Source organism: Pleurodeles waltl, chromosome 3_1, assembly GCF_031143425.1.
Source record: "Pleurodeles waltl isolate 20211129_DDA chromosome 3_1, aPleWal1.hap1.20221129, whole genome shotgun sequence".
In the NCBI taxonomy this organism is placed as follows: domain Eukaryota; kingdom Metazoa; phylum Chordata; class Amphibia; order Caudata; family Salamandridae; genus Pleurodeles; species Pleurodeles waltl.
In genome coordinates, this window is record NC_090440.1 from 756,708,399 (window position 1) to 756,780,487 (window position 72,089).

A 72,089-nucleotide genomic window follows, 5' to 3' on the forward strand; every position below is an offset into this window, starting at 1 on the left:
TGTGGACACATCACATTTTCACGAAGAAATCAAAGCTGTTTTTTACAAAGTGCCTAGCTGTGAATTTTGGCGTCAAGCTCAGCCGGCACCTAGGGAAACCTAGCACAACTGTGTAGTTTTGAATACTAGACATGCAGGGGAATCCAAGATGGGGTGACCCTTGGGGCTCTGACCAGGTTCTGTTACCGAGAATCCTTTGCATTCCTTAAAATTTGGTCCAAAAAACACTTTTTCCTCTCATTTTGTGACAACAAGTTCTGCAACCTGAGAGGAACCACAAACTTCCTTCCACCTGGTATTCCCCCAAGTCTCCCTATAAAAGTGGTACCTCACTTGTGTGGGTATGCCTGGCTCCCACGAAAGGAGGTGCCCCAAAACACAACATGGACACATCACATTTTTACGAAGAAAACAGAGATGTTTTTCACAAAGTGCCCAGCTGTGGATTTTGGCCTCTAGCTCAGTCAGCACTGGGCAAACCTAGCAAACCTGCCCATTTTTCAAAACTAGACACCTAGGGTAATCCAAGATGGGGTGACTTGTGCGGCTCTGACCAGGTTCTGTTACCCAGAATCCTTTGCAAACCTCAAAATTTGGTCCCAAAAACACTTTATCCTCTCATTTCGGTGACAGAAAGCTCTGGAATCTGAGAGTGAGCCACAAATTTCCTTCCACCCAGCGTTTCCCCAGGCCTCCCCATAAAAAATGGAACCTCACTTGTGTGGGTATGTCTGGCACCCGCGAAACGAAATGCCTTAAAACACAACGTGGACACATCACATTTGCCCAAAGAAAACAAAGCTGTTTTGTACAAAGTGCCTAGCTGTGGATTTTAGCCTGTAGCTCAGCCAGCACCTAGGGAAACCTAGCAAGCATGTGCAGTTTTGTATACTAGACATCTACGGGAATCCAAGATGGGGTGACTTGTGGGCTCTGACCAGGTTCTGTTACCCAGGATCCTTTGCAAACCTCCAAATGTGGCCAAAAAAGCAATTTTCCTCTCATTTCGGTGACAGAAAGTTCTGGGATCAGAGATTAGCCACTAATTTCCTTCCACCCAGTGTTCCCCGAAGGTTCCCGATAAAAATGGTACCTCACTTGTGTGGGTAGGCGTAGCGCCCACAAGAAAGGAAATGCCCCAAAACACAATGTGGACACATCACATTTTCACGAAGAAAACAAAGCTGTTTTTTACAAAGTGCCTAGCTGTGGATTTTGGCCTCTAGCTCAGCCGGCACCTAGGGAAACCTAGCACACCTGTGCAGTTCTGAATACTAGACACGTAGGGGAATCCAAGATGGGGTGACTTTTGGGGCTCTGACCAGGTTCTGTTACCGAGAATCCTTTGCAAACCTCAAAATTTGGTCCAAAAAACACTTTTTCCTCTCATTTCGTGACAAAAAGGTCTGGAACCTGAGAAGAACCACAAACTTCCTTCCACCTGGCGTTCCCCCTAAGTCTCCCTATAAAAGTGTTACCTCACTTGCGTGGGTAGACCTGGCGCCCGCGAAAGGAGGTGCCCCAAAACACTACATGGACACATCACATTTTTATGAAGAAAACAGCTGTTTTTTACAGTGTCCAGCTGTGGATTTTGGCCTCTAGCTTAGTCAGCACTGGACAAACCTAGCAAACCTGCACATTTTTCAAAACTAGACAACTAGGGTAATCCAAGATGGGGTGACTTGTGCGGCTCTGACCAGGTTCTGTTACCCAGAATCCTTTGCAAACCTCAAAATTTGGTCCAAAAAACACTTTATCCTCTCATTTCGGTGACAGAAAGCTCTGGAATCTGAGAGCGAGCCACACATTTCCTTCCACCCAGTGTTTCCCCAGGCCTCCCCATAAAAATGGCACCTCACTTGTGTGGGTAGGCCTGGCACCCGTGAAACGAAATGCCTCAAAACACAACGTAGACACATCATATTTTCACAAGGAAAATAGAGCTGTTTTTTGCAAAGTGCCTAGCTCTTTATTTTGGCCTCTAGCTCAGCCGGCACCTACGGAAACCAAGCAAACCTGTGCAGTTTTGAATACTAGACACCTAGGGGAATCCAAGATGGGGTGACCTGTGGGGCTCTGACCAGGTTCTGTTACCCAGAATCCTTTGGAAACCTCAAAATTTGGTAAAAAAAATACTTTATCCTCTCACTTCGGTGACAGAAAGTTCTGGAATCAGAGAGGAGCCACAAATGTCCTTCCACCCGGCATTCTCCCAAGTATCCCGATAAAAATGGTACCTCACTTGTGTGGGTAGGCCTGGTGCATGCGAAAGGAAATGCCCCATAACACAATGTGGACACATCACATTTCACAAAGAAAACAGAGCTGTTTTTTACAAAGTGCCTAGGTGTGGATTATGGCCTCTAGCTCAGCCGTCACTGGGCAAACCTAGCAAACCTGTACATTTTTTAAAACTAGACACCTGGGGGAATCCAGGATGGTGTGACTTGTGGGGCTCTGACCAGGTTCTGTTGCCCAGAATCATTTGCAAACTTCAAAATTTGGCCAAAAGAAAACACTTTTTCCTCTAATTTCGGTGACAGATAGTTCTGGAATCTGAGAGGAGCCACTAATTACCTTCCACCCAGCATTCCCCCAAGTCTCCCCATAAAAATGGCACCTCACATGTGTGGGTAGGCCTAGCGCCCACAAGAAAGCAAATGCCCCAAAACACAACGTGGACACATCACATTTTCACAAAGAAAACAGAACTGTATTTTTACAAAGTGCCTAGCTGTGGATTTTGGCCTCTAGCTCAGCCGGCACCTAGGGAAACCTAGCAAACCTGTGCAGTTTTGAATACTAGACACCTAGGGGAATCCAAGATGGGGTGAATTGTGGGGCTCTGACCAGGTTCTGTTGCCCAGAATCCTTTGGAAACGTAAAAATGTGTTCCAAAACATACATTATCCTCTCATTTTGGTGACAGAAAGTTCTGGAATCTGAGAGGAGCCACAAATTTCCTTCCACCCGGCATTCCCCCAAGTCTCCCCATAAAAATGGCACCTCACTTGTGTGGGTAGGCCTGGCGCCCGCAAAGTAAATGTCCGAAAACACAACGTGGACAAAGCACATTTTCGCAAAGATAACAGAGCTGTTTTTTACAAAGTGCATAGCTGTGGATTTTGGCCTCTAGCTCAGCTGGCACCTGGGCAAACCTGTGCAGTTTTGAATACTAGACACCTAGCGGAATCCAAGATGGGGTGACTAGTGGGGCTCTGACCAGGTTATGTTACCCAGGATCCTTTGCAAACATCCAAATGTGGCCAGAAAAAAACCTTTTTCCTCTCATTTCGGTGACAGAAAGTTCTGGCATCTGGGAGGAGCCACTAATTTCCTTCCACCCAGCGTTCCCCCCAGTCTCCCGATAAAAATGGCACCTCACTTGTGTGTGTGTAGGCTTAGCGCCCGCGACAGTAAGTGCCCGAAAACAGGACATGGACACATCACATTTTCACAAAGAAAACAGAGCTGTTTTTTACAAAGTGCCTAGCTGTGGATTTTGGCCTCTAGCTCAGCCGGCACCTAGGGAAACCTAGCACACCTTTGCAGTTTTGAATACTAGACACGTAGGGGAATCCAAGATGGGGTGACTTTTGGAGCTCTGGCCCGAATCTGTTGCCCAGAAACCTTTGCAAACCTTCAAATGTGGCCAAAACAAAAAATAAAATTCCTCTCATTTTAGTGATGGAACGTTCTGGAATCTGAGAGGAGCCACTAATTACATTCCGCACAGCGTTCTCCCAAGTCACCTGATAAAAATGGTACCTCACTTGTGTGGGTAGGCCTATAGCCCAAAACAAAGGAAATGCCCCAAAACACAACATGGACACATCACATTTTCACAAAGAAAACAGAACTGTATTTTACAAAGTGCCTAGCTGTGGATTTTGGCCTCTAGCTCAGCCGACACCTAGGGAAACCTTGCAAACCTGTGCAGTTTTGAATACTAGACACCTAGGGGAATCCAAGATGGGGTGACTTGTGGGGCTCTGACCAGGTTCTGTTACCCAGAATCCTTTGGAAACCTCAACATTTGGTCCAAAAATTACTTTATCCTCTCACTTCGCTGACAGAAAGTTCTGGAATCTGAGAGGAGCCACAAATTTCCTTCCACCCGGCATTCTCCCAAGTCTCCCGATAAAAATGGTACCTCATTTGTGTGGGTAGGCCTGGTGCTTGCGAAAGGAAATGCCCCATAACACAACGTGGACACATCACATTTCACAAAGAAAACAGAGCTGTTTTTTACAAAGTGCCTAGTTGTGGATTATGGCCTCTAGCTTAGCCGGCACTGGGCAAACCTAACAAACCTGCACATTTTCGAAAACGAGACACCTAGGGGAATCCAGGATGGGGTAACTTGTGGGGCTCTGACCAGGTTCTGTTACCCAGATTCCTTTGCAAACCTCCAAATGTGGCCAAAAAAACACTTTTTCCTCTCATTTTGGTGACAGAAAGTTCTTGGATCAGAGATTAGCCACTAATTATCTTCCACCCAGCGTTCCCCGAAGTTTCCCGACAAAAATGGTATCTCACTTGTGTGGGTAGGCCTAGCGCCCACAAGAAAGGAAATGCCCTAAAACACAATGTGGACACATCACATTTTCACGAAGAAAACAAAGCTGTTTTTTACAAAGTGCCTAGCTGTGGATTTTGGCCTCTAGCTCAGCCGGCACCTAGGGAAACCTATCAAACCTGTGCAGTTTTGAATACTAGACACCTAGGGGAATCCAAGATGGGGTGACTTTTGGGGCTCTGACCAGGTTCTGTTACCGAGAATCCTTTGGAAACCTCAAAATGTGGTCAGAAAAACACTTTATCCTTTCATTTCGTGACAGAAAGTTCTGGAATCTGAGAGGAGCCACTAATTTCCTTCCACCCAGCGTTCCCCTAAGTCTCCCGATAAAAATGGCACCTCACTTGTGTGTGTAGACTTAGCGCCCGCAACAGGAAGTGCCCCAAAACAGGACATGGACACCTCACATTTTCACAAAGAAAACAGAGCTGTTTTTTACAAAGTGCCTAGCTGTCGATTTTGGCCTCTAGCTCAGGCGGCACCTGGGCAACCCTAGCAAACCTGCACATTTATGACATCTAGACACCTAGGGGGGAATCCAATATGGGGTGACTTGTGGAGCTATGACCAGATTCTGTTGCCCAGAAACCTTTGCAAACCTCCAAATGTGGCAAAAAAAACAAAAAAGAAATTCCTCTCATTTCGGTGACGGAAAGTTCTGGAATCTGAGAGTGGCCACTAATTACATTCCACCAAACGTTCTCCCAAGTCACCTGATAAAAATGGTACCTCACTTGTGTGGGTAGGCCTAGCGCCCAAAACAATGGAAATGCCCCAAAACACAACGTGGACACATCACATTTTCACAAAGAATACAGAACTGTATTTTACAAAGAGCCTAGCTGTGGATTTTGGCCTCTAGCTCAGCCGGCACCTAGGGAAACCTAGCAAACCTGTGCATTTTTTAATACTAGACACCTAGGGGAATCCAAGATGGGGTGACTTGTGGGGCTCTGACCAGGTTCTGTTACCCAGAATCCTTTGGAAACCTAAAGATTTGGTCCAAAAAACACGTTATCCTCTCACTTCGGTGACAGAAAGTTCTGAAATCTGAGAGGAGCCACAATTTCTTTCCACCAGGCATTCTCCCAAGTCTCCCGATAACAATGGTATCTGACTTGTGTGGGTAGGCCTGGTGCCTGCGAAAGGAAATGCCCCATAACACAACATGGACACATCACATTTCACAAAGAAAACAGAGCTGTTTTTTACAAAGTGCCTAGGTGTGGATTACGGCCTCTAGCTTAGCTGGCACTGGGAAAACCTAGCAAACCTGCAAATTTTTGAAAACACTAGACACCTAGGGGAGTCCAAGATGGGGTGACTTCTGGGGCTCTGACCAGGTTCTGTTACCCAGAATCATTTGCAAACTTCAAAATTTGGCCCAAAAAACAATTTTTCCTCTCATTTCGGTGACAGAAAGTTCTGGAATCTGAGAGGAGCCACTAATTACCTACCACCCAGCATTCCCCCAAATCTCCCCATAAAAATGGCACCTAACTTGTGTGGGTAGGCCTGGCGCCTGCGAAAGGAAATGCCTTAAAACACAACATAGACACATCACATTTTCACAAAGAAAACGAAGCTGTTTTTTACAAAGTGCGTAGCTGTGGATTTTGGCCTCTAGCTCAGCCAGCACCAAGGGAAACCTAGCAAACCTGTGCAATTTTGAATACTAGACACCTAGGGGAATCCAAGATGGGGTGACTTGTGGTGCTCTGACCAGGTTCTGTTACCCAGAATCCTTTGCAAACCTCCACATGTGGCCAAAAAAACACTTTTTCCTCTCATTTTGGTGACAGAAAGTTCTGGGATCAGAGATTAGCCACTAATTTCCTTCCACCCAGCGTTCCCCGAAGTTTCCCGATAAAAATGGTATCTCACTTGTGTGGGTAGGCCTAGCGCCCACAAGAAAAGAAATGCCCAAAACACAATGTGGACACATCACATTTTCACGAAGAAAACAAAGCTGTTTTTTACAAAGTGCCGAGCTGTGAATTTTGGCGTCAAGCTCAGCCGGCACCTAGGGAAACCTAGCACAACTGTGTAGTTTTGAATACTAGACATGCAGGGGAATCCAAGATGGGGTGACCCTTGGGGCTCTGACCAGGTTCTGTTACCGAGAATCCTTTGCATTCCTTAAAATTTGGTCCAAAAAACACTTTTTCCTCTCATTTTGTGACAACAAGTTCTGCAACCTGAGGGGAACCACAAACTTCCTTCCACCTGGTATTCCCCCAAGTCTCCCTATAAAAGTGGTACCTCACTTGTGTGGGTATGCCTGGCTCCCACGAAAGGAGGTGCCCCAAAACACAACATGGACACATCACATTTTTATGAAGAAAACAGAGATGTTTTTCACAAAGTGCCCAGCTGTGGATTTTGGCCTCTAGCTCAGTCAGCACTGGGCAAACCTAGCAAACCTGCCCATTTTTCAAAACTAGACACCTAGGGTAATCCAAGATGGGGTGACTTGTGCGGCTCTGACCAGGTTCTGTTACCCAGAATCCTTTGCAAACCTCAAAATAGGTCCAAAAACACTTTATCCTCTCATTTCGGTGACAGAAAGCTCTGGAATCTGAGAGTGAGCCACAAATTTCCTTCCACCCAGCGTTTCCCCAGGCCTCCCCTTAAAAAATGGAACCTCACTTGTGTGGGTATGTCTGGCACCCGCGAAACGAAATGCCTTAAAACACAACGTGGACACATCACATTTGCCCAAAGAAAACAAAGCTGTTTTGTACAAAGTGCCTAGCTGTGGATTTTGGCCTCTAGCTCAGCCGGCACCTAGGGAAACCTAGCACACCTTTGCAGTTTTTAATACTAGACACGTAGGGGAATCCAAGATGGGGTGACTTTTGGAGCTCTGGCCCGAATCTGTTGCCCAGAAACCTTTGCAAACCTTCAAATGTGGCCAAAACAAAAAATAAAATTCCTCTCATTTTGGTGATGGAACGTTCTGGAATCTGAGAGGAGCCACTAATTACATTCCGCACAGCATTCCCCCAAATCTCCCCATAAAAATGGCACCTAACTTGTGTGGGTAGGCCTGGCGCCTGCGAAAGGAAATGCCTTAAAACACAACATAGACACATCACATTTTCACAAAGAAAACAAAGCTGTCTTTTACAAAGTGCGTAGCTGTGGATTTTGGCCTCTAGCTCAGCCAGCACCAAGGGAAACCTAGCAAACCTGTGCAATTTTGAATACTAGACACCTAGGGGAATCCAAGATGGGGTGACTTGTGGTGCTCTGACCAGGTTCTGTTACCCAGAATCCTTTGCAAACCTCCACATGTGGCCAAAAAAACACTTTTTCCTCTCATTTTGGTGACAGAAAGTTCTGGCATCAGAGATTAGCCACTAATTTCCTTCCACCCAGCGTTCCCCGAAGTTTCCCGATAAAAATGGTATCTCACTTGTGTGGGTAGGCCTAGCGCCCACAAGAAAGGAAATGCCCAAAACACAATGTGGACACATCACATTTTCACGAAGAAAACAAAGCTGTTTTTTACAAAGTGCCTAGCTGTGAATTTTGGCGTCAAGCTCAGCCGGCACCTAGGGAAACCTAGCACAACTGTGTAGTTTTGAATACTAGACATGCAGGGGAATCCAAGATGGGGTGACCCTTGGGGCTCTGACCAGGTTCTGTTACCGAGAATCCTTTGCATTCCTTAAAATTTGGTCCAAAAAACACTTTTTCCTCTCATTTTGTGACAACAAGTTCTGCAACCTGAGAGGAACCACAAACTTCCTTCCACCTGGTATTCCCCCAAGTCTCCCTATAAAAGTGGTACCTCACTTGTGTGGGTATGCCTGGCTCCCACGAAAGGAGGTGCCCCAAAACACAACATGGACACATCACATTTTTATGAAGAAAACAGAGATGTTTTTCACAAAGTGCCCAGCTGTGGATTTTGGCCTCTAGCTCAGTCAGCACTGGGCAAACCTAGCAAACCTGCCCATTTTTCAAAACTAGACACCTAGGGTAATCCAAGATGGGGTGACTTGTGCGGCTCTGACCAGGTTCTGTTACCCAGAATCCTTTGCAAACCTCAAAATAGGTCCAAAAAACACTTTATCCTCTCATTTCGGTGACAGAAAGCTCTGGAATCTGAGAGTGAGCCACAAGTTTCCTTCCACCCAGCGTTTCCCCAGGCCTCCCCTTAAAAAATGGAACCTCACTTGTGTGGGTATGTCTGGCACCCGCGAAACGAAATGCCTTAAAACACAACGTGGACACATCACATTTGCCCAAAGAAAACAAAGCTGTTTTGTACAAAGTGCCTAGCTGTGGATTTTAGCCTGTAGCTCAGCCAGCACCTAGGGAAACCTAGCAAGCGTGTGCAGTTTTGTATACTAGACACCTACGGGAATCCAAGATGGGGTGACTTGTGGGCTCTGACCAGGTTCTGTTACCCAGGATCCTTTGCAAACCTCCAAATGTGGCCAAAAAAGCAATTTTCCTCTCATTTCGGTGACAGAAAGTTCTGGGATCAGAGATTAGCCACTAATTTCCTTCCACCCAATGTTCCCCGAAGGTTCCCGATAAAAATGGTACCTCACTTGTGTGGGTAGGCCTAGCGCCCACAAGAAAGGAAATGCCCCAAAACACAATGTGGACACATCACATTTTCACGAAGAAAACAAAGCTGTTTTTTACAAAGTGCCTAGCTGTGGATTTTGGCCTCTAGCTCAGCCGGCACCTAGGGAAACCTAGCACACCTGTGCAGTTCTGAATACTAGACACGTAGGGGAATCCAAGATGGGGTGACTTTTGGGGCTCTGACCAGGTTCTGTTACCGAGAATCCTTTGCAAACCTCAAAATTTGGTCCAAAAAACACTTTTTCCTCTCATTTCGTGACAAAAAGGTCTGGAACCTGAGAAGAACCACAAACTTCCTTCCACCTGGCGTACCCCCTAAGTCTCCCTATAAAAGTGTTACCTCACTTGCGTGGGTTGACCTGGCGCCCGCGAAAGGAGGTGCCCCAAAACACTACATGGACACATCACATTTTTATGAAGAAAACAGCTGTTTTTTACAAAGTGTCCAGCTGTGGATTTTGGCCTCTAGCTTAGTCAGCACTGGACAAACCTAGCAAACCTGCAAATTTTTCAAAACTAGACACCTAGGGTAATCCAAGATGGGGTGACTTGTGCGGCTCTGACCAGGTTCTGTTACCCAGAATCCTTTGCAAACCTCAAAATTTGGTCCAAAAAACACTTTATCCTCTCATTTCGGTGACAGAAAGCTCTGGAATCTGAGAGCGAGCCACACATTTCCTTCCACCCAGAGTTTCCCCAGGCCTCCCCATAAAAATGGCACCTCACTTCTGTGGGTAGGCCTGGCACCCGTGAAACGAAATGCCTCAAAACACAACGTGGACACATCATATTTTCACAAGGAAAATAGAGCTGTTTTTTACAAAGTGCCTAGCTGTTTATTTTGGCCTCTAGCTCAGCCGGCACCTACGGAAACCAAGCAAACCTGTGTAGTTTTGAATACTAGACACCTAGGGGAATCCAAGATGGGGTGACTTGTGGGGCTCTGACCAGGTTCTGTTACCCAGAATCCTTTGGAAACCTCAAAATTTAGTCCAAAAAATACTTTATCCTCTCACTTCGGTGACAGAAAGTTCTGGAATCAGAGAGGAGCCACAAATGTCCTTCCACCCGGCATTCTCCCAAGTATCCCGATAAAAATGGTACCTCACTTGTGTGGGTAGGCCTGGTGCATGCGAAAGGAAATGCCCCATAACACAATGTGGACACATCACATTTCACAAAGAAAACAGAGCTGTTTTTTACAAAGTGTCTAGGTGTGGATTATGGCCTCTAGCTCAGCCGTCACTGGGCAAACCTAGCAAACCTGTACATTTTTTAAAACTAGACACCTGGGGGAATCCAGGATGGTGTGACTTGTGGGGCTCTGACCAGGTTCTGTTGCCCAGAATCATTTGCAAACTTCAAAATTTGGCCAAAAACAAAACACTTTTTCCTCTAATTTCGGTGACAGATAGTTCTGGAATCTGAGAGGAGCCACTAATTACCTTCCACCCAGCATTCCCCCAAGTCTCCCCATAAAAATGGCACCTCACTTGTGTGGGTAGGCCTAGCGCCCACAAGAAAGCAAATGCCCCAAAACACAACGTGGACACATCACATTTTCACAAAGAAAACAGAACTGTATTTTTACAAAGTGTCTAGCTGTGGATTTTGGCCTCTAGCTCAGCCGGCACCTAGGGAAACCTAGCAAACCTGTGCAGTTTTGAATACTAGACACCTAGGGGAATCCAAGATGGGGTGACTTGTGGGGCTCTGACCAGGTTCTGTTGCCCAGAATCCTTTGGAAACGTAAAAATATGTTCCAAAACATACATTATCCTCTCATTTTGGTGACAGAAAGTTCTGGAATCTGAGAGGAGCCACAAATTTCCTTCCACCCGGCATCCCCCCAAGTCTCCCCATAAAAATGGCACCTCACTTGTGTGGGTAGGCCTGGCGCCCGCAAAGTAAATGTCCGAAAACACAACGTGGACAAAGCACATTTTCGCAAAGATAACAGAGCTGTTTTTTACAAAGTGCATAGCTGTGGATTTTGGCCTCTAGCTCAGCTGGCACCTGGGCAAACCTGTGCAGTTTTGAATACTAGACACCTAGCGGAATCCAAGATGGGGTGACTAGTGGGGCTCTGACCAGGTTATGTTACCCAGGATCCTTTGCAAACATCCAAATGTGGCCAGAAAAAACCCTTTTTCCTCTCATTTCGGTGACAGAAAGTTCTGGCATCTGGGAGGAGCCACTAATTTCCTTCCACCCAGCGTTCCCCCAAGTCTCCCGATAAAAATGGCACCTCACTTGTGTGTGTGTGTAGGCTTAGCGCCCGCGACAGTAAGTGCCCGAAAACAGGACATGGACACATCACATTTTCACAAAGAAAACAGAGCTGTTTTTTACAAAGTGCCTAGCTGTGGATTTTGGCCTCTAGCTCAGCCGGCACCTAGGGAAACCTAGCACACCTTTGCAGTTTTGAATACTTGACACGTAGGGGAATCCAAGATGGGGTGACTTGTGGGGCTCTGGCCAGGTTCTGTTGCCCAGAATACTTTGGAAACCTAAAAATTTGTTCCAAAAAATACATTATCCTCTCATTTTGGTGACAGAAAGTTCTGGAATCTGAGAGGAGCCACTAATTACTTACCACCCAGCAATTCCCCCAAATCTCCCCATAAAAATGGCACCTAACTTGTGTGGGTAGGCCTGGCGCCTGCGAAAGGAAATGCCTTAAAACACAACATGGACACATCACATTTTCACAAAGAAAACAAAGCTGTTTTTTACAAAGTGCCTAGCTGTGGATTGTGGCCTCTAGCTCAGCCAGCACCAAGGGAAACCTAGCAAACCTGTGCAATTTTGAATACTAGACACCTAGGGGAATCCAAGATGGGGTGACTTGTGGTGCTCTGACCAGGTTCTGTTACCCAGAATCCTTTGCAAACCTCCACATGTGGCCAAAAAAACACTTTTTCCTCTCATTTTGGTGACAGAAAGTTCTGGGATCAGAGATTAGCCACTAATTTCCTTCCACCCAGCGTTCCCCGAAGTTTCCCGATAAAAATGGTATCTCACTTGTGTGGGTAGGCCTAGCGCCCACAAGAAAGGAAATGCCCAAAACACAATGTGGACACATCACATTTTCACGAAGAAAACAAAGCTGTTTTTTACAAAGTGCCTAGCTGTGAATTTTGGCGTCAAGCTCAGCCGGCACCTAGGGAAACCTAGCACAACTGTGTAGTTTTGAATACTAGACATGCAGGGGAATCCAAGATGGGGTGACCCTTGGGGCTCTGACCAGGTTCTGTTACCGAGAATCCTTTGCATACCTTAAAATTTGGTCCAAAAAACACTTTTTCCTCTCATTTTGTGACAAGTTCTGCAACCTGAGAGGAACCACAAACTTCCTTCCACCTGGTGTTCCCCCAAGTCTCCTATAAAAGTGGTACCTCACTTGTGTGGGTATGCCTGGCTCCCACGAAAGGAGGTGCCCCAAAACACAACATGGACACATCACATTTTTATGAAGAAAACAGAGATGTTTTTTCACAAAGTGCCCAGCTGTGGATTTTGGCCTCTAGCTCAGTCAGCACTGGGCAAACCTAGCAAACCTGCACATTTTTCAAAACTAGACACCTAGGGTAATCCAAGATGGGGTGACTTGTGCGGCTCTGACCAGGTTCTGTTACCCAGAATCCTTTGCAAACCTCAAAATTTGGTCCAAAATACACTTTATCCTCTCATTTCGGTGACAGAAAGCTCTGGAATCTGAGAGTGAGCCACAAATTTCCTTCCACCCAGCGTTTCCCCAGGCCTCCCCATAAAAAATGGAACCTCACTTGTGTGGGTATGTCTGGCACCCGCGAAACGAAATGCCTTAAAACACAACGTGGACACATCACATTTGCCCAAAGAAAACAAAGCTGTTTTGCACAAAGTGCCTAGTTGTGGATTTTAGCCTGTAGCTCAGCCAGCACCTAGGGAAACCTAGCAAGCGTGTGCAGTTTTGTATACTAGACACCTACGGGAATCCAAGATGGGGTGACTTGTGGGCTCTGACCAGGTTCTGTTACCCAGGATCCTTTGCAAACCTCCAAATGTGGCCAAAAAAGCAATTTTCCTCTCATTTCGGTGACAGAAAGTTCTGGGATCAGAGATTAGCCACTAATTTCCTTCCACCCAGTGTTCCCCGAAGTTTCCCGATAAAAATGGTACCTCACTTGTGTGGGTAGGCCTAGCGCCCACAAGAAAGGAAATGCCCCAAAACACAATGTGGACACATCACATTTTCACGAAGAAAACAAAGCTGTTTTTTACAAAGTGCCTAGCTGTGGATTTTGGCCTCTAGCTCACCCGGCACCTAGGGAAACCTAGCACACCTGTGCAGTTCTGAATACTAGACACGTAGGGGAATCCAAGATGGGGTGACTTTTGGGGCTCTGACCAGGTTCTGTTACCGAGAATCCTTTGCAAACCTCAAAATTTGGACCAAAAAACACTTTTTCTTCTCATTTCGTGACAAAAAGGTCTGGAACCTGAGAAGAACCACAAACTTCCTTCCACCTGTCGTTCCCCCTAAGTCTCCCTATAAAAGTGTTACCTCACTTGCGTGGGTAGACCTGGCGCCCGCGAAAGGAGGTGCCCCAAAACACTACATGGACACATCACATTTTTATGAAGAAAACAGCTGTTTTTTACAAAGTGTCCAGCTGTGGATTTTGGCCTCTAGCTTAGTCAGCACTGGGCAAACCTAGCAAACCTGCACATTTTTCAAAACTAGACACCTAGGGTAATCCAAGATGGGGTGACTTGTGCGGCTCTGACCAGGTTCTGTTACCCAGAATCCTTTGCAAACCTCAAAATTTGGTCGAAAAAACACTTTATCCTCTCATTTCGGTGACAGAAAGCTCTGGAATCTGAGAGTGAGCCACAAATTTCCTTCCACCCAGCGTTTCCCCACACCTCCCCATAAAAAATGGAACCTCACTTGTGTGTGTATGTCTGGCACCCGCGAAATGAAATGCCTTAAAACACAACGTGGACACATCACATTTGCCCAAAGAAAACAAAGCTGTTTTGCACAAAGTGCCTAGTTGTGGATTTTAGCCTGTAGCTCAGCCAGCACCTAGGGAAACCTAGCAAGCGTGTGCAGTTTTGTATACTAGACACCTACGGGAATCCAAGATGGGGTGACTTGTGGGCTCTGACCAGGTTCTGTTACCCAGGATCCTTTGCAAACCTCCAAATGTGGCCAAAAAAGCAATTTTCCTCTCATTTCGGTGACAGAAAGTTCTGGGATCAGAGATTAGCCACTAATTTCCTTCCACCCAGTGTTCCCCGAAGTTTCCCGATAAAAATGGTACCACACTTGTGTGGGTAGGCCTAGCGCCCACAAGAAAGGAAATGCCCCAAAACACAATGTGGACACATCACATTTTCACGAAGAAAACAAAGCTGTTTTTTACAAAGTGCCTAGCTGTGGATTTTGGCCTCTAGCTCACCCGGCACCTAGGGAAACCTAGCACACCTGTGCAGTTCTGAATACTAGACACGTAGGGGAATCCAAGATGGGGTGACTTTTGGGGCTCTGACCAGGTTCTGTTACCGAGAATCCGTTGCAAACCTCAAAATTTGGTCCAAAAAACACTTTTTCTTCTCATTTCGTGACAAAAAGGTCTGGAACCTGAGAAGAACCACAAACTTCCTTCCACCTGGCGTTCCCCCTAAGTCTCCCTATAAAAGTGTTACCTCACTTGCGTGGGTAGACCTGGCGCCCGCGAAAGGAGGTGCCCCAAAACACTACATGGACACATCACATTTTTATGAAGAAAACAGCTGTTTTTTACAAAGTGTCCAGCTGTGGATTTTGGCCTCTAGCTTAGTCAGCACTGGGCAAACCTAGCAAACCTGCACATTTTTCAAAACTAGACACCTAGGGTAATCCAAGATGGGGTGACTTGTGCGGCTCTGACCAGGTTCTGTTACCCAGAATCCTTTGCAAACCTCAAAATTTGGTCGAAAAAACACTTTATCCTCTCATTTCGGTGACAGAAAGCTCTGGAATCTGAGAGTGAGCCACACATTTCCTTCCACCCAGTGTTTCCCCACACCTCCCCATAAAAATGGCACCTCACTTGTGTGGGTAGGCCTGGCACCCGTGAAACGAAATGCCTCTAAACACAACCTGGACACATCACATTTGTCCAAAGAAAACAAAGCTGTTTTTAACAAAATGCCTAGCTGTGGATTTTGGCCTGTAACTCAGCCAGCACCTAGGGAAACCTAGCAAATGTGAGCAGTTTTGAATACTAGACACCTAGGGCAATCCAAGATAGGGTAACTTGTGGGGCTCTGACCAGGTTCTGTTACCCAGAATCCTTTGCAAACATCCAAATGTGGCCCAAAAAAAAACTTTTTCCTCTAATTTCGGTGACTGAAAGTTCCGTGGATCTGGGAGGAGCACTAATTTCCTTCCACCCAGTGTTCCCCCAAGTCTCCCTATACAAACGGTACCTCACTTGTGTGGGTAGGCCTGGCACCTACGAAACGAAATGCCTTAAAACACAACGTGGACACATCACATTTTCCCAAAGAACACAAAGCAGTTTTTTACAAAGTGCCTAGCTGTGGATTTTGGCCCCTAGCTCAGCCAGCACCTGGGAAACCTAGCAAACGTGTGCAGTTTTGTATACTAGACACCTAGGGGAATTCAAGATGGGGTGACTTGTGGGGCTCTGACCAGGTTCTGTTACCCAGAATCCTTTGCAAACCTCCAAATGTGGCCAAAAAACTATTTTTTCCTCTCATTTCGGTGACAGAAAGTTCTGGGATCAGAGAGGAGCCACTAATTTCCTTCCACCCAGCGTTCCTTGAAGTTTCCCAGTAAAAATGGTACCTCACTTGTCTGGGTAGGCCTAGCGCCTACAACAAATGAAATGCCGCAAAACACAACGTGGACACATCACATTTTCACAAAGAAAACAAAGCTGTTTTTTACAAAGTGTCTAGCTGTGGATTTTGGCCTCTAGCTCAGCCGGCACCTAGGGAAACCTAGCACACCTGTGTAGTTTTGCATACTAGACACGTAGGGGAATCCAATATGGGGTGACTTTTGGGGCTCTGACCAGGTTCTGTTACAGAGAATCCTTTGCAAACTGTCAACACCAGGACAGTGCGTGCTGTACGGGCATCTAGAATGCAAAAACCCAACACTCGCAAGATAATGTAATTTATGCATTGTGATGATATGTTATTGTTTAACCTTTTGCATTGCAGAATTCCATCCAAAAGATTCATTTTTAAGGTGCTTATAAATACTGTACATTTGCAATGTATTGCTGCAGACAATCAGAGTGTGTTAGGGTGTGGTCCCTTTCCAGGGCCTTCTAGAGACTTTCCCTGCAACATGCCTGCGCGTTGTTCTAGGCTGGGCCAAGACTCTATAAAAGAGAGTCAGCCCAACTTCCAGTGCTCACTATTCAGAGGTGCCGGTGCAGAGCAGCAGCTTCTTCCTGAGCTCCTGTCCCGGCGGCCTATTTGGATTTTCCAGTCTTCTGCACTCATCTCTCATTGGTGATCACTGTTTCCAGGCAGTAAGACGGTGTTTGGACATTTCCCAACACCGTAATTGAGAATTTTCATATTCTTGATTTTAATTCTTAAATGAATAACAGATTACTTGTGTGTTGCAATTTTTTGACATTTGTATGGTGGTTTGCAAATAGGGAGGACGCGCAATTTATTCCATAAAGATTTGACTTCGTTATTACATTGTTGTTCATTGCGCGCTGATATTTCTTGACATTTACATGATGTTTTACGAGTTGGCAAGACGTGCAACTCGTTTCATGAGCATTTAACTTTGTTGTTCATTGCGCGCGCTACCTTTTCTTGACATTTACATGGTGGCATTCGAATCGGCGAAACACGCAATTCACTTCTTGTGTGTAATTCATGCTGTTCATTGTGCGCTACCATTTTCTGGCATTTACATGGTGGCATTCGAATCAGCAACACGCGCAATTCTTTCCTTGAGTGTTTTTTCATGTTATTCATTGTGCGCTACCATTTCTTGGCATTTGCATGGTGGCATTTGAATCGACAAGACACGCAATTCTTTCCCTGAGTGCTTTTCATGTTGTTCATTGTGCACTACCATTTCTTGGCATTTGTATGGTGGCATTTGAATCGGCAAGACGCGCAATTCTTTCCTCGTATATAAATAATGTAAATTACTGTGCGCTACTATTCTAAGACATTTTCTTGGTAGCATTTCAAGTTGACACGCTGCGTGATTTATTCCTTGAATCTACGTTGTGTGATTTCATGGTGCACAATCCTTTATGGTGTTTAATACTCATATAAAAATCTGCAATGTGCGCAATTCACTTCCCAATGATTTTTCTGAGATGAACACAACAATACCAGAGTTCTAGATGTAATGCTGTGTGTTCCTGATATATATTCTTAAAAGGAGATTCATATGGTTGTTTAGAAATTGCTCAGAGTGTTTCCTGATTCTCATGCTAAAGAAAGTACTCGAATCTGAAAGTCCTATTTAACTTTTCCTGTTTCCTCCTCAGGCATTCGCTCATCTAAAGCCTAGTCAGTTTTAGGACTATTCTATGGTTGTTCATGTTTTTCGGAAAAGACGAAGCTTAGAGTTGTAGCATGGTTCTGATTTCATGAGATGTAATTTTGATGTTGTGTTTTAACCTTTTGCTTCCTACAGGTCTCCTTCCAAGCTGTTCCCGTCCTAATCCCCTTTTCCCCACTTGGACTCTCTTAGACTCTGTGATAAATCTAATAATAGTATTGGAGCTGTCTTGTGGTGGAAGTGTTGGGAACGTGCACAGAGCCCGAGGATCTGGTGACTCTGACACAAACCTCAAAATTTGGTCCAAAAACACTTTTTCCTGTCATTTCATGACAGAAAGTTCTGGAACCTGAGAGGAGCCACAAATTTCCTTCCACCCGGCATTCTCCCAAGTCTAACAATAAAAATGGTACCTCACTTGTGTGGGTAGGCCTGGTGCCTGTGAAAGGAAATGCCCCATAACACAACGTGGACACATCACATTTCACAAAGAAAACAGAGCTGTTTTTTACAAAGTGCCTAGGGGTGGATTATGGCCTCTAGGTCAGCCGGCACTGGGCAAACCTAGCAAACCTGCACATTTTTGAAAAATAGACATCTAGGGGAATGCAAGATGGGGTGACTTGTGGGGCTCTGACCAGGTTCTGTTACCCAGAATCATTTGCAAACTTCAAAATTTGGCCAAAAAAACACTTTTTCGTCTCATTTCGGTGACAGAAGTTCTGGAATCTGAGAGGAGCCACTAATTACCTTCCACCCAGCATTCCCCCAAGTCTCCCCATAAAAATGGCACCTCACTTGTGTGGGTAGGCCTAGTGCCCACAAGAAAGGAAATGCCCCAAAACACAACGTGGACATATCACATTTTCACAAAGAAAACAGAGCTGTTTTTACAAAGTGCCTTGGTGTGGATTTTTGCCTCTAGCTCAGCCGGCACCTAGGGAAACCTAGCAAACCTGTGCAGTTTTGAATACTAGACACCTAGGGGAATCCAAGATGGGGTGACTTGTGGGGCTCTGACCAGGTTCTGTTACCCAGAATCCTTTGGAAACCTCAAAATTTGGTCCAAAAAACACTTTATCCTCTCATTTCGGTGACAGAAAGTTATGGAATCTGAGAGGAGCCACAAATTTCCTTCCAACCGGCGTTCCCCAAGTCTCCCGATAAAAATGGCACATCACTTGTGTGGGTAGGCCTGGCACCCGCGAAAGGAAATGCCCCAAAACACAACATCGACACATCACATTTTCAGAAAGAAAACAGAGCTGTTTTTCACAAAGTGCCTAGCTGTAGATTTTGGTCTCTAGCTCAGCCGGCACCTGGGCAAACCTAGCAAACCTGCACATTTTTGAAAACTAGACACCTACGAGAATCCAAGATGGGGATACTTGTGGGGCTCTGACCAGGTTATGTTACCCAAAATCCTTTGCAAAGCTCCAAATGTGGCCAAAAAAAAAACTTTTTCCTCTCATTTCGGTGACAGAAAGTTCTGGGATGTGGAAGGAGCCACTAATTACCTTCCACCCAGCGTTCCCCCAAGCCTCCAGATAAAAATGGCACCTCAGTTGTGTGGGTAGGCCTAGCGCCCACAAGAAAGCAAATGCCCCAAAACACAACGTGGACACATCACATTTTCACAAAGAAAACAGAACTGTATTTTACAAAGTGCTTAGCTGTGGATTTTGGCCTCTAACTCAGCCGGCACCTAGGGAAACCTAGCAAACCTGTGCAGTTTTGAATACTAGACACCTAGGGGAATCCAAGATGGGGTGACTTGTGAGGCTCTGACCAGGTTCTGTTGCCCAGAATACTTTGGAAACCTAAAAATGTGTTCCAAAAAATACATTATCCTCTCATTTTGGTGACAGAAAGTTCTGGAATCTGAGAGGAGCCACAAATTTCCTTCCACCCGGCATTCCCCCAAGTCTCCCCATAAAAATGGCACCTCACTTGTGTGGGTAGGCCTGGCGCCCGCAAAAGGAAATGTCCGAAAACACAACGTGGACACAGCACATTTTCGCAAAGATAACAGAGCTGTTTTTTACAAAGTGCCTAGCTGTGGATTTTGGCCTCTAGCTCAGCTGGCACCTGGGCAAACCTGTGCAGTTTTGAATACTAGACACCTAGCGGAATCCAAGATGGGGTGACTAGTGGGGCTCTGACTAGGTTATGTTACCCAGAATCCTTTGCAAACATCCAAATGTGGCCAGAAAAAACCCTTTTTCCTCTCATTTCGGTGACAGAAAGTTCTGGCATCTGGGAGGAGCAACTAATTTCCTTCCACCCAGCGTTCCCCCAAGTCTCCCGGTAAAAATGGCACCTCACTTGTGTGTGTAGGTTTAGCGCCTGCGACAGTAAGTGCCCGAAAACAGGACATGGACACATCACATTTTCACAAAGAAAACAGAGCTGTTTTTTACAAAGTGCCTAGCTGTGGATTTTGGCCTCTAGCTCAGCCGGCACCTAGGGAAACCTAGCACACCTTTGCAGTTTTGAATACTAGACACGTAGGGGAATCCAAGATGGGGTGACTTTTGGAGCTCTGGCCCGATTCTGGTACCTTTGCAAACCTTCAAATGTGGCCAAAACAAAAAATAAAATTCCTCTAATTTTGGTGACGGAACGTTCTGGAATCTGAGAGGAGCCACTAATTACATTCCGCACAGCGTTCTCCCAAGTCACCTGATAAAAATGGTACCTCACTTGTGTGGGTAGGCCTATGGCCCAAAACAAAGGAAATGCCCCAAAACACAACATAGACACATAACATTTTCACAAAGAAAACAGAACTGTGTTTTACAAAGTGCCTAGCTGTGGATTTTGGCCCCTAGCTCAGCCGACACCTAGGGAAACCTAGCAAACCTGTGCAGTTTTGAATACTAGACACCTAGGGGAATCCAAGATGGGGTGACTTGTGGGGCTCTGACCAGGTTCTGTTACCCAGAATCCTTTGGAAACCTCAAAATTTGGTCCAAAAAATACTTTATCCTCTCACTTCGCTGACAGAAAGTTCTGGAATCTGAGAGGAGCCACAAATTTCCTTCCACCCGGCATTCTCCCAAGTCTCCCGATAAAAATGGTACCTCACTTGTGTGGATAGGCCTGGTGCTAGCGAAAGGAAATGCCCCATAGCACAACGTGGACACATCACATTTTCACAAAGAAAACAGAACTGTTTTTTACAAAGTGCCTAGTTGTGGATTATGGCCTCTAGCTTAGCCGGCACTGGGCAAACCTAACAAACCTGCACATTTTTGAAAACGAGACACCTAGGGGAATCCAGGATGGGGTAACTTGTGGGGCTCTGACCAGGTTCTGTTCCCCAGAATCCTTTGCAAACCTCCAAATGTGGCCGAAAAAACACTTTTTCCTCTCATTTTGGTGACAGAAAGTTCTTGGATCAGAGATTAGCCACTAATTATCTTCCACCCAGCGTTCCCCGAAGTTTCTCGACAAAAATGGTTTCTCACTTGTGTGGGTAGGCCTAGCGCCCACAAGAAAGGAAATGCCCTAAAAAACAATGTGGACACATCACATTTTCACGAAGAAAACAAAGCTGTTTTTTACAAAGTGCCTAACTGGGGATTTTGGCCTCTAGCTCAGCCGGCACCTAGGGAAACCTATCAAACCTGTGCAGTTTTGAATACTAGACACCTAGGGGAATCCAAGATGGGGTGACTTTTGGGGCTCTGACCAGGTTCTGTTACCGAGAATCCTTTGGAAACCTCAAAATGTGGTCCAAAAAAAACTTTATCCTCTCATTTCGTGACAGAAAGTTCTGGAATCTGAGAGGAGCCACTAATTTCCTTCCACCCAGCGTTCCCCCAAGTCTCCCGATAAAAATCGCACCTCACATGTGTGTGTAGGCTTAGCGCCCGCAACAGGAAGTGCCCCAAAACAGGACATGGACACATCACATTTTCCCAAAGACAACTGAGCTGTTTTTTACAAAGTGCCTAGCTGTGGATTTTGGCCTCTAGCTCAGGCGGCACATGGGCAACCCTAGCAAACCTGCACATTTATGACATCTAGACACCTAGGGGGGAATCCAAGATGGAGTGACTTGTGGAGCTCTGACCAGATTCTGTTGCCCAGAAACCTTTGCAAACCTCCAAATGTGGCCCAAAAACAATAAAAAGAAATTCCTCTAATTTCGGTGATGGAAAGTTCTGGAATCTGAGAGGAGCCACTAATTACATTCCACCAAACGTTCTCCCAAGTCACCTGATAAAAATGGTACCTCACTTGTGTGGGTAGGCCTAGCGCCCACAACAAAGGAAATGCCCCAAAACACAACGTGGACACATCACATTTTCACAAAGAATACAGAACTGTATTTTACAAAGAGCCTAGCTGGGGATTTTGGCCTCTAGCTCAGCTGGCACCTAGGGAAACCTAGCAAACCTGTGCATTTTTTAATACTAGACACCTAGGGGAATCCAAGATGGGGTGACTTGTGGGGCTCTGACCAGGTTCTGTTACCTAGAATCCTTTGGAAACCTAAAGATTTGTTCCAAAAAACACTTTATCCTCTCACTTCAGTGACAGAAAGTTCTGAAATCTGAGAGGAGCCACAAATTTCCTTCCACCCAGCATTCTCCCAAGTCTCCCGATAAAAATGGCACCTCACTTGTGTGGGTAGGCCTGGTGCCTGCGAAAGGAAATGCCCCATAACACAACATGGACACATCACATTTCACAAAGAAAACAGAGCTGTTTTTTACAAAGTGCCTAGGTGTGGATTACGGCCTCTAGCTTAGCTGGCACTGGGCAAACCTAGCAAACCTGCACATTTTTGAAAACACTAGACACCTAGGGGAGTCCAAGATGGGGTGACTTCTGGGGCTCTGACCAGATTCTGTTACCCAGAATCATTTGCAAACTTCAAAATTTGGCCAAAAAAAACACTTTTTCCTCTCATTTCAGTGACAGAAAGTTCTGGAATCTGAGAGGAGCCACTAATTACCTACCACCCAGCATTCCCCCAAGTCTCCCCATAAAAATGCCACCTCACTTGTGTGGGTAGGCCTGGCGCCTGCGAAAGGAAATGCCTTAAAACACAACATTGACACATCACATTTTCACAAAGAAAACAAAGCTGTTTTGTACAAAGTGCCTAGCTGTGGATTTTAGCCTGTAGCTCAGCCAGCACCTAGGGAAACCTAGCAAGCGTGTGCAGTTTTGTATACTAGACACCTAGGGGAATCCAAGATGGGGTGACTTGTGGGGCTCTGACCAGGTTCTGTTACCCAGGATCCTTTGCAAACCTCCACATGTGGCCAAAAAAACACTTTTTCCTCTCATTTTGGTGACAGAAAGTTCTGGGATCAGAGATTAGCCACTAATTTTCTTCCACCCAGCGTTCCCCGAAGTTTCCCGATAAAAATGGTATCTCACTTGTGTGGGTAGGCCTAGCGCCCACAAGAAAGGAAATGCCCCAAAACACAATGTGGACACATCACATTTTCACGAAGAAAACAAAGCTGTTTTTTACAAAGTGCCTAGCTGAGAATTTTGGCGTCTAGCTCAGCCGGCACCTAGGGAAACCTAGCACAACTGTGTAGTTTTGAATACTAGACATGCAGGGGAATCCAAGATGGGGTGACCTTTGGGGCTCTGACCAGGATCTGTTACCGAGAATCCTTTGCATACCTCAAAATTTGGTCCAAAAAACACTTTTTCCTCTCATTTTGTGACAACAAGTTCTGCAACCTGAGAGGAACCACAAACTTCCTTCCACCTGATGTTCCCCCAAGTCTCCCTATAAAAGTGGTACCTCACTTGTGTGGGTATGCCTGGCTCCCGCGAAAGGAGGTGCCCCAAAACACAACATGGACACATCAAATTTTTATGAAGAAAACAGAGATGTTTTTCACAAAGTGCCCAGCTGTGGATTTTGGCCTCTAGCTCAGTCAGCACTAGGCAAACCTAGCAAACCTGCACATTTTTCAAAACTAGACACCTAGGGTAATCCAAGATGGGGTGACTTGTGCGGCTCTGACCAGGTTCTGTTACCCAGAATCCTTTGCAAACCTCAAAATTTGGTCCAAAAAACACTTTGGGGGTCATTCTAAGTCTGGCGGGCGGCGGAGGCCGCCCGCCAGACTTCCCCCACCAAAATACCGCTCCGCGGTCGAAAGACCGCTGAGGGTATTTTGGGATTTGCCCTGGGCTGGCGGGCGACCGCCAAAAGGCCGCCCGCCAGCCCAGGGCAAATCATCCTTCCCACAAGGACGCCGGCTCAGAATTGAGCCGGCGGAGTGGGAAGGTGCGACGGGTGCAGTGGCACCCGTCGCGTATTTCAGTGTCTGCATAGCAGACACTGAAATACAAAGTGGGGCCCTCTTACGGGGGCCCCGCGGCACCCCCTACCGCCATCCTGTTCCTGGCGGGAGACCCGCCACATGGGCAGCGGAAAACCGGCGGGAGACCGCCGGTTTTCCGCATCTGACCGCGGCCGAACCGCCGCGGTCAGAATGCCCTGCGGGGCACCGCCGGCCTGTCGGCGGTGCTCCCGCCGACCCTGGCCCCGGCGGTCTCTGACCGCCGGGGTCAGAATCACCCCCTTTATCCTCTCATTTCGGTGACAGAAAGCTCGGGAATCTGAGAGTGAGCCACAAATTTCCTTCCACCCAGCGTTTCCCCAGGCCTCCCCATAAAAAATGGAACCTCACTTGTGTGGGTATGTCTGGCACCCGCAAAACGAAATGCCTTAAAACACAACGTGGACATATCACATTTGCCCAAAGAAAACAAAGCTGTTTTGTACAAAGTGCCTAGCTGTGGATTTTAGCCTGTAGCTCAGCCAGCACCTAGGGAAACCTAGCAAGCGTGTGCAGTTTTGTATACTAGACACCTAGGGGAATCCAAGATGGGGTGACTTGTGGGGCTCTGACCAGGTTCTGTTACCCAGGATCCTTTGCAAATCTCCAACTGTGGCCAAAAAAGCAATTTTCCTCTCATTTTGGTGACAGAAAGTTCTGGGATCAGAGATTAGCCACTAAGGGCCAGATGTAGGAAACGATTGCGACTCGCAAACGGGCCGAATCGCAATTTGCGACAGTGCAAAATCGGAAATGGGATGCAAAAAGCCCATTTCCGACTCGCAAAAAGCGATGGGACCCGTTTGCGAGTCGCATCCGGTACGACCCCATTTTGCGACCCGCAAATTGCAAGTCGCAATTTGCGAGTCGCAACCCATATGCAATTGCAACTCGCAAATTGCGACTAGTCGCAAAAAGCCCAGTTTGCATGTCCCATTTACCACTAACTCAGAGCAGGTGGTAACCATTACCAAAGTATAAAAGGGGACCCAGAAGGCATCTGGGTTACTCAAGATGGCGGAGATTTACCTGATAGCAGTGAGGAGGAGAGTCTACGCAGCCCAGCAGAGGAGGAGGAGGGGCCACAGACAGGAGAAGATATATAGAACCAGGCAGACTCTTTTTCAGCAAACTGAAGAGGAGATCTATGACAAATACCGCCTTAGCAGCGCAGCCATTCTAGAATTAATAGATTTACTCAAACCACAGCTAGAACACAAGACTCTGCGTGGCTGCGCCATCCCTACGCATGTGCAAGTACTATGCGCACTGCACCTCTTGGCCTCAGCGAGCTATCAGGGGGTCATTGCCGTGGCAGGTGGGGTATCCCAAAGTGCAGTGTCAAGGTTCCTCAGGGCATTCCTAGAAGCCTTAGTCACGCACATGTCTCACTTCATATACTTACCAAGGAATGAGGCAGAAATTAACAGCACCAAGCTGGACTTTTACCGCATTGCCCACTTTCCTCATGTCATAGGGTGTGTAGATGGGACACACATTCAAATATGCCCCCCTGCTAATCTGGAACACATTTTCCGCAACAGGAAGTGTACCCACTCACTCAACATACAGGTTGTTTGTGATGCCCATTATGTCATCACGGACATCGTAGCTAAGTTTCCTGGCAGTACCCATGACTCATAAATTTTTAGGCATAGTGGGATACATCAACGCCTGGAACGTGGGGAATTTGGAGACGTTTACCTCCTAGGTAGAGCCACAGACACTTGCAGACATACACACAGGTCACTGTGCACGACAATCTGGACTTCCTAACCGTGTACTTTTGTGCCCAACAGGTGACAGTGCATATGCTCTCAGGCCTTGGGTCATGACTCCGTTTTTAACACCCAGAACTGAATCAGAGAGGCAATACAACAGTGCGCATAAGAGGACCAGGAACCTGATTGAGCGCACCTTCGGACTGCTGAAGGCAAGATTCAGATGCCTCCACCGCAGTGGAGGCGCCCTCCAATGCACCCCCATTACCGCTTTCAAAATTGTGGTCGCATGCGCCATCCTCCACAACATAGCCACCCGACGTGGGCTACCTCTCACCCCTGCAGACCCAGATCCTGATGATGAAGAGCAAGAACAACCACATCGCCATCATGGGGATAGGAGTCTAGCTAATCAAGGCAGACTGAGACGGGACCACATTGCAACGTAATATTTTGGACGGTACGTGTCAACTCCCACCATACTCACCTATTAACCATTTGTTAAGTGGAACAAAAATAACTGTTTTATTAATGTCATGAAGAAACTATATACAAGTTGAAATTGTCCATGGGCAGGAAAATGCCAACCAGTCATGTGGCACATTAACGCCATGTGCCACATTAATCTGTCCTGGCTGTTATCTATGATCTCCTGCCCCTCCTGCCAGCCTGGCTGGTCCCTGCTGCGTCCATGGTGCTGTGCCTACCACTCCTCAGCACCCTACTGTCAGTGGCAGAGACACTGCTCACTGTTGAGCCCTCCTCCCAGGTGTATTTGTTAACTTCCTGGCTGTGATGTCATCATCATGTGCCAGGAAGTGTTTCCAGAGTGTTCTGGTATGCTTTCTGGAGTGTTCTGCTGCACCTGCAAGCAATTTTGAAGGTAATCGCAATTTGCGACACCCACTCGCTAATTGCAAGTTCGTTTTTTGCACACTCGCAAACAGCGACCTCGCAAACTGCGGACTCGCACACAGCGTTGCGAGTCCGGCTGCGAGTCGCAAAATCGGATTGCTTTTTTTTCTGACATTCCAATTTGCGATTTGCGAGTCGCATCAACTCGCAAAATGCGAGTCGCAATTTTTATTTTTGCTACATCTGGCCCTAATTTCCTTCCACCCAGTGTTCCCTGAAGTTTCCCGATAAAAATGGTACCTCACTTGTGTGGGTAGGCCTTGCGCCCACAAGAAAGGAAATGCCCCCAAAACACAAAGTGGACACATCACATTTTCACGAAGAAAACAAAGCTGTTTTTTACAAAGTGCCTAGCTGTGGATTTTGGCCTCTAGCTCAGCCAGCACCAAGGGAAATGTTAGAAAAGGGTCTTTGGTTGACAGTCAGGTTACCCCCTGTTCAAGCAAGGACCCTCACTCTCGTCAGGGTAAAAGAGAATCACCCTCAGCTAACCCCTGCTTACCCCCTTGGTAGCTTGGCAGAGCAGTAGGCTTAACTTCAGAGTGCTAGGTGTAAAGTATTTGTACCAACACACACAGTAACTTAATGAAAACACTACAAAATGACACAACACCAGTTTAGAAAAATAGGAAATATTTATCTAAACAAACCAAGACCACAACGACAAAAATCCAACATACACCTGTCAAGTTATGAATTTTTAAAGATTAAACTCAAAAATAGCGCTTAGAAACAAAAATGCTTCGATGAGATGGTAACACTGCGTCGTGACGGAGTCGTCCCAACAAGCTGACACCAGCGGCGCCGGACATGGAGTCGTGTAGACCCCCAAGTACAGTACCTTTGGTGAAGAGTGAAAACAAGCTTATGCGCGAAGTCGGGGATCGCGGCGTCTGTGTGAAACGTTGAATCCGTGCACTTCGAGCGGCGTCGGTCACAACGTGGTGCGGCGACTTCCACGGAGTCGCGGACTTAAGCGGGCTGCTGCGGCGTCGAGCCTACAAAGAGCGTCGCATTCCAGCGAAGGTCACGGCGTCGGGTGCAGGCGGAGTCACCGGATTCAGCAGCGGCGTCGGTCCGAAGTCGTCCGAGGTCGATTTCCTTGGATTTCCACCAGCTTTCCTTTCAAGGGCCCAGGGGCTGGATAGGGTACCACTTGTCAGAGCAGGAGTCTCTCCAGAGACTCCAGGTGCTGGCAGAGAGAAGTCTTTGCTGTCCCTGAGACGTCAAACAACAGGAGGCAAGCTCTAAATCAAGCACTTGGAGATTTCTTCACAAGATGGAAGGCACACAAAGTCCAGTCTTTGCCCTCTTACTCTGGCAGAAGCAGCACTGCAGGAAAGCTCCACAAAGCACAGTCACAGGCAGGGCAGCACTTCTTCCTCAGCTATTCAGCTCTTCTCCAGGCAGAGGTTCCTCTTGGTTCAAGAAGTGTTTCTAAAGTCTGTAGATTTGGGTGCCCTTCTTATACCCATTTTAGTCTTTGAAGTCACCTTTCTTCAAAGGGGACTCACACCTACTTGTGAAATCCTGCCTTGCCCAGGCAAGGCCTTTCAGATGAGCCTACAAAGGCGTCGGGTGCAGGCGGCGTCACCCGATTCAGCAGCAGCGTCGGTCCGAAATCGTCCGAAGTCGATTTCCTTGGATTTCCACCAGCTTTCCTTTCAAGGGCCCAGGGGCTGGATAGGGCACCACTTGTCAGAGCAGGAGTCTCTCCAGAGATTCCAGGTGCTGGCAGAGAGAAGTCTTTGCGGTCCCTGAGACTTCAAACAACAGGAGGCAAGCTCTAAATCAAGCACTTGGAGATTTCTTCACAAGATGGAAGTCACACAAAGTCCAGTCTTTGCCCTCTTACTCTTGCAGAAGCAGCACTGCAGGAAAGCTCCACAAAGCACAGTCACAGGCAGGGCAGCACTTCTTCCTCAGCTATTCAGCTCTTCTCCAGGCAGAGGTTCCTCTTGGTTCCAGAAGTGTTTCTAGAGTCTGTGGTATTGGGTGCCCGTCTTATACCCAATTTCTCCTTTGAAGTAGGCCTACTTCAAAGTAAAGTCTCTTTTGAATGTGAAATCCTGCCTTGCCCAGATGCATTAACCATCTGAGGGGCCTGTGGTCGGTCTGAACTCGGAAGTGAGTCCCAAACAAGTAGGGTCTTAGCTTCTTCAGTGCCCAGACCACAGCAAACGCTTCGCGTTCTATGGTACTCCACCTACGTTCCCTGGATAGTAACCTCCTGCTAATGAAGGCTACGGGTTGATATAGGCCCTCTTCATTAAGCTGTGAGAGTACTGCTCCAATACCATGCTCTGAGGCGTCTGTTTGCACAACAAACTCCTTGGAGTAGTCAGGTGCCTTCAGCACAGGTGCTGTGCACATGGCAGCCTTCAGGGCATCAAAAGCGTTCTGGCAAGCCTCTGTCCAGATCACTTTCTTGGGTTGCTTCTTAGAAGTCAACTCAGTTAAGGGGATAACAATGGTACCATATCCCTTAACAAACCTCCTGTAATATCCTGTGAGACGTAAAAAGGCTCTCACTTCAGTCTGGGTCTTGGGAGGCTCCCAAGCCAGAATCGTGTCAATCTTAGGCTGTAGGGGTACCACCTGGCCACTCCCCACCTGGTGTCCTAAATACCCCACAGAACCCTGCCCTATTTGGCACTTGCTCGCCTTAATAGTGAGGCCTGCCTTCTGCAGGGCCTCTAACACTCTCCATAGGTGTTGCAGGTGTTCCTCCCATGTGGAACTAAACACAGCAATGTCATCCAGGTAGGTGGCACTGAACTCATCCAGTCCTGCCAACACCTGGTTGACCAACCTCTGAAAGGTGGCAGGGGCATTCTTCATCTCAAAGGGCATCATGTTGAAGTGGAAGTGCCCATCTGGGGTAGAGAATGCGGACCTCTCCTTTGCCCCCTCAGTTAAGGCAATCTGCCAGTACCCAGATGTTAAATCAAACGTACTGAGGTACTTGGCAGCTCCTAACCGATCAATGAGCTCATCAGCTCGGGGGATGGGGTGTGCGTCAGTTTTGCTGACCGCATTGAGACCCCGGTAGTCCACACAGAACCTAAGTTCCGGAGTGGCACCAGGAGCAGCAGCCTTTGGGACCAATACCACTGGGCTGGCCCAAGGACTGCTGGAGTGCTCAATAACCCCTAGGGTTAAAATTTTGGAGACTTCCTCCTTAATGCAAGCCCTGACCCTGTCAGTCGCCCTGTAAACCTTATGTTTAACAGGTGTACTGTCCCCAGTGTCCACATCATGTGTGCACAGGTGTGTGACTCCTGGGATCAGGGAAAACAGCGAGGCGAACTGTCCCAACACGTGGCGACACTCCCTCTGCTGTTCCTCAGTCAGGGAGGGGGAGAGGATCACTCCCTCCACAGACCCATCTTTCTCTCCTGCAGACAGGAGGTCAGGAAGAGGCTCACTCTCTTCCTCCACCCCGTCATCTGTCGCTAGGAGCATGGATAGCTCAGTTCGCTCAAAGTGTGGTTTGAGGCGGTTGACATGTAGGACCCTCAAAGGGTTCCTGGGGATTGCAAGTCTACCAGATAGGTGACCTCGCTCTTTCTTTCCACCACTTCAAAAGGCCCAGTCCACTTATCTTGGAGAGCCCTCGGCTCCACTGGTGCCATGACCCACACTTTTTGTTCAGGCTGAAACTCAACCAGAGTTGCATTCTGGTCGTGCCACCGTTTCATATCCTCCTGGCTTGCTTCCAGGTTCTCCTGAGCGAGACTCCTGAAGCGGACAGTCTGGTTTCTTAGTGCCAGCATGTAGCTAAATACATCCTAGGGTGGTTTACTAGGAGCTTTCTCCAAAGCCTCCTTCACCAGACTGAGCGGTCCCCTCACAGGGTGGCCATAGATGAGCTCAAAGGGGCTAAAGCCAAGTCCGTTTTGATGCACCTCCCTGTAAGCGAACAGAAGGCATGGCAAGAGGACGTCCCACTTACGCCTCAAGGGCTCTGACAGGCCCTGTGTTGGACTTTTTTGCTTATGCAGGGTCATCCTCAATCTTTTTGCCTCCTGCCTCCTATTTTTTCTGACCTGTTGCTGTTGGCTTTTGAACTCTGAGCACTTTACCACTGCTAACCAGTGATAAGGTGCATATGCTCTCTCTGTAAAATGTGTATGTGATTGGTTTATCCGTGATTGGCATATTTGATTTACTAGTAAGTCCCTGGTAAAGTGCACTAGAGGTGCCAGGGCCTGTAAATCAAATGCTACTAGTGGGCCTGCAGCACTGGTTGTGCCACCCACATAAGTAGCTCTGTAATCATGTCTCAGCCCTGCCACTGCAGTGTCTGTGTGTGCAGTTTTAACTGTAAATTCGACTTGGCAAGTGTACCCACTTGCCAGGCCTAAACCTTCCCTTTTCTTACATGTCAGACACCCCTAAGGTAGGCCCTAGGTAGCCCCAAGGGCAGGGTGCAGTGTATGGTTAAGGTAGGACATATAGGGGGTCATTCTGACCATGGCGGTCAGTTTTAAAGCGGCGGCCAACCCGCCAAAGGCTGGCAGTCCAAAAAATGGAATTCTGACCCTGGCGGGAACCGCCAACACAGGCCGCCGCTTTAACACTCCGACCGCCACGGCGGCACAAACAAACAGCGCGGCGGTCACCGCCAACAGCCAGGCGGCAGACAATGTACCGCCCACCCTATCACAACTCACCAATCCGCCACCTTTTCCGGGGCGGGAGCACCGCCGATAAAAACACGGCGGAAACAGACTACGAAGGGGAAAACGCTCACCTCTATACACTCCACGAGGACGGAGGACAGCATGGAGCCCGAATTGAACATCCTACCTGCTCTCGTCTACCTGCTCATCTACCACGAGTACGAACTCCGGCGCAGACGACAACGGTGAGTACCGCACCTACGACACAGGGGAGGGGGGAGGAGGAAGGGTTACGGGCACACACCTACGCAATACACCCACCCCCCAACTATCTACACACCAATGCAGAGCACCAACTCAAAGTGACCCCACCCAAACCCCCCGGAATAATGAAAAGATATAATTAAAGCGAGAAACTAAATTTATGTATAAAATAGGTTCATTGAAGTCATTGTAAAATAGGAAAATGAATAAAAAAAAATCAAGTTTAAACATTGCGTAACCGATAAATAGAGGCAATAAGTCTAGCACAGTCACTGAAATTTCAACTGTCCGTGGGCCAAAGTGTATCAACACATGGGCAAAGCCCACACAGGAGACCTGAGTCCGTTGGAGAGAACACTGCAGGGGCATCAGATGATAAAACTACAGGCACCTCAGGGGGAAGGGAAAGGGGGGCACCACAGCCACATGAGTCCACGATGCTAGATCCAAGAAGGGGCCACCATGCCCACTGTTCAATCCTGGGCAGTGCAAAGCCACAGTCTCTCAAGTCTCTACAGTGGGTGGCTTGCCCACTGTCATATCCTGGGGAGTGCAAAGCCACAGTCTCTCAAGTCTCTACAGTGGGTGGCTTGCCCACTGTCATATCCTGGGGAGTGCAAAGCCACAGTCTCTCAAGTCTCTACAGTGGGTGGCTTGCCCACTGTCATATCCTGGGGAGTGCAAAGCCACAGTCTATCAAGTGGATAACAGTCTCCACAGGCAATGGAGGAGGCAGGGTGGCCCGAGTGCAGCGTGAACAGTAGCTCGACACAGAACCGGCAGTGTCATTGGGCCAGCGGTGCTTGAGACGGCGGGGCCCAGCGGAGCGGTGCTTGAGATGAAGGGCCCAGCGGAGCGGTGCTTGAGACGGCGGGGCCCAGCGGAGCGGTGCTTGAGATGAAGGGCCCAGCGGAGCGGTGCTTGACAGGAAGGGCCCAGCCGAGCGGTGCCTGTCTTGGCAGGGCCCTGTTCAGTGGTGCCTTTCTCGACGGCGGGGCCCTGTTCAGCGGTGCCTTTCTGGACGGCGGGGCCCTGTTCAGCGGTGCCTTTCTGGACGGCGGGGCCCTGTTCAGCGGTGCCTTTCTGCACGGCGGGGCCCTGTTCAGCGGTGCCTTTCTGGACGGCGGGGCCCTGTTCAGCGGTGCCTTTCTGGATGGCGGGGCCCTGTTCAGCGGTGCCTTTCTGGACGGCGGGGCCCTGGTCAGCGGTGCCTTTCTGCATGGCGGGGCCCTGTTCAGCGGTGCCTTTCTGGACGGCGGGCCCTGTTCAGCGGTGCCTTTCTGCATGGCGGGGCCCTGTTCAGCGGTGCCTTTCTGGACGGCGGGGCCCTGTTCAGCAGTGCCTTTCTGCAAGGCGGGGCCCTGTTCAGCGGTGCCTTTCTGGACGGCGGGCCCTGTTCAGCGGTGCCTTTCTGCACGGCGGGGCCCTGTTCAGCGGTGCCTTACTGCACGGTGGGGCCCTGTTCAGCAGTGCCTTTCTGCACGGCGGGGCCCTGTTCAGCGGTGCCTTTCTGGACGGCGGGGCCCTCTTCAGCGGTGCTTGTTCTGTAAGTCAAGGGAGTCAGACCTGGCCAGGACTCCCTGCTCAGTCGCCCTCCGACCGTGCAGTTGCTGGACCCTTCGGTGACGGTGTCCTGGGCCCTTGGGTGTCCTCCCTCACACCCGGGATGGGGCTTGTGGGGCCCTCCTGGTCCGCGCTCCTGCTGGCTGACTTCTCCGCCCTGCTGCCCTTGCCCTCCTTCGATGTGGCTCTCTGGGCCTTGCCTCCCCTGGATGTTGTGGCAGGTGAAGTGGCAGAACTTTGGTCCTTGGGGGCAGCCGTGTCAGTCTTCTCGCGGAGGCCCCTTACTTTACGGGTCCTCTTTCCAGGGGGGGGGGCTGGCTGTCCCCTTGCTGCTGACCGATGTATCACTGCTGGCAAAGGGGGGACTCCAAAATCCATGCACTACGGTGACCCTTGAAGCCGGGCTGGTGGTCGCTGAGGCGCTCTTGGGACTCTTAGCAGATGGAGGGGGTGGGTCAGGTGAGGGAAAGAGGTCAAGAGTGGAGAGGTAAAGTTTTTTAGGACCAAGGTAAAGGGTAGGTGTAGTGGTTATGGGAGTGGAGGAAGAGGAGGTGGTTGTAGGAGAGTCAGGTGTGCTGTCCTTGGGTGAAGGTGCATGGGCTGGAGGCTGTCGTGAGGTGGTTGGCTGTTGGGTGGGTGGCTGCCTGCGTTTGTGTGTCTTGGAAGAGGGGGTGACAGACACAGTGGGAGAGGACACAGGGGACGTGTAAATGGCAGTGGGGGTGGTGACTGCACATGTGCGGACTGTACTGGAGGGTGTGCTGGTGATGGAAGTACTGGCTGTTGGTGGTGTGCATGCAGGTGTGAGTAGAGACGTCACAGGGAGGGAGGAGGGAGACGAGGAGGTGGTGGACACAGAGGTGGTAGTGGCTGTTGGCATGTCTGCATCTGGGTGTTGCTTGGGTGAATGTTTGTGTGATCTGTGGTGCTTATGTCTGGATGAGCTGCCCTTGGGTGTTGAGGTGTGTGCAGGCTGGTCTGATGGTGTGGATGGGATAGGCTGAGGAACAGGAGACAGAGACAGGGTGGAGGCAGTTAGAAGAGGGAGGCTGGAAACAGGGACAATGGCTGCCGTCAGTGCTGAGGCCAGAGCATTGAACGATCGTTGATGGGCAGCCTGACCCGAATGAATGCCCTCCAGGTATGCATTGCTACGATGCACCTCCCTCTCTACCCCCTGGATGGCATTCAAAAGGGTAGACTGCCCAACAATGATGGTCTGTAGGAGGTCAATGACCTCCTCACTGAGGGCAGCAGGGGTAACAGGGGCAGGGCCTGAGGTGCCTGGGGCGAAGGAGACGCCCGCCTTCTTGGGCGAGCGGGCACGGAGCAAAGGCTGAGGGGCTGCTGGGAGGGCAGAGCTGGTGCGCTGGGTGGCGGCTGTACCTGTAGAGGCGGGGGGCACGGATGTTGCCGCCACCGCTAGGGAGCTCCCATCCGAGGATGTGTCGGTGTCGCTGGTGTCACCACGGGTCCCGTTGTGAAGCTCCCCTCGCCCTCCGTATCACTGGTGGCCTCGGTGTCTGTGTCATGGCCCACCGGGGCCTTGTGAGTTGCAGCTCCCTCGTGCTCCGGTGCCAATTCTCCTCCGCCTGATGATGCTAATGCACACATGCACAAGAAGATAAGGAAAAAGGGTGGGGGGAGAAATAAAAACAGGTTGAGTGCATGCATTGTCAACACCGTTGGCGGAGAGGACAGACACAGGAGCCTCATGCACTAAGCCGCGCAATCGGGGTACACTACTCAGTACTTGTGACTAGGCCAACAGGTCTAGGGACAACAAACGAGCACATGAGTGATGCAGGACCATGGATAGCTGTACTTGTCACCCTACAGAGGTGGGGGGCGGGGGAACAGGGACATGGCTAAAGGAGAGGACTACACTACAGAAAGCGCACTGGCATAATGTCACCCACAGCCCTCCTCCCCCACCCAGGCACCTCCACTGCGCGTAAAGATAGCTGAATGTGCTGGTACTCACCCCCTTGTGTCTGCTGTGATGTCCTCACGCGCCCATCCAAATCGGGGTAGGCCACCGCCAGGATCCGGGACATCAGGGGGGTCAGGGTACGACTGGCACCCCTCCTAGGTTGGGAGGCCATCCCCAGCAGTGACTCGGCGGTCTTCCTGGTCCCGCGGCGGATGTCCTCCCACCTCTTGCGGCAGTGGGTGCCCCGTCTGTTGTGGACCCCCAGGTTCCGGACTTCCTTGGCGATAGCACGCCAAATGTCGACTTTCTGATGGGCGCTGACCTATTTGACATGTACAGGGTGGAATTGGAAATATCATCAATTGTCCGCATGATAGATGCGATTGGCCCCCCCTCCCCAACCTTGCCATGTGGCACATGCTCTCATCTGTCGTGCCTTGCACTCGTCATTGTCTCCCCACCCCACCATCTAATATCCACCCCACTCAACACAGGCATAGCCCATTCAATGTGCACACAGTGTACTTACCTGTTGGTCTGGAGGACCGTAGAGTAGCGCATACTGGGGCAGGACCCCATCCACAAGTTTCTCCAACTCTTCTGTAGTGAAGGCAGGGGCCCTTTCCCCAGTCGCAGCAGCCATTGTCTCTTCCAGACCGAGTTCACAGCAGCACTTGCAGTATAGGTCCTCTCCTGTGGATGATCAGGTCTCGAGTGATTAATCAGATAGAAAATGGCGGTCACGCCCGCCGCGGTGCGTACCGCGACCGCCGGCGCACCTAGTCATTGGCTCGTGAAACCCATAGGGTTCGATGTTAACCAATGCGGCTTGGCGCCTCGGTCTTCGACCGCCTACCGCCACGGTGTGTCACGCCAGCGCATTGACCTCACATCCCATTGTCACACTTTACAGGTCAGGCAGCCGCCATTTCAAGGGCCCACATGGCTTAATTTCTACTGCGTCACACAGGCCTAGGCCTTGCATTGCCACTCATACAAGCCATTCAATACATAGCGATTCGTGTACTGTGCAAGCTGTAGTTACGTACCTGTGGGTTGCTTGACTCTGTACTCCATGTTGTCCTTCCTAGGCACCGTCCGCTGGGACTTGCGAGGAGAAGGATGAATCTTCCCGTGTACCGACCGCTGGTGGACCTGTCGACAATGGAGGAACGTCATATAATACTTCGATACCGACTTGACCGAGCCACTATACATGAACTGTGTGCCCAGCTGGAGCCAGCACTGATGTCCCCCATCCGCCAACCCACAGGAATTCCCCCTCTGGTGCAGGTTCTGTCAGTCCTCCATTTTTTGGCAAGTGGGTCTTTTCAGACAACAGTGGCCATGTCATAACACCTCATCGAAGCATTTTTGTTTCTAAGTGCTATTTTTGAGTTTAATCTTTAAAAATTCATAACTTGACTTGAGTGGGTGGTGGTCCGCCGCCAGTCTTCTGCACAGCGATGTTGTGTCTTGAGACCATCGACCGTACCTTCCCCCGTAGGTCGTTCCAGCGCTTTCGGATGTCTTCCCGGTTTCTGGGATGCTGTCCCACAGCGTTGACCCTGTTGACGATCCTTTGCCATAGCTCCGCCTTCCTGGCTATTGTGGTGTGTTGCACCTGTGTGGCGAAGAGCTGGGACTCTACCCTTATTATTTCCTCCACCATGACCCTGAGTTCTTGGTCCGAAAACCTGGGGTGCCAAGGGGTGGTGTGGATGAGGTGTGGGGTGGTGTTTGTGGTGATGTGAGTGGTGGTGTGTGGTGATGTGTGCGTAGATGTGGTGTGGTTGATGATGTTGGGTTCCTGTGTGTGTTGGGGATTTCGATTGCTGTGCTCTCTGTCTCTCTCTCTATCGCCTTCTCTCCGATTTTCTAGTAGTGGGGGTTTGTGGGTGATGTGGGTGTGTGTTTTATAGTTGCTTGGATGTGTGGGAGTGGTGTTTGTATGTGTATCAGGTGTGTGTATTTCAAATTGTCCAATGTGGCTGTGTTTTGGAGCTGAGTGTGTATTTTGACCGCGGCGGGGTGTACCGCCAATGGAATACCGCGGTTGAATGACCGCCGCGTGGATTTGTGGGTCGTAATGGCATGGGCGTGTTTGTGTTGCCGTGGCGGTGGAGGTTTGGTCATCTCCAGTTTATCGCTGCCCGCTGATGAGGCGGCCTTCCGTGGATTTCGGGTTTTTGGCGGCTTGGCAGTTGTGGGTCAGAATGACCGTGGCGGTTTACCGCAGCCGCGGCGGTAGAATGGCGGTCTTCTGACCGGCGGTAAGAGCCTTTTACCGCCGAGGTCAGAATGACCCCCATAGTAATGTGTTTTATATGTCCTGACAGTGAAATATTGCTAAATTCGTTTTTCACTGTTGCAAGGCCTGTCCCTCTCATAGGTTAACATGGGGGTTACCTTTAAATATGATTAAAGTGTAGATTCCCTTTGGGAGCGGATGGACATGTGGAGTTTGGGGTCTCTGAGCTCACAATTTAAAAATACATCTTTTCGTAAAGTTGATTTTAAGATTGTGCGTTTGAAAATGCCACTTTTAGAAAGTGAGCATTTTCTTGCTTATACCATTTCTGTGACTCTGCCTGTTTGTGGATTCCCTGTCTGGGTCAGTTTGACAGTTGGGCTGGTTGCACCTCACACTAGACAGTGACACAAAAGGAGCTGGGGTGTAGGCTGCATTTCCTGATGAGCCATCTGTGCTAGGAGGGAGGGGAGGAGTGGTCACTTACACCTGAAAGGGCTGTGCCTGTCCTCACACAATGCAGTCTCCGACCCCCTGATGAGTGTCTGGGGCCTGGCCTGGGCAAGGCAGGATTTCACATTCAAAAGAGACTTTACTTTGAAGTAGGCCTACTTCAAAGGAGAAATTGGGTATAAGACAGGCACCCAAAACCACAGACTCTAGAAACACTTCTGGAACCAAGAGGAACCTCTGCCTGGAGAAGAGCTGAATAGCTGAGGAAGAAGAGATGCCTTGCCTGTGACTGTGCTTTGTGGAGCTATCCTGCAGTTGCTGCTTCTGCCAGAGTAAGAGGGCAAAGACTGGACTTTGTGTGCCTTCCATCTTGAGAAGAAATCTCCAAGGGCTTGATCTAGAGCTTGCCTCCTGTTGTTTGAAGTCTCAGGGACAGCAAAGACTTCTCTCTGCCAGCACCTGGAGTCTCTGGAGAGACTCCTGCTCTGACAAGTGGTGCCCTATCCAGTCCCTGGGCCCTTGAAAGGAAAGCTGGTGGAAATCCAAGGAAATCGACTTCGGACGACTCCGGACCGACACCGCTGCTGAATCCGGGGACGCCGCCTGCACCTGACGCCGTGACCTTCGCTGGAACGCGATGCTCTTCGCAGGCCCGACGCCGCCGCAGCCCCGCTGAAGTCCGCGACTCCGTGGAAGTCGCCGCACCACGTCATGACCGACGCCGCTCGAAGTGCGCGTATTCAACGTTTCGCACAGAGCTGCGATCCCCGACTTCGCGCATCGGCTTGTTTTCACTCTTCACCAAAGGTACTGTACTTGGGGGTCTACGCGACTCCGTGTCTGGTGCCGCTGGTGTCGGCTTGTTGGGAACGACTCCGTCACGATGCCGTATTAACACCTCATCGAAGCATTTTTGTTTCTAAGTGCTATTTTTGAGTTTAATCTTTAAAAATTCATAACTTGACTTGTGTATGTTGGAGTTTTGTCGTTTTGGTCTTGTTTTGTTTAGATAAATAGTTCCTATTGTTCTAAACTGGTGTTGTGTCATTTTGTAGTGTTTTCATTAAGTTACTGTGTGTGTTGGTACAAATACTTTACACCTTGCACTCTGAAGTTAAGCCTACTGCTCTGCCAAGCTACCAAGGGGGTAAGCAGGGGTTAGCTGAGGGTGATTCTCTTTTACCCTGACTAGAGTGAGGGTCCTTGCTTGAACAGGGGTAACCTGACTGTCAACCAAGGACCCCATTTCTAACACCCTGAATCATGCTTTTCAAGGTGTGGTTGAATCTCTCAACCAGACCATTACTTTGGGGGTGGTAATGTGTGGTGAACTTGTAGGTTACCCCACACACCTTCCACAGAGACTTCATATACGTGGATATGAAGTTTGTACCTCTATCAGATACCACTTCCTTGGGGAACCCCATGCGGGTAAAAACTCCCATCAAGGCACGTCCCACCACGGGGGCAGTGACCGTCCTTAGAGGAATGGCTTCTGGGTACCGTGTGGCATGGTCCACCAAGACCAGGATGAACCTGTTGCCCATGGCTGTCTTGGGGTCCGTTGACCCCACAATGTCAATTCCTACCCGTTCAAATGGGGTACTGACTATAGGTAAAGGTTGCAGAGGAGCTTTGCATTTGCCCCCACTCTTGCCACTTGCCTGACTAGTCTGACAAGACCTACAATAAGCAGCTGACTGCTTGTGCATCAAGGGCCAGTAAAAGTGGCAGACAAGCCTCTTATAGGTCTTGTCCAGCCCTAGATGTCCTGCCAAAGGCACATCATGAGCCAAACCCAGTAGGAAGGCCCTGAAGCACTGGGGTACCACCAGCATACGAGCTGACCCAGGCTCAGGAACCTTAGGCTCACTATACAGGAGGCCATCTTCCCAATATATCAGGTGAGTACCTGGCGCCTCGCCAGCCACCTGGGCTGCAGCCTGCTGCCGCAGCCCCTCAAGAGTAGGGCACTCCTGCTGCGCTGTGCAGAATGCTTCCCTGGTGGGTCCCCCTTCCTGCTGCCACTGTGATAGCTCAGGGACCTCCCCCAGTTCAGCCACCCGCTCCCCTGTAGGTTCCAGGGCGTCACCCTCAGGCTCTGCCTCCTCCCTGACCGTGGGAACCTCTGGGGCCGGTTTCCCGCGCCCCCTGCCCTTTCTCTTCTTGGCGGTCCCTTGGGCCACTGTTTCAGGCTCCAGGGGCTCTTGACTACCCTGATTGGCTGCCATAGACCGGGTGGATACGCACACCCACCCAGGCAGTCCCAACATCCACCTCCTTCCAAGGGGAATCCTCCAGGTCGTTGCCTAGCAAACAATCAACAGGCATGGTTGGACTCACAGCTACTTTCCAGGAACCTGAGACCCCCCCCCATTCAAAGGGAACCTGCGCCACTCTGCAGAGGCGCTCAGAGTTGTCTACCGCAACTACTTGGTGAAGTACCCGGGGATCAATCTGCTCTTCAGACACCAGGTGTCTCCTCACTGTAGTCACACTGGCTCCTGTGTCTCTCAGAGACTCCACCCTCTGTCCATTGATGGTCACCCATTGTCTGTACTTCTTAGTGTTATCAGGCACTAGGTTTCTCTGGACCATCTCACTGTCCCCTAGTGAGACAAGGGTCATTTCTGCTGGTTCCCACCCACCTGAAACCAACCCTGGGACGGTGCACCAGTGGGTGCCGGTGTACTTTTGGGGCATTTGGGGTCCCCCCTCACATGACCCACATGGTCACATGCATAGCACTTACGTGGGGGACCACCTGCCACTGGCTTCCCTTTGGACAACCATGGCTTCTTTTCACTGGGGGGTTGGGAATCCTTACCCTGGGAATCAGTTTGGGGCCCTTTAGAGAACTCTCCCTGTTTGCCCTTCCCCCCCCCTTTCTTCTGAGAGGGTCTCTGCCCACCCTTGGCGTGGTGTCCCCCATACCTCTTTTGGATCCTGGTGCTCTCCCAGCGGTCCGCTTCCTGCGCAAGCTTCCTGGGGTCATTCAGCTTGCTGTCAATGAGGTGCTGGCGCAGCTCTGGAAAACATAAACTGTGCAAGTGTTCCCAAGCAATTAAATTGTAAAGCCCCTCACTTACTGTTTACCTTACTGCCCTTCACCCAACTATCCAGTGACCTGCAAAAAGAATCAACACATTCCAACCATGTTTGGGATTCCTTTCTCTTGTAGAATCTAAACTTCTCCTTGTACTGCTCAGGGGTGAGACCATACCTGGTGAGTAAGGCCTCCTTCATGACTGGGTAGGTGAGACTCTGAGCATCCCCTAAGGCTGTCAGTGTGTCCCTCTCCTCTGCCTCAAAATACTTCCACAGGGCTGCTCCCCAATGAGCTTCAGGGACCAGGTTCATGTGGAGAGCTGACTCATAACCCTTGAACCACAAGTAGATATCATCCTCCCTCTTATAATCCCTCACAAGGTCTTTTGGGCTGTGTACCCTTCTCTCAGGCTGCACTGTAGGATTGCTGCCACCATCCCTACTGGACTGGCTCCTCTGATCTAACTCCTTTAAGTTAAGCTCATGAGCCAGCTGCATCATCCTTTCCTCAAGGACTGCTCTTCTCTCATCTCTTTCTTTCTCCAGATTGAGCTTCTGCAGCTCCAATTTGTATGCCCTCTCTGCCTCTCTGTCCTGCAATTCTTCAGGCGTCAGACCTTTGGAGGATACACCGCTACCTGCCCTAGAGACTCTTTCCCTGGGAATAACAGGTCCCCCCACTATACCATTATGTACAGATTGCCCTCCCTCCTCATCCTCCTCCTCATCCTCAGTGTGCCCTCCAGTGCTTCTGGTTGTCACCCAGGCCTTCAGCGCCTTTTTCAGCTCATCCTTCTTGGAAGAGCTCTTAATGGGACAACCAAACTTTTTTCAAAACTGCTTTCGCTGAGCCTTGTTATAACTATCCCATTGCTTCAGGTCAAAAACAGCTTCAACTGATACATGTCCAAGTTGAGACATGATGAAAGGTTAAAAGAGTGCAAAGTTCCAAATGCAGAAACAAGTTCCCAAATGAAGTTCAAAGTCAATCAAAGATCAGCGAAGAAAAACAAAGTGGACGTAGGGAAAAATCCACAAAAAGAGAAAAAGCAAAAATCTGTATGTCAAGTACAAATACAAGTCCAAATCCCAACCGCTGTTCACCAATGTTAGAAATGGGGTCTTTGGTTGACAGTCAGGTTACCCCCTGTTCAAGCAAGGACCCTCACTCTAGTCAGGGTAAAAGAGAACCACCCTCCGCTAACCCCTGAGTCGTTCCCAACAAGCCGACACCAGCGGCGCCGGACACGGAGTCGTGTAGACCCCCAAGTACAGTACCTTTGGTGAAGAGTGAAAACAAGCCGATGCGCGAAGTCGGGGATCGCGGCGTCTGTGTGAAACGTTGAATCCGTGCACTTCGAGCGGCGTTGGTCACGACATGGTGCGGCGGCTTCCACGGAGTCGCGGACCTCAGCGGGGCTGTCGCGGCGTCGGGCCTACAAAGAGCGTCGCGTTCCAGCAAAGGTCACGGCGTCGGGTGCAGGCGGCGTCCCCGGATTCAGCAGCGGTGTCGGTCCGGAGTCGTCCGAAGTCGATTTTCTTGGATTTCCACCAGCTTTCCTTTCAAGGGCCCAGGGACTGGATAGGGCACCACTTGTCTGAGCAGGAGTCTCTCCAGAGACTCCAGGTGCTGGCAGAGAGAAGTCTTTGCTGTCCCTGAGACTTCAAACAACAGGAGGCAAGCTCTAAATCAAGCCCTTGGAGATTTCTTCACAAGCTGGAAGGCACACAAAGTCCAGTCTTTGCCCTCTTACTCTGGCAGAAGCAGCACTGCAGGAAAGCTCCACAAAGCACAGTCACAGGCAGGGCAGCACTTCTTCCTCAGCTATTCAGCTCTTCTCCAGGCAGAGGTTCCTCTTGGTTCCAGAAGTGTTTCTAAAGTCTGTAGATTTGGGTGCCCTTCTTATACCCATTTTAGTCTTTGAAGTCACCTTTCTTCAAAGGGGACTCACACCTACTTGTGAAATCCTGCCTTGCCCAGGCAAGGCCTCAGACACACACAAGGGGGTTGGAGTCTGCATTGTTAGAGGCAGGCACAGTCCTTTCAGATGAGCGTGACCACTCCACCCCTCCCTCCTAGCAGAGATGGCTAATTAGGAAATACAGGCTACACCCCAGCTCCCTTTGTGTCACTGTCTAATGTGAGGTGAAAAACAACCCAACTGTCAAACTGACCCAGACAGGGAATCCACCAACAAGGCAGAGTCACAGAATGGTTTAAGCAAGAAAATGCTCACTTTCTAAAAGTGTCATTTTCAAACACACAATCTCAAAACCAACTTTACTAAAAGATGTATTTTTAAATTGTGAGTTCAGGGACCCCAAACTCCACATGTCCATCTACTCTCTAGGGGAATCTACACTTCAATCATATTTAAAGGTAGCCCCCATATTATCCTATGAGAGAGACAGGCCTTGCAACAGTGAAAAACTAAATTGGCAGTATTTCACTGTCAAGACATATAAACCACATTACTATATGTCCTACCTTATCCATACACTGCACCCTGCCCATGGGCTACCTAGGGCCTACCTTAGGGGTGCCTTACATGTAAGAAAAGGGAAGGTTTAGGCCTGGCAAGTGGGTACACTTTCCAAGTCGAATTTACAGTGTACAAATACACACACAGACACTGCAGTGGCAGGTCTGAGACATGATTACAGGGTTACTTGTGTGGGTGGCTCAACCAGTGGTCTAGGCCCACTAGTACCATTTGATTTACAGGCCCTGGGAACCTCTGGTGCACTTTACCAGGGACTTAACAGTAAAACAAATATGCCAATCATGGAGAACCAATCACATACACATTTTAAACAGGAGCACTTGCACTTTAGCACTGGTGAGCAGGGGTAAAGTGCCCAGAGTAATAAAAACAGCAATATCAGAGTCCAGCACACATCAATAACCTGGGGAACAGAGGCAAAAAGTTAAGGGACCCCACGCCAAGAATGAAAAGTCTAACAGGAAACCTAGCAAACCTTTGCAGTTTTGAATACTAGACACCTAGGGGAATCCAAGATGGGGTGACTTGTGGGGCTCTGACCAGGTTCTGTTACCCAGAATCCTTTGCAAACCTCCAAATGTGGCCAGAAAAACACTTTTTCCTCTCATTTTGGTGACAGAAAGTTCTGGGATCAGAGATTAGCCACTAATTTCCTTCCACCCAGCGTTCCCCGAAGTTTCCCGATAAAAATGGTACCTCACTTGTGTGGGTAGGCCTAGCACCCACAAGAAAGGAAATGCCCCAAAACACAACATGGACACATCACATTTTCACAAAGAAAACAGAGCTGTTTTTTTACAAAGTGCCCAGCTGTGGATTTTAGCATGTAGCTCAGCCAGCACCTAGGGAAACCTAGCAAACGTGTGCAGTTTTGTATACTAGACACCTAGGGGAATCCAAGATGGGGTGACTTGTGGGGCTCTGACCAGCTTCTCTTACCCAGAATCCTTTGCAAACCTCCAAATGTGGCCAAAAAAACACTTTTTCCTCTCATTTCGGTGACAGAAAGTTCTGGGATCAGAGAGGAGTCACTAATTTCCTGCCACCCAGCGTTCCCCGAAGTTTCCCGGTAAAAATGGTACCTCACTTGTGTGGGTAGGCCCAGCGCCTACAGCAAATGAAATGCCCCAAAACACAATGTGGACACATCACATTTTCACAAAGAAAACAAAGCTGTTTTTTACAAAGTGCCTAGCTGTGGATTTTGGCATCTAGCTCAGCCGGCACCTAGGGAAGCCTAGCACACCTGTGCAGTTCTGAATAGTAGACATGCAGGGGAATCCAAGATGGGGTGACTTTTGGGGCTCTGACCAGGTTCTGTTACCAAGAAACCTTTGCAAACCTCAAAATTTGGTCCAAAAACACTTTTTCCTCTCATTTCGTGACAAAAAGGTCTGGAACCTGAGAAGGACCACAAACTTCCTTCCACCTGGCGTTCCCCCAAGTCTCCCTATAAAAGTGGTACCTCACTTGCGTGGGTAGGCCTGGCGCCCGCGAAAGGAGGTGCCCAAAACACAACATGGACACATCACATTTTTATGAAGAAAACAAAGCTGTTTTTTACAAAGTGCCCAGCTGTGGATTTTGGTCTCTAGCTTAGGCAACACTGGGCAAACATAACAAACCTGCACATTTTTTCAGAACTAGACACCTAGGGTAATCCAAGATGGGGTGACTTGTGCGGCTCTGACCTGGTTCTGTTACCCAGAATCCTTTGCAAACCTCCAAATGTGGCCAAAAACAATTTTTTCCTCTCATTTCGGTGACAGAAAGTTCTGGGATCAGAGAGGAGCCACTAATTTCCTTCCACCCAGCGTTTCCCCAGGCCTCCCCATAAAAATGCCACCTCACTTGTGTGGGTAGGCCTGGCACCCGCGAAACGAAATGCCTTAAAGCACAACGTGGACACATCACATTTGTCCAAAGAAAACAAAGATGTTTTTTACAAAATGCCTAACTGTGGATTTTGGCCTGTAGCTCAGCCAGCACCTACGGAAACCTAGCAAATGTGTGCAGTTTTGAATACTAGACACCTAGAGCAATCCAAGATAGGGTGACTTGTGGGGCTCTGACCAGGTTCTGTTACCCAGAATCCTTTGCAAACATCCAAATGTGGCCATAAAAAAAACTTTTTCCTCTAATTTCGGTGACAGAAAGTTCTGGGATCTGGGAGGAGCCACTAATTTCCTTCCACCCAGTGTTCCCCCAAGTCTCCCTATAAAAATGGGACCTCACTTGTGTGGGTAGGCCTGGCGCCCACAAAAGGAGGTGCCCCAAAACACAACATGGACACATCACATTTTCACAAAGAAAACAGAGCTGTTTTTTTACAAAGTGCCCAGCTGTGGATTTTGGCCTCTAGCTCAGCCAGCACCTAGGGAAACCTAGCACACCTGTGCAGTTTTGAATACTAGACATGCAGGGGAATCCAAGATGGGGTGACTTTTGGGGCTCTGACCAGGTTCTGTTACCAAGAATCCTTTGCAAACCTAAAAATCTGGTCCAAAAAACACTTTTTCCTCTCATTTTGTGACAACAAGTTCTGCAACCTGAGAGGAACCACAAACTTTCTTCCACCTGGTGTTCCCCCAAGTCTCCCTATAAAAGTGGTACCTCACTTGTGTGGGTATGCCTGCCTCCCGCGAAAGGAGGTGCCCCAAAACACAATATGGACACATCACATTTTTATGAAGAAAACAGAGCTGTTTTTCACAAAGTGCCCAGCTGTGGATTTTGGCCTCTAGCTTAGTCAGCACTGGGCAAACCTAGCAAACCTGCACATTTTTCAAAACTAGACACCTAGGGTAATCCAAGATGGGGATGACTTGTGCGGCTCTGACCAGGTTCTGTTACCCAGAATCCTTTGCAAACCTCTAAATTTGGTCCAAAAAACACTTTATTCTCTCATTTCTGTGACAGAAAGCTCTGGAATCTGAGAGTGAGCCACAAATTTCCTTCCACCCTGCATTTCCCCAGGCCTCCCCATAAACAATGGCACCTCACTTGTGTGGGTAGGTCTGGCACCCGCGAAACGAAATGCCTTAAAACACAACGTGGACTCATCACATTTGCCCAAAGAAAACAAAGCTGTTTTTTACAAAGTGCCTAGCTGTGTATTTTGGCCTCTAGCTCAGCTGGCACCTAGGGAAACGTAGCACACCTGTGCAGTTTTGAATACTAGACACGTAGGGGAATCCAATATGGGGTGACTTTTGGGGTTCTGACCAGGTTCTGTAACCGAGAATCCTTTGCAAACCTCAGAATTTGGTCCAAAAACACTTTTCCTGTCATTCATGACAGAAAGTTCTGGAACCTGAGAGGAACCACAAATTTCCTTCCACCAGGCGTTCCCCCAAGTCTCCCTATAAAAATTGTACCTCACTTGTGTGGGTAGGCCTGGCGCCCGCAAAAGGAGATGCCCCAAAACACAACATGGACACATCACATTTTCACAAAGAAAACAGAGCTGTATTTTACAAAGTGCCCAGCTGTGGGTTTTGGCCTCTAGCTCAGCCGGCACCTAGGGAATCCTAGCAAACCTGTGCAGTTTTGAATACTAGACACCTAGGGTAATCCAAGATAGGGTGACTTGTGGGGCTCTGACCAGGTTCTGTTACCCAGAATCCTTTGCAAACCTCCAAATGTGGTCAAAAAAACACTTTTTCCTCTCATTTCGGTGACAGAAAGTTCTGGGATCTGGGAGGAGCCACTAATTTCCTTCCACCCAGCATTCCCCCAAGTCTCACCATAAAAATGGCACCTCACTTGTGTGGGTAGGCCTGGAGCCTGCGAAAGGAAATGCTTTAAAAACACAACGTGGACACATCACATTTTCACAAAGAAAACAAAGCTGTTTTTTACAAAGTGCCTAGCTGTGGATTTTAGCCTGTAGCTCAGCCGGCACCTAGGGAAACCTAGCAAATGTGTGCAGTTTTGAATACTAGACACCTAGGGCAATCCAAGATAGGGTGACTTGTGGGGCTCTGACCAGGTTCTGTTACCCAGAATTCTTTGCAAACCTCCAAATGTGGCCAAAAAAAACACTTTTTCCTCTCATTTCGGTGACAGAAAGTTCTGGAATCTGGGAGGAGCCACTATTTTCCTTCCACCCAGTGTTCCCCCAAGTCTCCCTGTAAAAATGGTACCTCACTTGTTTGGGTAGGCCTGGCGCCCGCAAATGGAGGTGCCCCAAAACACAACATGGACAGATCACATTTTCACGAAGAAAACAGAGCTGTTTTTTTACAAAGTGCCCAGCTGTGGATTTTGAACTCTAGCTCAGCCGGCACCTAGGGAATCCTAGCAAACCTGTGCAGTTATGAATACTAGACACCTAGGAAACCCAAGATGGGGTGACTTGTGGGGCTCTGACCACGTTCTGTTACCCAGGATCCTTTGCAAACCTCCAAATGTGGCAAAAAAAACACTTTTTCCTCTCATTTCGGTGAGAGAAAGTTCTGGGATCAGAGAGGAGCCACTAATTTCCTACCACCCAGCGTTCCCCGAAGTTTCCGGATAAAAATGATACCTCACTTGTGTGGGTAGGCCTAGCGCCTGCAACAAATGAAATGCCTCAAAACACAACGTGAACACATCACATTTTCACAAAGAAAACAAAGCTGTTTTTTACAAAGTGCCTAGCTGTGGATTTTGGCCTCTAGCTCAGCCGGCACCTATGGAAACCTAGCACACCTGTGCAGTTTTGAATACTAGACACGTAGGGGAATCCAATATGGGGTGACTTTTGGGGTTCTGACCAGGTTCTGTAACCGAGAATACTTTGCAAACCTCAGAATTTGGTCCAAAAACACTTTTTCCTGTCATTTCATGACAGAAAGTTCTGGAACCTGAGAGGAACCACGAATTTCCTTCCACCAGGCGTTCCCCCAAGTCTCCCTATAAAAATGGTACCTCACTTGTGTGGGTAGGCTCGGCGCCCGCGAAAGGAGATGCCCCAAAACACAACATGGACACATCACATTTTCACAAAGAAAACAGAGCTGTATTTTACAAAGTGCCCAGCTGTGGGTTTTGGCCTTTAGCTCAGCCGGCACCTAGGGAATCCTAGCACACCTGTGCAGTTTTGAATACTAGACACCTAGGGGAATTCAAGATGGGGGGACTTGTGGGGCTCTGACCAGGTTCTGTTACCCAGAATCCTTTGCAAATGTCACAATCTGGTCCAAAAAACACTTTTTACTCTCATTTCGGTGACAGAAAGTTCTGGAATCTGAGAGGAGCCACTAATTACCTTCCACCCAGCATTCCCCCAAGTCTTCCCATACAAATGGCACCCCACTTGTGTGGGTAGGCCTGGCGCCCGTAAAAGGAAATGCCTTAAAACACAACGTGGATACATCACATTTTCACAAAGAAAACAAAGCTGTTTTTTACAAAGTGCCTAGCTGTGAATTTTGGCATCTAGCTCAGCCTTCACCTATGGAAACCTAGCACACCTGTGCAGTTTTGAATACTAGACATGCAGGGGAATCCAAGATGGGGTGACTTGTGGGGCTCTGACCAGGTTCTGTTACCGAGAATCCTTTGCAAACCTCAGAATTTGGTCCAAAATACACTTTTTCCTCTCATTTTGTGACAACAATTTCTGCAACCTGAGAGGAACCACAAACTTCCTTCCACCTGGTGTTCCCCCAAGTCTCCCTATAAAAGTGGTACCTCACTTGTGTGGGTATGCCTGGCTCCCGCGAATGGAGGTGCCCCAAAACACAACATGGACACATCACATTTTTATGAAGAAAACAGAGCTGTTTTTCACAAAGTGCCCAGCTGTGGATTTTGGCCTCTAGCTTAGTCAGCACTGGGCAAACCTAGCAAACCCGCACATTTTTCAAAACTAGACACCTAGGGTAATCCAAGATGTGGTGACTTGTGCGGCTCTGACCAGGTTCTGTTACCCAGAATCCTTTGCAAACCTCAAAATGTGGTCCAAAAAACACTTTTTCCTCTCATTTCGGTGACAGAAAGTTCTGGAATCTGAGAGGAGCCACTAATTACCTTCCACCCAGCATTCCCCCAAGCCTCCCCATAAAAATGGCACCTCACTTGTGTGGGTAGGCCTGGCACCCGCAGAAGGAAATGCCTTAAAACACAACGTGGACACATCACATTTTCACAAAGAAAACAAAGCTGTTTTTTGCAAAGTGCCTAGCTGTGGATTTTAGCCTGTAGCTCAGCCAGCACCTAGGGAAACCTAGCAATCGTGTGCAGTTTTGTATACTAGACACCTAGGGGAATCCAAGATGTGGTGACTTGTGGGGCTCTGACCAGGTTCTGTTAGCCAGAATCCTTTGCAAACGTCACAATCTGGTCCAAAAAACACTTTTGTCTCTCATTTTGGTGACAGAAAGTTCTGGGATCCGAGATTAGCCACTAATTTCCTACCACCAAGCGTTCTCCGAAGCTTCCCGATAAAAATGGTACCTTACTTGTGTTGGTAGGCCTAGCGCCTGCAACAAATGAAATGCCCCAAAACACAACGTGAACACATCACATTTTCACAAAGAAAACAAAGCTGTTTTTTACAAAGTGCCTAACTGTGGATTTTGGCCATTAGCTCAGCCGGCACCTAGGGAAACCTAACACACCTGTGCAGTTTTGAATACTAGACACGTAGGGGAATCCAATATGGGGTGACTTTTGGGGTTCTGACCAGGTTCTGTAACCGAGAATCCTTTGCAAACCTCAGAATTTGGTCCAAAAACACTTTTTCCTGTCATTTACTGACAGAAAGTTCTGGAACCTGAGAGGAACCACAAATTTCCTTCCACCAGGAGTTCCCCCAAGTCTCCCTATAAAAATGGTACCTCACTTGTGTGGGTAGGCCTGGCGCCTGCGAAAGGAAATGCCTTAAAACACAACGTGGACACATCACATTTTCACAAAGAAAACAAAGCTGTTTTTTCCAAAGTGCCTAGCTGTGGATTTTGGCCTGTAGCTCAGCCAGCACCTAGGAGACCTAACAAATGTGTGCAGTTTTGAATACTAGACACGTACGGGAATCCAATATGGGGTGACTTTTGGGGTTCTGACCAGGTTCTGTAACCGAGAATCCTTTGCAAACCTCAGAATTTGGTCCAAAAACACTTTTTCCTGTCATTTCATGACAGAAAGTTCTGGAACCTGAGAGGAACCACGAATTTCCTTCCACCAGGCGTTCCCCCAAGTCTCCCTATAAAAATGGTACCTCACTTGTGTGGGTAGTCCTGGCGCCCGCGAAAGGAGATGCCCCAAAACACAACATGGACACATCACATTTTCACAAAGAAAACAGAGCTGTATTTTACAAAGTGCCCAGCTGTGGGTTTTGGCCTCTAACTCAGCCGGCACCTAGGGAATCCTAGCAAACCTGTGCAGTTTTGAATTCTGGACACCTAGGGGAATCCAAGATGGGGTGACTTGAGGGGCTCTGGCCAGGTTCTGTTACCCAGAATCCTTTGCAAACTTCCAAATGTGGCCAAAAAAACACTTTTTCCTCTCATTTTGGTGACTGAAAATTCTGGGATCAGAGATTAGCCACTAATTTCCTTCCACCCAGCGTTCCCCGAAGTTTCCCGATAAAAATGGTATCTCACTTGTGTGGGTAGGCCTAGCGCCCACAAGAAAGGAAATGCCCCAAAACACAATGTGGACACATCACATTTTCACGAAGAAAACAAAGCTGTTTTTTACAAAGTGCCTAGCTGTGAATTTTGGAGTCTAGCTCAGCCGGCACCTAGGGAAACCTAGCACACCTGTGCAGTTTTGAATACTAGACACGTAGGGGAATCCAATATGGGGTGACTTTTGGGGCTCTGACCAGGTTCTGTTACCGAGAATCCTTTGGAAACCTAAAAATTTGGTCCAAAAAACACTTTTTCCTCTCATTTTGTGACAACAAGTTCTGCAACCTGAGAGGAACCACAAACTTCCTTCCACCTGGTGTTCCCCCAAGTCTCCCTATAAAAGTGGTACCTCACTTGTGTGGGTATGCCTGGCTCCCGCGAAAGGAGGTGCCCCAAAACACAACATGGAAACATCACATTTTTATGAAGAAAACAGAGCTGTTTTTCACAAAGTGCCCAGCTGTTGATTTTGGCCTCTAGCTTATTCAGCACTGGGCAAACCTAGCAAACCTGCAAATTTTTCAAAACTAGGGTAATCCAAGATGGGGTGACTTGTGCGACTCTGACCAGGTTCTGTTACCCAGAATCCTTTGCAAACCTCAAAATTTGGTCTAAAAATCACTTTATCCTCTCATTTCGGTGACAGAAAGCTCTGGAATCTGAGAGTGAGACCCAAATTTCCTTCCACCCAGCGTTTCCCCAGGCCTCCCCATAAAAAATGGCACCTCACTTGTGTGGGTAGGTCTGGCACCCGCGAAACGAAATGCCTTAAAACACAACGTGGACACATCACATTTGCCCAAAGAAAACAAAGCTGTTTTTTACAAAGTGCCTAGCTGTGGATTTTGGCCTCTAGCTCAGCCGGCACCTAGGGAAACCTAGCACACCTGTGCAGTTTTGAACACTAGACACGTAGGGGAATCCAATATGGGGTGACTTTGGGGGTTCTGACCAGGTTCTGTAACCGAGAATCCTTTGCAAACCTCAGAATTTGGTCCAAAAACACTTTTTCATGTAATTTCATGACAGAAAGTTCTGGAACCTGAGAGGAACTACGAATTTCCTTCCACCAGGCGTTCCCCCAAGTCTCCCTATAAAAATGGTACCTCACTTGTGTGGGTAGGCCTGGCGCCCGCGAAAGGAGATGCCCCAAAACACAACATGGACACATCACATTTTCACAAAGAAAACAGAGCTGTATTTTACAAAGTGCCCAGCTGTGGGTTTTGGCCTCTAGCTCAGCCGGCACCTAGGGAATCCTAGCAAACCTGTGCAGTTTTGAATTCTGGACACCTAGGGGAATCCAAGATGGGGTGACTTGTGGGGCTCTGACCTGGTTCTGTTACCCATAATCCTTTGCAAACCTCCAAATGTGGCCCAAAAAACACTTTTTCCTCTCATTTTGGTGACTGAAAGTTCTGGGATCAGAGAATAGCCACTAATTTCCTTCCACCCAGTGCTTACCGAAGTTTCCCCATAAAAATGGTATCTCACTTGTGTGGGTAGGCCAAGCGCCCACAAGAAAGGAAATGCCCCAAAACACAATGTGGACACATCACATTTTCACGAAGAAAACAAAGCTGTTTTTACAAAGTGCCTTGCTGTGAATTTTGGCGTCTAGCTCAGCCGGCACCTAGGGAAACCTAGCACACCTGTGCAGTTTTGAATACTAGACACGTAGGGGAATCCAATATGGGGTGACTTTTGGGGCTCTGACCAGGTTCTGTTACCGAGAATCATTTGGAAACCCAAAACTTTGGTCCAAAAAACACTTTTTCCTCTCATTTTGTGACAACAAGTTCTGCAACCTGAGAGGAACCACAAACTTCCTTCCACCTGGTGTTCCCCCAAGTCTCCCTATCAAAGTGGTACCTCACTTGTGTGGGTATGCCTGGCTCCCGCGAAAGGAGGTGCCCCAAAACACAACATGGAAACATCACATTTTTATGAAGAAAACAGAGCTGTTTTTCACAAAGTGCCCAGCTGTGGATTTTGGCCTCTAGCTGAGTCAGCACTGGGCAAACTTAGCAAACCTGCACATTTTTCAGAACTAGACACCTAGGGTAATCCAAGATGGGGTGACTTGTGCGACTCTGACCAGGTTCTGTTACCCAGAATCCTTTGCAAACCTCAAAATTTGGTCCAAAAATCACTTTATCCTCTCACTTCGGTGACAGAAAGCTCTGGAATCTGAGAGTGAGACCCAAATTTCCTTCCACCCAGCGTTTCCCCAGGCCTCCCCATAGAAAATGGCACCTCACTTGTGTGGGTAGGTCTGGCACTCGCGAAACGAAATGCCTTAAAACACAACGTGGACACATCACATTTGCCCAAAGAAAACAAAGCTGTCTTTTACAAAGTTCCTAGCTGTGGATTTTGGCCTCTAGCTCAGCCGGCAGCTAGGGAAACCTAGCACACCTGTGTAGTTTTGAATACTAGACACGTAGGGGAATCCAATATGGGGTGACTTTTGGGGTTCTGACCAGGTTCTGTAACCGAGAATCCTTTGCAAACCTCAGAATTTGGTCCAAAAACACTTTTTCATGTCATTTCATGACAGAAAGTTCTGGAATCTGAGAGGAACCACGAATTTCCTTCCACCAGGCGTTCCCCCAAGTCTCCCTATAAAAATGGTACCTCACTTGTGTGGGTAGGCCTGGCGCCCGCGAAAGGAGATGCCCCAAAACACAACATGGACACATCACATTTTCACAAAGAAAACAGAGCTGTATTTTACAAAGTGCCCAGCTGTGGGTTTTGGCCTCTAGCTCAGCCGGCACCTAGGGAATCCTAGCAAACCTGTGCAGTTTTGAATTCTGGACACCTAGGGGAATCCAAGATGGGGTGACTTGAGGGGCTCTGACCAGGTTCTGTTACCCCAAATCCTTTGCAAACCTCCAAATCTGGCCAAAAAAACACTTTTTCCTCTCATTTGGTGACTGAAAGTTCTGGGATCAGAGATTAGCCACTAATTTCCTTCCACCCAGCATTCCCCGAAGTTTCCCGATAAAAATGGTATCTCACTTGTGTGGGTAGGCCAAGCGCCCACAAGAAAGGAAATGCCCCAAAACACAATGTGGACACATCACATTTTCACGAAGAAAACAAAGCTGTTTTTTACAAAGTGCCTTGCTGTGAATTTTGGCGTCTAGCTCAGCCGGCACCTAGGGAAACCTAGCACACCTGTGCAGTTTTGAATACTAGACACGTAGGGGAATCCAATATGGGGTGACTTTTGGGGCTCTGACCAGGTTCTGTTACCGAGAATCCTTTGGAAACCTAAAAATTTGGTCCAAAAAACACTTTTTCCTCTCATTTTGTGACAACAAGTTCTGCAACCTGAGAGGAACCACAAACTTCCTTCCACCTGGTGTTCCCCCAAGTCTCCCTATAAAAGTGGTACCTCACTTGTGTGGGTATGCCTGGCTCCCGCGAAAGGAGGTGCCCCAAAACACAACATGGACACATCACATTTTTATGAAGAAAACAGAGCTGTTTTTCACAAAGTGCCCAGCTGTGGATTTTGGCCTCTAGCTTATTCAGCACTGGGCAAACCTAGCAAACCTACACATTTTTCAAAACTAGACACCTAGGGTAATCCAAGATGGGGTGACTTGTGCGACTCTGACCAGGTTCTGTTACCCAGAATCCTTTGCAAACCTCAAAATGTGGTCCAAAAATGACTTTATCCTCTCATTTCGGTGACAGAAAGCTCTGGAATCTGAGAGTGAGACCCAAATTTCCTTCCACCCAGCGTTTCCCCAGGCCTCCCCATAAAAAATGGCACCTCACTTGTGTGGGTAGGTCTGGCACCCGTGAAACGAAATGCCTTAAAACACAACGTGGACACATCACATTTGCCCAAAGAAAACAAAGCTGTTTTTTACAAAGTGCCTAGCTGTGGATTTTGGCCTCTAGCTCAGCCGGCACCTAGGGAAACCTAGCACACCTGTGTAGTTTTGAATACTAAACACGTAGGGGAATCCAATATGGGGTGACTTTTGGGGTTCTGACCAGGTTCTGTAACCGAGAATCCTTTGCAAAACTCAGAATTTGGTCCAAAAACACTTTTTCATGTCATTTCATGACAGAAAGTTCTGGAACCTGAGAGGAACCACGAATTTCCTTCCACCAGGCGTTCCCCCAAGTCTCCCTATAAAAATGGTACCTCACTTGTGTGGGTAGGCCTGGCGCCCGCGAAAGGAGATGCCCCAAAACACAACATGGACACATCACATTTTCACAAAGAAAACAGAGCTGTATTTTACAAAGTGCCCAGCTGTGGGTTTTGGCCTCTAGCTCAGCCGGCACCTAGTGAATCCTAGCAAACCTGTGCAGTTTTGAATTCTGGACTCCTAGGGGAATCCAAGATGGGGTGACTTGAGAGGCTTCGGACCAGGTTCTGTTACCCAGAATCCTTTGCAAACCTCCAAATGTGGCCAAAAAAACACTTTTTCCTCTCATTTTGGTGACTGAAAGTTCTGGGATCAGAGATTAGCCACTAATTTCCTTCCACCAAGCGTTCCCCGAAGTTTCCCGATAAAAATGGTATCTCACTTGTGTGGGTAGGCCAAGCGCCCACAAGAAAGGAAATGCCCCAAAACACAATGTGGACAAATCACATTTTCACGAAGAAAACAAAGCTATTTTTTACAAAGTGCCTTGCTGTGAATTTTGGCGTCTAGCTCAGCCGGCACCTAGGGAAACCTAGCACACCTGTGCAGTTTTGAATACTAGACACGTATGGGAATCCAATATGGGGTGACTTTTGGGGCTCTGACCAGGTTCTGTTATCGAGAATCCTTTGGAAACCTAAAAATGTGGTCCAAAAAACACTTTTTCCTCTCATTTTCTGACAACAAGTTCTGCAACCTGAGAGGAACCACAAACTTCCTTCCACCTGGTGTTCCCCCAAGTCTCCCTATCAAAGTGGTACCTCACTTTTGTGGGTATGCCTGGCTCCCGCGAAAGGAGGTGCCCCAAAACACAACATGGAAACATCACATTTTTATGAAGAAAACAGAGCTGTTTTTCACAAAGTGCCCAGCTGTGGATTTTGGCCTCTAGCTGAGTCAGCACTGGGAAAACTTAGCAAACCTGCACATTTTTCAGAACTAGACACCTAGGGTAATCCAAGATGGGGTAACTTGTGCGACTCTGACCAGGTTCTGTTACCCAGAATCCTTTGCAAACCTCAAAATTTGGTCCAAAAATCACTTTATCCTCTCACTTCGGTGACAGAAAGCTCTGGAATCTGAGAGTGAGACCCAAATTTCCTTCCACCCAGTGTTTCCCCAGGCCTCCCCATAGAAAATGGCACCTCACTTGTGTGGGTAGGTCTGGCACTCGCGAAACGAAATGCCTTAAAACACAACGTGGACACATCACATTTGCCCAAAGAAAACAAAGCTGTCTTTTACAAAGTGCCTAGCTGTGGATTTTGGCCTCTAGCTCAGCCGGCACCTAGGGAAACCTAGCACACCTGTGTAGTTTTGAATACTAGACACGTAGGGGAATCCAATATGGGGTGACTTTTGGGGTTCTGACCAGGTTCTGTAACCGAGAATCCTTTGCAAACCTCAGAATTTGGTCCATAAACACTTTTTCATGTCATTTCATGACAGAAAGTTCTGGAATCTGAGAGGAACCACAAATTTCCTTCCACCAGGCGTTCCCCCAAGTCTCCCTATAAAAATGGTACCTCACTTGTGTGGGTAGGCCTGGCGCCCGCGAAAGGAGATGCCCCAAAACACAACATGGACACATCACATTTTCACAAATAAAACAGAGCTGTATTTTACAAAGTGCCCAGCTGTGGGTTTTGGCCTCTAGCTCAGCCGACACCTAGGGAATCCTAGCAAACCTGTGCAGTTTTGAATTCTGGACACCTAGGGGAATCCAAGATGGGGTGACTTGAGGGGCTCTGACCAGGTTCTGTTACCCAGAATCCTTTGCAAACCTCCAAATGTGGCCAAAAAAACACTTTTTCCTCTCATTTTGGTGACTGAAAGTTCTGGGATCAGAGATTAGCCACTAATTTCCTTCCACCCAGCGTTCCCTGAAGTTTCCCGATAAAAATGGTATCTCACTTGTGTGGGTAGGCCAAGCGCCCACAAGAAAGGAAATGCCCCAAAACACAATGTGGACACATCACATTTTCGCGAAGAAAACAAAGCTGTTTTTTACAAAGTGCCTTGCTGTGAATTTTGGCGTCTAGCTCAGCCGGCACCTAGGGAAACCTAGCACACCTGTGCAGTTTTGAATACTAGACACGTAGGGGAATCCAATATGGGGTGACTTTTGGGGCTCTGACCAGGTTCTGTTACCGAGAATCCTTTGGAAACCTAAAAATTTGGTCCAAAAAACACTTTTTCCTCTCATTTTGTGACAACAAGTTCTGCAACCTGAGAGGAACCACAAACTTCCTTCCACCTGGTGTTCCCCCAAGTCTCCCTATAAAAGTGGTACCTCACTTGTGTGGGTATGCCTGGCTCCCGCGAAAGGAGGTGCCCCAAAACACAACATGGACACATCACATTTTTATGAAGAAAACAGAGCTGTTTTTCACAAAGTGCCCAGCTGTGGATTTTGGCCTCTAGCTTATTCAGCACTGGGCAAACCTAGCAAACCTGCACATTTTTCAAAACTAGACACCTAGGGTAATCCAAGATGGGGTGACTTGTGCGACTCTGACCAGGTTCTGTTACCCAGAATCCTTTGCAAACCTCAAAATGTGGTCCAAAAATTACTTTATCCTCTCTTTTCGGTGACAGAAAGCTCTGGAATCTGAGAGTGAGACCCAAATTTCCTTCCACCCAGCGTTTCCCCAGGCCTCCCATAAAAAATGGCACCTCACTTGTGTGGGTAGGTCTGGCACCCGTGAAACGAAATGCCTTAAAACACAACGTGGACACATAACATTTGCCCAAAGAAAACAAAGCTGTTTTTTACAAAGTGCCTAGCTGTGGATTTTGGCCTCTAGCTCAGCCGGCACCTAGGGAAACCTAGCACACCTGTGTAGTTTTGAATACTAAACACGTAGGGGAATCCAATATGGGGTGACTTTTGGGGTTCTGACCAGGTTCTGTAACCGAGAATCCTTTGCAAACCTCAGAATTTGGTCCAAAAACACTTTTTCATGTCATTTCATGACAGAAAGTTCTGGAACATGAGAGGAACCACGAATTTCCTTCCATCAGGCGTTCCCCCAAGTCTCCCTATAAAAATGGTACCTCACTTGTGTGGGTAGGCCTGGCGCCCGCGAAAGGAGATGCCCCAAAACACAACATGGACACATCACATTTTCACAAAGAAAACAGAGCTGTATTTTACAAAGTGCCCAGGTGTGGGTTTTGGCCTCTAGCTCAGCCGGCACCTAGGGAATCCTAGCAAACCTGTGCAGTTTTTAATTCTAGACACCTAGGGGAATCCAAGATGGGGTGACTTGAGGGGCTCTGACCAGGTTCTGTTACCCAGAATCCTTTGCAAACCTCCAAATGTGGCCAAAAAAACACTTTTTCCTCTCATTTTGGTGACTGAAAGTTCTGGGATCAGAGATTAGCCACTAATTTCCTTCCACCCAGCGTTCCCCGAAGTTTCCCGATAAAAATGGTATCTCACTTGTGTGGGTAGGCCCAGCGCCCACAAGAAAGGAAATGCCCCAAAACACAATGTGGACACATCACATTTTCACGAAGAAAACAAAGCTGTTTTTTACAAAGTGCCTTGCTGTGAATTTTGGCGTCTAGCTCAGCCGGCACCTAGGGAAACCTAGCACACCTGTGCAGTTTTGAATACTAGACACGTAGGGGAATCCAATATAGGGTGACTTTTGGGGCTCTGACCAGGTTGTGTTACAGAGAATCCTTTGGAAACCTAAAAATTTGGTCCAAAAAACACTTTTTCCTCTCATTTTGTGACAACAAGTTCTGCAACCTGAGAGGAACCACAAACTTCCTTCCACCTGGTATTCCCCCAAGTTTCCCTATAAAAGTGGTACCTCACTTGTGTGGGTATGCCTGGCTCCCGCAAAAGGAGGTGCCCCAAAACACAACATGGACACATCACATTTTTAAGAAGAAAACAGAGCTGTTTTTCACAAAGTGCCCAGCTGTGGATTTTGGCCTCTAGCTTAGTCAGCACTGGGCAAACCTAGCAAACCTGCACATTTTTAAAAACTAGACACCTAGGGTAATCCAAGATGGGGTGACTTGTGCGACTCTGACCAGGTTCTGTTACCCAGAATCCTTTGCAAACCTCAAAATTTGGTCCAAAAATCACTTTATCCTCTCATTTCGGTGACAGAAAGCTCTGGAATCTGAGAGTGAGACCCAAATTTCCTTCCATCCAGCATTTCCCCAGGCCTCCCCATAAAAAATGGCACCTCACTTGTGTGGGTAGGTCTGGCACCCGCGAAACGAAATGCCTTAAAACACAACATGGACACATCACATTTGCCCAAAGAAAACAAAGCTGTTTTTTACAAAGTGCCTAGCTGTGGATTTTGGCCTCTAGCTCAGCCGGCACCTAGGGAAACCTAGCACACCTGTGAAGTTTTGAATACTAGACACGTAGGGGAATCGAATATGGGGTGACTTTTGGGGTTCTGACCAGGTTCTGTAACCGAGAATCCTTTGCAAACCTCAGAATTTGGTCCAAAAACACTTTTTCATGTCATTTCATGACAGAAAGTTCTGGAACCTGAGAGGAACCACGAATTTCCTTCCACCAGGCGTTCCCCCAAGTCTCCCTATAAAAATGGTACCTCACTTGTGTGGGTAGGCCTGGCGCCCGCGAAAGGAGATGCCCCAAAACACAACATGGACACATCACATTTTCACAAAGAAAACAGAGCTGTATTTCACAAAGTGCCCAGCTGTGGGTTTTGCCCTCTAGCTCAGCCGGCACCTAGGGAATCCTAGCAAACCTGTGCAGTTTTGAATACTAGACACCTAGGGGAATCCTAGATGGGCCGCTCTGACCAGGTTCTGTTACCCAGAATCCTTTGCAAACCTCAAAATGTGGTCCAAAAAACACTTTTTCCTCTCATTTCGGTGACAGAAAGTTCTGGAATCTGAGAGGAGCCATTAATTACCTTCCACCCAGCATTCCCCCAAGTCTCCCCATAAAAATGGCACCTCACTTGTGTGGATAGCCCTGGCGCCCGTGAAAGGAAATGCCTTAAAACACAACGTGGACACATAACATTTTCACCAATAAAACAAAGCTGTTTTTTACAAAGTGCCTAGCTGTGGATTTTAGCCTGTAGCTCAGCCAGCACCTAGGGAAACCTAGCAAATGTGTGCAGTTTTGAATACTAGACACCTAGGGCAATCCAAGATAGGGTGACTTGTGGGGCTCTGACCAGGTTCTGTTACCCAGAATCCTTTGCAAACCTCCAAATGTGGCCAAAAAAACACTTTTTCCTCTCATTTCGGTGACAGAAAGTTCTGGGATCTGGGAGGAGCCACTAATTTCCTTCCACCCAGTGTTCCCCCAAGTCTCCCTATAAAAATGGTACCTCACTTGTTTGAGTTGGCCTGGCGTCCGCAAATGGAGGTGCCCCAAAACACAACATGGACACATCACATTTTCACAAAGAAAACAGAGCTGTATTTTACAAAGTGCCCAGCTGTGGGTTTTGGCCTCTAGCTCAGCCGGCACCTAGGGAATCCTAGCAAACCTGTGCAGTTTTGAATACTAGACACCTAGGGGAATCCAAGATGGGGTGACTTGTGGGGCTCTGACCAGGTTCTGTAACCCAGAATCCTTTGCAAACGTCACAATCTGGTCCAAAAAACACTTTTTCCTCTCATTTCGGTGATAGAAAGTTCTGGAATCTGAGAGGAGCCACTAATTACCTTCCACCCAGCATTCCCCCAAGTCTTCCCATAAAAATGGCACCTCACTTGTGTGGGTAGGCCTGGCGCCCGTGAAAGGATATGCCTTAAAACACAACGTGGACACATCACATTTTCACAAAGAAAACAAAGCTGTTTTTTACAAAGTGCCTAGCTGTGGATTTTAGCCTGTAGCCCAGCCAGCACCTAGGGAAACCTAGCATACCTGTGCAGTTATGAATACTAGACACCTAGGAAATCCAAGATGGGGTGACTTGTGGGGCTCTGACCACGTTCTGTTACCCAGGATCCTTTGCAAACCTCCAAATGTGACCAAAAAAACACTTTTTCCTCTCATTCCGGTGAGAGAAAGTTCTGGGATCAGAGAGGAGCACTAATTTCCTACCACCCCGCGTTCCCCGAAGTTTCCCGATAAAAATGGTACCTCACTTGTATGGGTAGGCCTAGCGCCTGCAACAAATGAAATGCCTCAAAACACAACGTGAACACATCACATTTTCACAAAGAAAACAAAGCTGTTTTTTACAAAGTGCCTAGCTGTGGATTTTGGCCTCTAGCTCAGCCGGCACCTAGGGAAACCTAGCACACCTGTGCAGTTTTGAATACTAGACACATAAGGGAATCCAATATGGGTGACTTTTGGGGTTCTGACCAGGTTCTGTAACCGAGAATCCTTTGCAAACCTCAGAATTTGGTCCAAAAACACTTTTTCCTGTGATTTCATGACAGAAAGTTCTGGAACCTGAGAGGAACCACAAATTTCCTTCCACCAGGCGTTCCCCCAAGTCTCCCTATAAAAATGGTACCTCACTTGTGTGGGTAGGCCTGGCGCCCGCGAAAGGAGATGCCCCAAAACACAACATGGACACATCACATTTTCACAAAGAAAACAGAGCTGTATTTTACAAAGTGCCCAGCTGTGGGTGTTGGCCTCTAGGTCAGCCGGCACCTAGGGAATCCTAGCAAACCTGTGCAGTTTTGAATACTAGACACCTAGGGTAATCCAAGATAGGTTGACTTGTGGTGCTCTGACCAGGTTCTGTTACCCAGAATCCTTTGCAAACCTCCAAATGTGGCCAAAAAAACACATTTCGGTGACAGAAAGTTCTGGGATCTGGGAGGAGCCACTAATTTCCTTCCACCCAGCATTCCCCCAAGTCTCCCCATAAAAATGGTACCTCACTTGTGTGGGTAGGCCTGGCGGCTGCGAAAGGAGATGCCTTAAAACACAACGTGGACACATCACATTTTCACAAAGAAAACAAAGCTGTTTTTTGCAAAGTGCCTAGCTGTGGATTTTGGCATGTAGCTCAGCCAGCACCTAGGAGACCTAGCAAATGTGTGCAGTTTTGAATACTAGACACGTAGGGGAATCCAATATGGGGTGACTTTTGGGGTTCTGACCAGGTTCTGTAACCGAGAATCCTTTGCAAACCTCAGAATTTGGTCCAAAAACACTTTTTCCTGTCATTTCATGACAGAAAGTTCTGGAACCTGAGAGGTGTGGGTTTTGGCCTCTAGCTCAGCCGGCACCTAGGGAATCCTAGCACACCTGTGCAGTTTTGAATACTAGACACCTAGGGTAATCCAAGATAGGTTGACTTGTGGGGCTCTGACCAGGTTCTGTTACCCAGAATCCTTTGCAAACGTCACAATCTGGTCCAAAAAACACTTTTTCCTCTCATTTCGGTGACAGAAAGTTCTGGAATCTGAGAGGAACCACTAATTACCTTCCACCCAGCATTCCCCCAAGTCTTCCCATAAAAATGGCACCTCACTTGTGTGGGTAGGCCTGGCGCCCGTGAAAGGAAATGCCTTAAAACACAACGTGGACACATCACATTTTCACAAAGAAAACAGAGCTGTATTTTACACAGTGCCCAGCTGTGGGTTTTGGCCTCTAGCTCAGCCGGCACCTAGGGAATCCTAGCAAACCTGTGCAGTTTTGAATACTAGACACCTAGGGGAATCCAAGATGGGGTGACTTGTGGGGCTCTGACCAGGTTCTGTTACCCAGAATCCTTTGCAAACGTCACAATCTGGTCCAAAAAACACTTTTTCCTCTCATTTCGGTGACAGAAAGTTCTGGAATCTGAGAGGAGCAACTAATTACCTTCCACCCAGCATTCCCCCAAGTCTTCCCATAAAAATGGCACCTCACTTGTGTGGGTAGGCCTGGCGCCCGTGAAAGGAAATGCCTTAAAACACAACGTGGACACATCACATTTTCACAAAGAAAACAAAGCTGTTTTTTACAAAGTGCCTAGCTGTGGATTTTGGCCTCTAGCTCAGCCAGCACCAAGGGAAACCTAGCAAACGTGTGCAGTTTTGAATACTAGACACCTAGGAGAATCCAAGATGGGGTGACTTGTGGGGCTCTGACCAGGTGCTGTTACCCAGAATCCTTTGCAAACCTCCAAATGTGGCCAAAAAAGCAATTTTCCTCTCATTTCGGTGACAGAAAGCTCTGGGATCAGAGATTAGCCACTAATTTCCTGCCACCCAGCGTTCCCCGAAATTTCCCGATAAAAATGGTACCTCACTTGTGTGGGTAGCCCTAGCGACCTCAAGAAAGGAAATGCCCCAAAACACAATGTGGCACATCACATTTTCACGAAGAAAACAAAGCTGTTTTTTACAAAGTGCCTAGCTGTGGATTTTGACCTCTAGCTCAGCCGGCACCTAGGGAAATCTAGCACACTTGTGCAGTTCTGAATAGTAGACACATAGGGTAATCCAAGATGGGGTGACTTTTGGGGCTCTGACCAGGTTCTGTTACCCAGAATCCTTTGCAAACCTCCAAATGTGGCCAAAAAAACACTTTTTCCTCTAATTTTGGTGACTGAAAGTTCTGGGATCAGAGATTAGCCACTAATTTCCTTCCACCCAGCGTTCCCCGAAGTTTCCCGATAAAAATGGTGTCTCACTTGTGTGGGTAGGCCTAGCACCCACAAGAAAGGAAATGCCCCAAAACACAATGTGGACACATCACATTTTCACGAAGAAAACAAAGCTGTTTTTTACAAAGTGCCTAGCTGTGAATTTTGGCGTCTAGCTCAGCCGGCACCTAGGGAAACCTAGCACACCTGTGCAGTTTTGAATACTAGACACGTAGGGGAATCCAATATGGGGTGACTTTTGGGGCTCTGACCAGGTTCTGTTACCGAGAATCCTTTGGAAACCTAAAAATTTGGTCCAAAAAACACTTTTTCCTCTCATTTTGTGACAACAAGTTCTGCAACCTGAGAGGAACCACAAACTTCCTTCCACCTGGTGTTCCCCCAAGTCTCCCTATAAAAGTGGTACCTCACTTGTGTGGGTATGCCTGGCTCCCGCAAAAGGAGGTGCCCCAAAACACAACGTGGACACATCACATTTTCACAAAGAAAACAGAGCTGTATTTTACAAAGTGCCCAGGTGTGGGTTTTGGCCTCTAGCTCAGCCGGCACCTAGGGAATCCTAGCAAACCTGTGCAGTTTTGAATACTAGACACCTAGGGGAATCCAAGATGGGGTGACTTGTGGGGCTCTGACCAGGTTCTGTTACCCAGAATCCTTTGCAAACGTCACAATCTGGTCCAAAAAACACTTTTTCGTCTCATTTCGGTGACAGAAAGTTCTGGAATCTGAGAGGAGCCACTAATTACCTTCCACCCAGCATTCCCCCAAGTCTTCCCATAAAAATGGCACCTCACTTGTGTGGGTAGGCCTGGCGCCCGTGAAAGGAAATGCCTTAAAACACAACGTGGACACATCACATTTTCACAAAGAAAACAAAGCTGTTTTTTACAAAGTGCCTAGCTGTGGATTTTGGCCTCTAGCTCAGCCAGCACCAAGGGAAACCTAGCAAACGTGTGCAGTTTTGAATCCTAGACACCTAGGAGAATCCAAGATGGGGTGACTTGTGGGGCTCTGACCAGGTGCTGTTACCCAGAATCCTTTGCAAACCTCCAAATGTGGCCAAAAAAGCAATGTTCCTCTCATTTCGGTGACAGAAAGCTCTGAGATCAGAGATTAGCCACTAATTTCCTGCCACCCAGCGTTCCCCGAAATTTCCCGATAAAAATGGTACCTCACTTGTGTGGGTAGCCCTAGCGCCCACAAGAAAGGAAATGCCCCAAAACACAATGTGGCACATCACATTTTCACGAATAAAACAAAGCTGTTTTTTACAAAGTGCCTAGCTGTGGATTTTGACCTCTAGCTCAGCCGGCACCTAGGGAAATCTAGCACACCTGTGCAGTTCTGAATAGTAGACACATAGGGTAATCCAAGATGGGGTGACTTTTGGGGCTCTGACCAGGTTCTGTTACCCAGAATCCTTTGCAAACCTCCAAATGTGGCCAAAAAAACACTTTTTCCTCTAATTTTGGTGACTGAAAGTTCTGGGATCAGAGATTAGCCACTAATTTCCTTCCACCCAGCGTTCCCCGAAGTTTCCCGATAAAAATGGTATCTCACTTGTGTGGGTAGGCCTAGCGCCCACAAGAAAGGAAATGCCCCAAAACACAATGTGGACACATCACATTTTCACGAAGAAAACAAAGCTGTTTTTTACAAAGTGCCTAGCTGTGAATTTTGGCGTCTAGCTCAGCCGGCACCTAGGGAAACCTAGCACACCTGTGCAGTTTTGAATACTAGACACGTAGGGGAATCCAATATGGGGTGACTTTTGGGGCTCTGACCAGGTTCTGTTACCGAGAATCCTTTGGAAACCTAAAAATGTGGTCCAAAAAACACTTTTTCCTCTCATTTTGTGACAACAAGTTCTGCAACCTGAGAGGAACCACAAACTTCCTTCCACCTGGTGTTCCCCCAAGTCTCCCTATAAAAGTGGTACCTCACTTGTGTGGGTATGCCTGGCTCCCGCGAAAGGAGGTGCCCCAAAACACAACATGAACACATCACATTTTAATGAACAAAACAGAGCTGTTTTTCACAAAGTGCCCAGCTGTGGATTTTGGCCTCTAGCTTAGTCAGCACTGGGCAAACCTAGCAAACCTGCACATTTTTCAAAATTAGACACCTAGGGTAATCCAAGATGGGGTGACTTGTGCGACTCTGACCAGGTTCTGTTACCCAGAATCCTTTGCAAACCTCAAAATTTGGTCCAAAAATCACTTTATCCTCTCATTTCGGTGACAGAAAGCTCTGGAATCTGAGAGTGAGACACAAATTTCCTTCCACCCAGCGTTTCCCCAGGCCTCCCCATGAAAAATGGCACCTCACTTGTGTGGTAGGTCTGGCACCCGCGAAACGAAATGTCTTAAAACACAACGTGGACACATCACATTTGCCCAAAGAAAACAAAGCTGTTTTTTACAAAGTTCCTAGCTGTGGATTTTGGCCTCTAGCTCAGCCGGCACCTAGGGAAACCTAGCACACCTGTGTAGTTTTGAATACTAGACACGTAGGGGAATCCAATATGGGGTGACTTTTGGGGTTCTGACCAGGTTCTGTAACCGAGAATCCTTTGCAAACCTCAGAATTTGGTCCAAAAACGCTTTTTCATGTCATTTCATGACAGAAAGTTTTGGAACCTGAGAGGAACCACAAATTTCCTTCCACCAGGCGTTCCCCCAAGTCTCCCTATAAAAATGGTACCTCACTTGTGTGGGTAGGCCTGGCGCCCGCGAAAGGAAATGCCCCAAAACACAACATGGACACATCACATTTTCACAAAGAAAACAGAGCTGTATTTTACAAAGTGCCCAGCTGTGGGTTTTGCCCTCTAGCTCAGCCGGCAAATAGGGAATCCTAGCAAACCTGTGCAGCTTTGAATACTAGACACCTAGGGTAATCCAAGATGGGGTGACTTGTGCGGCTCTGACCAGGTTCTGTTACCCAGAATCCTTTGCAAACCTCAAAATGTGGTCCAAAAAACACTTTTTCCTGTCATTTCGGTGACAGAAAGTTCTGGAATCTGAGAGGAGCCACTAATTACCTTCCACCCAGCAATTCCCCAAGTCTCCCCATAAAAATGGCACCTCACTTGTGTGGGTAGGCCTGGAGCCCGCGAAAGGAAATGTCTTAAAACACAACGTGGACACATAACATTTTCACAAAGAAAACAAAGCTGTTTTTTACAAAGTGCCTAGCTGTGGATTTTAGCCTGTAGCTCAGCCAGCACCTAGGGAAACCTAGCAAATGTGTTCAGTTTTGAATACTAGACACCTAGGACAATCCAAGATAGGGTGACTTGTGGGGCTCTGACCAGGTTCTGTTACCCAGAATCCTTTGCAAACCTCCAAATGTGGCCAAAAAAACACTTTTTCCTCTAATTTCGGTGACAGAAAGTTCTGGGATCTGGGAGGAGCCACTAATTTCCTTCCACCCAGTGTTCCCCCAAGTCTCCCTGTAAAAATGGTACCTCACTTGTTTGGGTAGGCCTGGCGTCCGCAACTGGAGGTGCCCCAAAACACAACATGGACACATCACATTTTCACAAAGAAAACAGAGCTGTTTTTTTACAAAGTGCCCAGCTGTGGGTTTTGGCCTCTACCTCAGCCGGCACCTTGGGAATCCTAGCAAACCTGTGCAGTTATGAATACTAGACACCTAGGAAATCCAGGATGGGGTGACTTGTGGGGCTCTGACCACGTTCTGTTACCCAGGATCCTTTGCAAACCTCCAAATGTGGCAAAAAAAACACTTTTTCCTCTCATTCCGGTGAGAGAAAGTTCTGGGATCAGAGAGAAGCCACTAATTTCCTACCACCCAGCGTTCCCCGAAGTTTCCCGATAAAAATGGTACCTCACTTGTGTGGGTAGGCCTAGCGCCTGCAACAAATGAAATGCCTCAAAACACAACGTGAACACATCACATTTTCACAAAGAAAACAAAGCTGTTTTTTAAAAGTGCCTAGCTGTGGATTTTGGCCTCTAGCTCAGCCGGCACCTAGGGAAACCTAGCACACCTGTGCAGTTTTGAATACTAGACACATAGGGGAATCCAATATGGGGTGACTTTTGGGGTTCTGACCAGGTTCTGTTACCGAGAATCCTTTGCAAACCTCAACATTTGGTCAAAAAAACACTTTTTCCTCTCATTTTGTGACAACAAGTTCTGCAACCTGAGAGGAACCACAAACTTCCTTCCACCTGGTGTTCCCCCAAGTCTCCCTATAAAAGTGGTACCTCACTTGTGTTTGTATGCCTGGCTCCCGCGAAAAAAGGTGCCCCAAAACACAACATGGACATATCACATTTTTATGAAGAAAACAGAGCTGTTTTTCACAAAGTGCCCAGCTGTGGATTTTGGCCTCTAGCTTAGTCAGCACTGGCCAAACCTAGCAAACCTGCACATTTTTCAAAACTAGACACCTAGTGTATTACAAGATGTGGTGACTTGTGCGGCTCTGACCAGGTTCTGTTACCCAGAATCCTCTGCAAACCTCAAAATGTGGTCCAAAAAACACTTTTTCCTCTCATTTCAGTGACAGAAAGTTCTGGAATCTGAGAGGAGCCACTAATTACCTTCCACCCAGCATTCCCCCAAGTCTCCCCATAAAAATGGTACCTCACTTGTGTGGGTAGGCCTGGCACCCGCGAAAGGAAATGCCTTAAAACACAACGTGGACATATCACATTTTCACAAAGAAAACAAAGCTGTTTTTTACAGAGTGCCTAGCTGTGGATTTTAGCCTGTAGCTCAGCCAGCACCTAGGGAAACCTAGCAAACATGTGCAGTTTTGTATACTAGACACCTAGAGGAATCCAAGATGGGGTGACTTGTGGGGCTCTGACCAGGTTCTGTTACCCAGGATCCTTTGCAAACCTCCAAATGTGGCCAAAAAAGCAATTTTCCTCTCATTTCGGTGACAGAAAGTTCTGGGATCAGAGATTAGCCACTAATTTCCTGCCACCCAGCGTTCCCCGAAGTTTCCCGATAAAAATGGTACCTCACTTGTGTGGGTAGGCCTAGCGCCCACAAGAAAGGAAATGCCCCAAAACACAATGTGGACACATCACATTTTCACGAAGAAAACAAAGCTGTTTTTTACAAAGTGCCTAGCTGTGGATTTTGGCTTCTAGCTCAGCCGGCACCTAAGAAACCTAGCACACCTGTGCAGTTCTGAATAGTAGACACATAGGGGAATCCCAGATGGGGTGACTTTTGGGGCTCTGACCAGGTTCTGTTACTGAGAATCCTTTGCAAACCTCAAAATTTGGTCCAAAAAACACTTTGTCCTCTCATTTCGTGACAAAAAGGTCTGGCACCTGAGAAGAACCACAAACTTCCTTCCACCTGGCGTTCCCCCAAGTCTCCCTATAAAAGTGGTACCTCACTTGCGTGGGTAGGCCTGGCGTCCGCGAAAGGAGGTGCCCCAAAACACAACATAGACACATCACATTTTTATGAAGAAAACAGAGCTGTTTTTTACAAAGTGCCCAGCTGTGGATTTTGGCCTCTAGCTTAGTCAGCACTGGGCAAACCTAACAAACCTGCACATTTTTCAAAACTAGACACCTAGGGTAATCCAAGATGGGGTGATTTGTGCGGGTCTGACCAGGTTCTGTTACCCAGATTCCGTTGCAAACCTCAACATTTGGTCCAAAAAACACTTTATCCTCTCATTTCGGTGACAGAAAGCTCTGGAATCTGAGAGAGAGCCACAAATTTCCTTCCACCCAGCCTTTCCCCAGGCCTCCCCATAAAAATGGCACCTCACTTGTGTGGGTAGGCCTGGCACCCGTGAAACGAAATGCCTTAAAACACAACGTGGACACATCACATTTATCCAAAGAAAACAAAGCTGTTTTTTACAAAATGCCTAGCTGTGGATTTTGGCCTGTGGCTCAGCCAGCAACTAGGGAAACCTAGCAAATGTGTGCAGTTTTTAATACTAGACACCTAGGGCAATCCAAGATAGGGTGACTTGTGGGGCTCTGACCAGGTTCTGTTACCCAGAATCCTTTGCAAACATCGAAATGTGGCCAAAAAAAAAAAAATTTTCCTCTCATTTCGGTGACAGAAAGTTCTGGGATCTGGGAGGAGCCACTAATTTCCTTCCATTCAGTGTTCCCCCAAGTATCCCTATAGAAAATGATATCTCACTTGTGTGGGTAGGCCTGGCGCCCGTGAAAGGAGATGCCCCAAAACATAACATGGACACATCACATTTTCACAAAGAAAACAGAGCTGTTTTTTAACAAAGTGCCCAGCTGTGGATTTGGGCCTCTAGCTCAGCCGGCACCTAGGGAATCCTAGCAAACCTGTGCAGTTTTAAATACTAGACACTTAGGGGAATCCAAGATGGGGTGACTTGTGGGGCTCTGACCAGGTTCTGTTACCCAGGATCCTTTGCAAACCTCCAAATGTGACCAAAAAAACACTTTTTCATCTCATTTCGGTGAGAGAAAGTTCTGGGATCAGAGAGGAGCCACTAATTTCCTGCCACCCAGCGTTCCCCGCAGTTTCCCGGTAAAAATGGTACCTCACTTGTGTGGGTAGGCCTAGCGCCTACAACAAATGAAATGCCCCAAAACACAACGTGAACACATCACATTTTCACAAAGAAAACAAAGCTGTTTTTTACAAAGTGCCTAGCTGTGGATTTTGGCCTCTAGCTCAGCCGGTACCTAGGGAAAGTTAGCACACCTGTGCAGTTCTGAATAGAAGACACGTAGGGGAATCCAAGATGGGGTGACTTTTGGGGCTCTGACCAGGTTCTGTTACTGAGAATCCTTTGCAAACCTCAAAATTTGGTCCAAAAAACACTTTTTCCTCTCATTTTGTGACAAAAGGTCTGGAACCTGAGAAGAACCACAAACTTCCTTCCACCTGGCGTTCCCCCAAGTCTCCCTGTAAAAGTGGTACCTCACTTGCGTGGGTAGGCCTGGCGCCCGCGAAAGGAGGTGCCCCAAAACACAACATGGACACATCACATTTTTATGAAGAAAACAGAGCTGTTTTTTTCAAAGTGCCCAGCTGTGGATTTTGGCTTCTAGCTCAGCCGGCACCTAGGGAATCCTAGCAAACCTGTGCAGTTTTAAATACTAGACACCTAGGAAATCCAAGATTGGGTGACTTGTGGGGCTCTGACCAGGTTCTGTTACCCAGGATCCTTTGCAAACCTCCAAATGTGGCAAACAAAACACTTTTTCCTCTCATTTCGGTGAGAGAAAGTTCTGGGATCAGAGAGGAGCCACTAATTTCCTACCACCCAGCGTTCCCCGAAGTTTCCCGATAAAAATGGTACCTCACTTGTGTTGGTAGGCCTAGCGCCTGCAACAAATGAAATGCCCCAAAACACAACGTGAACACATCACATTTTCACAAAGAAAACAAAGCTGTTTTTTACAAAGTGCCTAGCTGTGGATTTTGGCCTCTAGCTCTGCCGGCACCTAGGGAAACCTAGCACACCTGTGCAGTTTTGAATACTAGACACGTAGGGAATCCAATATGGGGTGACTTTTGGGGTTCTGAAAAGGGTCTGTAACCGAGAATCCTTTGCAAACCTCAGAATTTGGTCCAAAAACACTTTTTCCTGTCATTTCATGACAGAAAGTTCTGGAACCGGAGAGGAACCACGAATTTCCTTAAACCAGGCATTCCCCCAAGTCTCCCTATAAAAATGGTACCTCACTTGCGTGGGTAGGCCTGGCGCCCGCGAAAGGAAATGCCTTAAAACACAACATGTACACATCACGTTTTCACAAAGAAAACAAAGCTGTTTTTTACAAAGTGCACAGCTGTGGGTTTTGGCCTCTAGCTCAGCCGGCACCTAGGGAATCCTAGCAAACCTGTGCAGTTTTGAATACTAGACACCTAGGGGAATCCAAGATGGGGTGACTTGTGGGGCTCTGACCAGGTTCTGTTACCCAGAATCCTTTGCAAACGTCAAAATCTGGTCCAAAAAACACTTTTTCCTCTCATTTCGGTGACAGAAAGTTCTGGAATCTGAGAGGAGCCACTAATTACCTTCCACCCAGCATTCCCCCAAATCTCCCCTTAAAAATGGCACCTCACTTGTGTGGGTTGGCCTGGCGCCCGCGAAAGGAAATGCCTTAAAACACAACGTGGACACATCACATTTTCACAAAGAAAACAAAGCTGTTTTTTACAAAGTGCCTAGCTGTGGATTTTAGCCTGTAGCTCAGCCAGCACCTAGGGAAACCAAGCAAGCCTGTGCAGTTTTGTATACTAGACACCTAGGGGAATCCAAGATGGGGTAACATGTGGGGCTCTGACCAGGTTCTGTTACCCAGGATCCTTTGCAAACCTCCAAATGTGGCCAAAAAAGCAATTTTCCTCTCATTTCGGTGACAGAAAGT